The sequence below is a fragment of the Varanus komodoensis genome, unplaced genomic scaffold, assembly GCF_004798865.1.
Source record: "Varanus komodoensis strain SLA01 unplaced genomic scaffold, ASM479886v1 scaffold5, whole genome shotgun sequence".
Classification (NCBI taxonomy): Eukaryota; Metazoa; Chordata; class Lepidosauria; order Squamata; family Varanidae; genus Varanus; species Varanus komodoensis.
Genome location: NW_025336087.1, coordinates 30,745,113 through 30,817,201, shown reverse-complemented (window position 1 = coordinate 30,817,201; position 72,089 = coordinate 30,745,113). Strand labels below are relative to the sequence as shown.

The window sequence follows — 72,089 nt, the reverse complement described above, 5'->3', positions numbered from 1 at the left end:
CACCCTCTAGATGTTTTAGACTACGTGTCTCAGAATGGCTGCCTGAGGAAAGATGAGCATTGCCATCCAACACATCTGGAGGTCACCGGGTTGGATTAAACTAAAAGTAGGAGAAGAACATAAAGCCTGTGTATACCTATTACTATTTGTAAAAGCATTTCTGCTTGCTCAAGAGACTTTGCTATGCCATTTCATTTCACTGAAGAGTCATAATCTAGTTGATCTTTCCACATACAGAAGATAGTCTATTTTGTAATTCTCATAATACTTTGTGTCACGAGTAAAGCTATGATGTCCTTAGAGGGAGAAGATTTTCTAGCTGTTATATTGACTTCAAACAACAGTAAAGAACTTGCATTGCTTCGTACAAGGCAAACTAATTGTATTAAGAAGAATTAAATATAAAGGTGGGGAGGATGTGGATATAAACACTTGTGGGGATAAGAATAAAAGAGTGGAAGAATGCTCAATAAGATAACACTGTGTTCTGTAAAACTGCTTTTGGGAGAAGCAGAGAGGTCCTGCTGTTTGAGACATTTCAAAGAAAAAGTGATTATGCTGGAAAACCTGAGAGATTCTCCTTGGCCCTGGGGCCCAACTAATTGCTCAACAGTAGTCCTTCCCTTCTATTTCCATAAATCTTTAATATCATGTATATTTCTTTACCACCATTAGTTCACACAGCTGACACTTCTAAAGCCAGTTAATATTTTTAACTCTCAATGGACCTGCATTTGTCTGATACACAGTCTGATCTGATGCATATTTACTCAGACATCATTCCTACTGAATTCAGTGGGACTTCTTTCCAGATATACGAGCATAGAACTGGAGACTTCGTTAACTCCATGTGCCAAGGAAAGGGTTTTTTATTATAAATGATGCATATTTATGGCATGCTTGCCTATAAATTGGAGCTTGTTGCTTATGAATATAGTAGATTAAACATGGTGCATGAAAGATTTGTTGTGGTCTACTTAACCCATATTTCTGACGTGAACTTTTATGAGGATGTGATATGTAGAACAGGAGTTTTAAAAAGAGGTTCTAAAAAGAGTACTCGTGTGAAATGTCTTTTAAATGTTAGAAATGTGACAGCCCTTTATTTATAGTTCTGAAGTATTGTATACACTGCTGGTAGACAAAAGGTACCTGTTTCCATAGCTCTGGTTTCAGTTAAAGATATTTCCACTTATGCTTTTAGCGTCCCATCATAAACACACTGTTGGTTGCACTGAAAATCAGTAGGGCTTAATTCTGTATTGTATTTATTCAGGTTATGCCACACTTTGATGAAATATGCCCAAGCTGGTGAACAATAAAAAATCTGCAATTAGAAAATAACTTTTGATCAGCTAATTGCCTCATTAAACATTTCCCAACATCCAAGGCATTTATATGGATTCTGCTATTGCACAGTCTCTGATGGATTACAAGATCTGAATGATGACTAAAACCTTTCCCACACTGCAAGCATTTAATATCCCAAGCAGAGATCATTGTGCATAATTACTGCATGACAATAAATAACCTGTATGATCTTGTTTTCAGTGGGTAGTTTTCTGTGTATGCAGTTTTGTCTCTGAAATCAAATGGTGGTCTGGCCCCATCTGGTTGGGACACAGCTCAATGCAGAGATGAAATACAGATGTACTAAACAAATAAAGCTGTTAACCAAATTTTACCGTTCACCTGACACTCAGCCTGCCTTTCCTACCATTAATCAAATCTACTGGTGGGCCACGGAACAAATGTGGTGCCACAAAGGCAATGTTGTCCTTACTTGTTCCGCTTTTTTAAACATTCTCCTGAGCATAATTGGGATACTTTATTTTATTTTTGTGGCTGTTTCCAATTTCTGACAAAGGCAGGAATTGTTTATGTAAAAATCATAAACTGGTAATGTGCTTTTATGTTCTCGATGATTTGGGCACACAAGTATAAAAATGTTTCTCTTAGTGCAGGTGGCAGAATAAAAACAAAATCCATTTCTGTTTTTCAGCGTGAAGTGCAGCTAATTAGATGTGGCTTTAAAGCGATGTATACTGCTTGTTTGAATAACAGGAAGTACTAAGAAGTTTCATTGCACATGAGGCATTTTACTACCTTGCTTGATATATTCTTAGGTTCAGCAATAACTTACTGTTACAATGTTTTCTAGAGAGATAACTGTGGTAGCAGCAAAAACCTGCAGCAGAATGTCTTAAAGAGTACCAAGTATATTACGTATGGTTTATATGCTTTCATGGAGTGCACTTCATTGGATTCACAAATACATATGGCTGCTTGCATCTGCGTGTGTTGAGTGGGTTTGAAAACAGGAAAGTGAGATGGAAAAAGCAGAATGTAAGAAATGGTACCTTTTATTTCATTTCATTTTATTTCATTTCCCCCAACATTGTTTACAATCTTATTCCCCAACAATCAACTGCATATGGAGTACATACCAATTTAAAATAACACTAGAATTCCAGTATATAGGTGTGTGTACTTCCAAAACATAATGAAAAGGGGTGAAGGCCTTTAAGTCACAGAATATATAAATCAAACTTCCTTGTCCAAATGTCCTTCCTTCAAAACCGTGAAGAAATGGTAAAACAGCATGTTCAGAACTCATGAATTCTGAACATTTAATTATAGCAAGAAATTTGCATAATTAAAAGATATAAATGAAGCAAAACAAGTTGGTGATTTTATTCTGGTGAATTTTATTTTTGTCTTAATCTGTTTGTTAGACTAGCATGCCAAATATGAAATTTATACCAAATCAGCACTCAGAAGATGAAGAAGGGATTAAGGAGTGGGAGAGCCCAAATAAAGTAAAAGATTAGACGGTTTTATAATGTTATTGTTTCCATGTCTTATTCAATTTAGGGCCTGAAGTGTATTTTTCCATTATCTCCTATCTTCCTTTCTTTTGGGGGCCTGAGGATACTGAACTGCAGTAAGAGAGACACCAAGCGAGTGGAAAGAACAACAGGAGAAGACAAGGGAATGAAAAAGTGCAGCAAGGCTGTGGTAGGTAATGAACAGGAGAGCTGTTCACCAGAAGAGCAGGAAGGCACACCAAGCAAGAAAAAGCAGGATGAGGCTGAATGAGCAGCAGAAGCAAGGAAGGCAAGGAGGAACAAGGAAGGGTGGCTAGAGAGGAGCTGCAGCAAGAATGGGCAAACTCCCCGAATGTATAAGCTTTGGTGTGCGGGGTTGCGTGACCAGCAGGTTACTGCTCCCCTTTTAGTGCTGTTTCCCAATGTGCCTCCTTCTTGCTGCTATGCTACAGGCCCAGCAGGAACTATTTTGGGAAGGAAAAAGCCATTTGTCATGAGTCCAGCTCTGGGTCAAGGCACTGAGTGCTATCATAGGTTAGAAAGCAATGACAGGACTTTGGCAGAGGAAGGACTTCATCTGCCATGGAAAGCGGAGCTACATTTATCTGCTTTGCTGCCTAGAGCAAAACAAAACCAGCAGTATAAAGTTACCACCTGTTCTGAAAATCTTCTCATGTGCACTGGATGATGACAGTTCTGTCTTCTTAGGCTCATGCTAATCTGGACCCTTTTGTTGCAAGAACAGAAGACAGTGTTGAAAAAAACACCGGAGATGTGCAGAGAGATCTGAAAAGCAAGCTATTTAGCTAATGAATTATCAAATGGAAGTGCACAGTATCTAGTGACAAATGATCCTGATAGCTATTCAAGTGCTCAGTTTCCTGTGAAATAAAAGAGTATATTGTGTCAGTGATAACCTGTAGAAAGGAACGGGAGTAGTATTACTACAGTAACCTTACATACTGAGGCTCTGAAAGAAGCCACTCTCCTGTTCCAGAGGAACCTGTACACATACTGTACTCTATGGATAGATTTAGTGAGGGTACCCAATTAGGTTGAGGTCAGATTTTCAGCAGAATTTAGCTCCCAGTTTCTAAGGACTCCATGTTCTATTGAAAATCTCTAACTATGCAGGCATTCAAACGCATTCATAAAATTCTGGCACTGTGTGTTAAAATTCATGCATGCAAGACATAACCGATGACACTTAAGAAGGTACCTAGATGCTTCCAAATTAAAAAGCAGAGGCTCTTTAGAAAAAGAAATTGAGCAAAATAGGAAATAAGCTATTTGAATAAGGTAGAAGAGGAAGGCGAGACCCGTTGTTCCTTGTATCCCCTGCTTCCATTATCCATTTCTCTAAGTGCACAAATTAGATATCCCTCCAATAGCAGGCTGAAATGGTTCAATGTCAACAGGACTGGAGCCAAAACAAGACTGCAAGAAACAAGAAAATGACATGGCTGGGTGAATGCCAAGGTGTGTAGATACAAAACATAGATTATCCCGCTGTGTAACAGGCATGAATGAATCCAGGTGTTTCTTACTAGGTATCTCTCAATGGAATTTAAAGCTTAGCTGTACAAAATCAGCATTTCTGTGTGCCAAATTATATGTTAATAAATTCTTTTCTCCTGCTCCATGCAAAGATAAGTTTAGTGGAAATGTGTTTGGGTGGACAAATGGCTAACAGAATGGCTTCAGCCAGACACCCCTAATTTGGCACCTTCCAGATAATTCTGGCCATATTGACTGGGAATAACCAGAGGTCTTCCCTCAAAATTCCAGCCTCCTGTCTGAAATGATACAAATTCACTGTACCTGATCAGGATTGCATTTGTATCTCAGATTTTACTTCAGCCTCAATAATGATTCTTAAATTCATTTATCAGATAACTCTAAGGAATTATAGCTCATCAGGCTTGCTCAGGTGATACTAGGAAGGCTTCAGAAGCAGTTGTGCACCTGTTATGACCTGGAAACCAAGCACAGGCATATTTTGTCAAGTTGGAAACTCAGTTCATCATTGCTCTTGCATTTGAAAACTCTGAGTTTCTAAAGCAGAAGAATTTTTGTGACAATCTCAGAATTCCCTGATTTGCATGGCACATACTTGCAGTCATGTATTTATCAAAAAACAAATACCTGTTTTTTGGGTTGCAGATATCAAAGATAGTATTTCAGTTCTGAACACAAAAGGGACAAGAGCTTTCAATACATCATTTAAATGTTCAAGTACTGAGGAAAGCCTCATATTTCAAAGATTTCTGTGCTTAAAGTACAATGTTAGGAGTAGTAGTCCTCTTGTACAATCCAAGCATTTTTACCATTGTATTCAATGAAAATTACTCCCAGGTGAGCATAGGATTGCAATTTCAATGGGATGCACTTTCTAGAAGAAGTCGGCTTGAACTGACACTGTACTTTTAAATGTTTTTCACACTGGGCTTTTAAGATTGTGTGCACACCTATGCTGTACTGTTAATTAGATAACTTGGAATGGCAAATCAAGCCTCTTTATTGAAATGCAAACAGAAGAGGTGATTCACAGAACTCTTCTGGCTCCTTTCCTGTGGCCTGTTGTTTCAAAGCACAGATGAAGCCTTTACAACTTGTTTTGCACCTTGGTGCAGACCTGCAATCTGGATTGTTAGCACTGGGCTCCAATAACAGTACTATTGTAAAGTCAGGAAGCAACATGAAAACATCTCATGCAGCCATCATGAGCCTCATGACAGGTAAGTTGTGGTCCTCCAGATTATTCGGCCTACAATTTCCATGCTCCTTCACCATTGGCCTGTAACAGATGGGAGTTTTTGCCAAGATATCTGCAGGACCACAGTGACCCACACTCAGCCAATGGCCTCACACAGCATGGCTGATGAAAATTAAGAATACCTTCAGACTGCAGGGTGTCTTACTATAGACTTGTACATACAGAATTGGTTGGAATATCATGTTTGATGACTTCCCGGTGCTGAAGCTGCCAGTCCAAGAGATTGTTAGGACACAGTTCATCAGAATGCTGCCAGTATTATATCATGTCTAGGTTTATTACGTGTATGTTAACCTTCCAAGAAACTAGAGCAGAATTTTTGCGTCAGTAACCCTTGGGAGGTTACTGACTGTCAGGACAGGACCTGGAGGCAGAACTCTGAGACTCAGCAGAATGAGCCAGATGACCCTGCAAAGTATTGGTGCTAGTTTCCCACATGAGAAATATGGAAAATGATGCATAATGCCATCTGAAGAACCCAAGACCACGAAGAATCTAAAATTACCTAGCTCTATTACCTAGTTTAGCGAACAGCCTTGAGTTAGCTTAAGTGGAAATGGCTTAGCCAACACCACCCATTTCTGGAAACTTCCCTCTTGGCCCAGCAGCAGTTGTAGGAGCAGTAGTTTTCATCAGAACTATGGTGAAAGGAACAGTCCCCTTCCCCCAACTGTTGGTTCATAAATGGTTGACCATTATGGCAGTGGGAATGGGGAGGGAGATGTGTAGATGGATTCATACATAATTCCATCCTTAGTTTTGCTTTGAGCATAGATTTGGATCTGGGTTTCCCACAAGATGTAAACCTTACATAAAATATAGCACATTTTAATCACTCTGGCTGAGAATATGAATGGATGTATAACCTAGCAGAAATTACTCCACTGGGAACATTCTGTCAGCTGCAATGTTTCCCTTACAGCAGCACAGAGATGGGGAAATTCTGCAGATGTTTCACTCCAGTCCGCAAGAATATGAACAAATCAACATTTCAGCTTACCCAGAATCACTCCAAGAGAGAACAACCAGAGCTTAACTACTCCGGAGTCTGGTTCTTTCCCTGAGTGCCATCAGGCTTTTATTTCAAGGGACATAACACATTAGGCACAAGTAAAGCCAGAATTCAGGCAGACTAAATTAACAGAATATTAAAATAAGCTTCAATTATTTATCACACATTCTCCCTGTACTCCATGGGGGTGGGGAGGCTGGCAACCACACGTCACGCAGAGCAAAATAATGGAACTGGACAGCAATGTGTTCATAACTGTGGATAATATCAAGGTCCACTAAATTGCAGCAGCTAAAGGAAGGCATCTGCTGAGATCTTTTTTTCCATGCAACGTCTGCAGTTCAATTTTATGCATGTTTATTCAGAAGTCTCACTGAATTTGATGGGACTTACAACTAATTGTGCATTGGACTGCAGCTTTAAAGGTATAAGAAACTTCTCAAAGTAGGGACTAGGAAACCTGCTTTGTGTTTGGCTGTGTGTAAGAAATATCATACTAAGTAGCAGGATCCTCTGAAGAGCTGAATACACCAAAATTCATTCATTTCAATGAGGAGCACTAATTCTGTATAGGATCAGTGCATTGCGATCACACACAAGCATTTCCTATAAATAAGCTCTCTGTAGTTAAAAAAAACTTTTAAGAGTTGGGCAATACTGATTCTCTCTGAGTAGTTCGGGTACTCCAAAGCTGAGACTACCATACTATGCAAATTCACTTGGGAGTAAGCCTTGTCATTAGTGGGATTTGCTTCTAAGTAAACATGGGCTTTAAGGCTGTTTACTGGTTCCATCCCATTTTGCTGTGGTGTATAAGCACACTTATTATGCCCATCAGCAAATATTCTACTAACACAGTGATAGTTCGTTCACCTCTTTGTATGCTTTAAAAAAGGATGAACCATGTTCAATTTTCAAGTATTAAAAGGCAAGATCTATCCAATCAATACAATGCTAGTTTCATCGTGACTTAAGGGAATTAACTGCAATGATCCCCTTGTTATTTACTGGTTCTTATTTTTGAATCTGGGCACCAAGTCCAATGTTCAGGTTTGAACAACCCCCAAGCAAAGTGCACTCAGGTGAGCTCCCTTTTTTGGTGGTCCGGGCGAGACAGCAGTAACAGGACCAGGTGGCTTAGGCTGGCTATTTTAATTTCCCACAATGCGCCAGTGTGATGCTGCATTGTGGGCAATGATACCACCAGTTTCCTGATGCTGTTCAGAAGGCCAGGCTACAACATAAACAATTGGAAACATTAGAGGCAGAAAAAGCAGATATCTGTGTATCTCTGCCAAGCTACTGGAGCAGTTGCTCTTAGGTCCATCTGGTCATCCTTAGCGTTAGGCACATCTTTCATGTGCCTATCCTGAAAATCTTAACCTAGGATTTCAGAATGCCCACAAATTTTGAAGTAATGGACATGGGCAGAAGGAGTAAACCACATCACTGACTGAATCCAGGACATGCTCACCTAGGAGGAAACCCCACTGACTACTGTATCAAACTTACTTCTGGGTAGAGGGAAGACTACAAATGGTCAGTGAGTGAGGCTGCTGGGGCTGGACCCCAGGGCCAAAGTTGATCAGGCCAAACCCTGCAGTGCAAGAAGTTCTCAGAAGACCCTCCAGGGAATGGCACTTGATGCGGTGGTCCAGGCAGCTGGAGGAAACAGTGCTTTATTCCTGCTGTCTTGATGGTACTATGACGGAACTGAGTTTTAGTATGCAAAACTGCACGTGCTCAGGATATTATACAAACACACACATACATACGTGTGTGCATGTAATACTGGAATTGGCAAACTGTGAGCGCTTTACAGCTGAAGTAATAAGCGTGGCTATCTAAAAAGGGGCCACATAAGAACGCAGAGCCCAGATCCGGCTGTGCGCTACTGCCCCCCACCCCGCCCCCCCGTTAATGGCGCACCGTTGTGAGTGGACTTCCCACGGAGAGTCGATCTGGCTTGGTGATCAGTTGATCGCCAGTTGAGGAGAGACGAGGCAGGCAGTTTCCATGGGGGGCAGCAAGAGGACAAAGCCTTTGTCTCCTCTAGGCGGAGCTTGAGTGTCTCGAGATAGAGTTCAGCTAATAAAAATTTCACATCCCTGCAGCCTCTCATGTTTTCCCCCCTTTTTTCCGTTAGCTCATCTTCGCCTTGACCAGCTCACAAATAGAATCACTGAAGGCAGAGCCTTAACTTTCCTTCTCCTTCCCAGCGCTCGTCTCTTCCTCGGCCAAGTTACTTCTGACCAGGAAGACCCGCCAACGGGGAGGGAATCTAAAAGTTGCGCTGCTTCGCCGTCGTACAAGCTTGACTGTTGTTGGGTTGTTGTTGTTTTTTTTTTAATAATAATTCTTGGGTGGAGGGGAGGTGTCGATTGTTACTAACCGCCTCCTCGTTTTTTCCTTGATGATGTCTGAGCCAGAGAAAGGGAGTGAGTTTGGCTACATAGTGGAGTTGCTAGAAAAAGGCAAGGTAAGGAGACAAAGCGGGAAACCCTTCCTTTTTCAAGCTGCAGTTAACTTCACCGAGGAGGTGTGCCTTTCCGTGGGCGTTGTTGTAGATCCGGGTATCTGCAGTAAAACTGTGTATGAAATGCAAGGTGTGGGTGCGTGCACACTTAGAGTTGGCAGTGCAGCTTCTGCTCAGGGTGGTGGTGAGGAATCGCTAAATACGCCTGTCCGCCTCCCCCATGCCAAGAGCGAGTCATCCTAGTCTTTGCGCCTTTCTCTGGAAAGGACTTCAGAGCAACAGCGTGGAACTTGCTTTCTAGAAGGGCCGAACGTAGGTGGTGGAAGGGCGGGCGGTGAGAGCCAGAGCCCCATGCACAGCGAGGGGTGGGGGTGGAAGCAGCCTGCCCGCCCCCCCGCCTCCCGGCCGCCTCCCGGGGCAACAAATGGATGTGTGTCAATCCAAAAACCTTTCTCCAACTGACCGCACATAGGTGGCTAAGTGGCTCTTGGCCTCCCTCATAAATAAGAGTCAGCTAACAAGGGCTGGAAAGCGAATGCAAGGCTCCGGCTCGTCTGTCTGGCTTTTCACACTTCGTTGTTATTGTTAAGTGCGGTCAAGTCCTCTTCAACCCTTTGAATGAAAGCCATATCCATGACAGCTCCGTCCAACTCTTCCAGGTTCAAGGCTGTGGCTTAATGGATTCAGTCCATCCCCTATTTGGCTTTCCTTTTCGTTTTCTGCCTTTGAGTTTCCCTAACATTATTGACTTCTCTAGTGACGCGTGTTTTTTTCATGATGTGTCTGAAGTATGGCAGCCTCAGCTTCCTTAGTTTTGCTTCTAGGGAAAGCTCTGATATGAGGACTTGTTCACAAAGCTCTTCTGCAGTCCCATGTTTCTTTTAAGCCTGCCATGCGGCCTGTCCCGCTTGTAGTAAGGGAATTGCTATATTGCCTTATTTTATGAGACTGCTGTCAACATTATGATGATAATCGCTGCAAAACACTTTAGAACGTTATACAAGAAGTATGACGTCCTTATCTTTTTAGTGTTATGTTTACTGGTTATGAATGTCATTCATAGTGCTGCCTCACCTTTTGTAGTGGGATCAGGGATATGAAAGAATAAAAATGAGCACATCAATTAAAAGATGTGTGCTGTGAAACTTTGAAATACAAAGAAGTAACAGCAGTTCATATGGAAGGATATTGGTGATGAATATGGAAAATTTTCAGTGCTCTATTCTGCTATTAAGATGTTACCTTGGAGATGTGATGTAGAAAGTTTAGCCCCAATCTCTCATTTGCTTTGCCTTTTCAGCTGAACTGTTTTATCACAGATTTGTTCTTTGGCTGCTGGGGGTGGGGGGGATGTTTGTTTTTTCTTTTTAATTTGAGCTTTACCATCCCCCTTTTAACAACCAGAGGAGTAGCTGTGTCTTGCTGCAAAAGCAAGAAGGCTTGTTGCATCATAAAGATGGACACATTTATTTTGGTGTAAACTTTCATGGACATCACCAGATGCGCTGAGTGTTATACTGTAACTTACATATTTGCACATATATGGTTTGGGGAGCTATAAACAGAAGGAAATGAAATATAGGAACTACAGACAGTGATTATGACCCTATAGACAAAGGCCATTTGAAAGGCAGATGCTGACTCATGATAACACAGACATCTTTACACTACAGCCATATATTGTGACTCTAGAAAAAAGCCATTTTTCCAGTTTTAGCCTTAGGTGAGAATTGACCCCATTCCCACTTCCCTGCCATGCAAGTTGCAATGTGACATTTCATAACTGCCTTGGGAACTTGTCGATGGGGCAGTATATACATCCTGTACACATTTACCTGAAAGTTGGTCTTGCTGAATTCAGTAAGGCTTACTTCTGAGCAGCTGTACATTAATATTGTACTGTGCAACTTGGGAAGCAAAAGCTGTTATTAATCTATCTTGCCAGAGTCTCTTCATTTCAGCAGGCACTTCACTCACAGGAGTTTCCCATTGGCAAGCAATGCCCTGGCAAGGAAAACATTTTTATGAATGATGTCTTCCAGCTTTCTTGTAAAGTGTGATGTACTCTTCTGAATGGTGGGACTAGTATTTATTTATTACACTATACTTAATAATACTTATCCTGAAGCTCTTCAGATGGTTAACTAAAGTCAAAATTAAACAAGACATACACATTGATTTAAAAGAATTAAAACACAAAACTATAACAGCAGTTGCAATTTCTATGATTCAGCATAGAAAGATAACAGTGGTACAGAATAAAATGGAATATATAGAAACAAAGTTAGGAAGCTAACCCATTAAAATACTACAAAAATAGAAAGGCCTTCACCTGCCACTAAAAAGAATATAAAGTAGCATCCTGGCACACCTCCTTGGGGAGCTTATTCCAAAACCAGGGTGCCACAACCAAAAAGGTCTTCCTCCTGGTAGCTACCTGCCTCACTTCCTCTGGAAGGGACTCTCAGGGAAAGACCCCCAAAGATGACCTCAAGTTCTAGGTAGGTAAACAGAGAAGGAGGTGATCCTTCAAATAACCTAGCCCCAAGCCATTTAAGGCTTTGAATGTTAGCAATTTGTATGGTGCCCATATTTCAACCAACAAGCAGTGCAGCTGGAAGAGGACTGGTTAAATGTATTCTCATGAACCAGACCTATTAATAATCTTGCTGCCCTGTTGTGGATCAGTTTCTGGACCATTCTCAAAGGCAACCCTACTGACAGTACATTGCAGTAATTCAAACAAGACGTTACCTGAGCATGGAGCTGTAGCTAGGCTCTTTCTGTCCATATACAAGGATCATAGTTGGTGTATCAATTTGTTACCCAAATCTGGGAAGTCTCATACAGCAGAGTTTGCCTGGTGTGGCTGACCAGTAACAAACCAGTCAAGACAGCTTCTTCAGAAGGAGACAGCTATATTCTCATGCGGCACCCACCCAGGCTGCCCAGGTTCCTAACCTTTATACTACTGACCAAACATTCTCTGCCCCCTCCTTCTGCTTCTACCATTGCTCTAGTGGTATCTTCTACGTACCTCCAGTTTAGGCTGGCTGTAACTAGCTTCAGCTGGGTCTTCTTTGCTTATCCAGGAGGGACTATTTCCCTAATTAACACAAGGGGTGGCTGTCAGTGAGTATGTGAGGAGTTGTAACGCCTCTAAGCCTTGAGGCCAATGATTAGGCGACATTTGTCTATCAAGTTGAAGCTGATAAAAGGTGCTTTGTGCCACAGAATCCATTTGTGCTTCAAGTGACAACTCTAGGTCCTGGAACACCCCCAAAATATGCCCCTTGTACAACTTCATCCAGACAGGTTGAATATCACCCAACAGGACAGATGAACAACCCACAATCTGTCTTGTCTGGATTGAGTTTCAGTTTGTTGGTCCTCATTCAATCCATTACCACGCTCAAACACTGATTCAGAGTGGCCACTGCCTCACCTGGGTTTGATGAAAAGGAGGGGTAGAGCTGAGTGTTATCCACATATTGTTGACACCTCAGACCATACGTCCAGATAACCTCCCCCAACAGTTTCATATAGATGATAAATAGTACAGGGGATAAAATAGAACCCTGCATAACTGCCATGGCACAGTGCAATAATCCCCCAGCACCACCTTCTGGAATCTTTTTCTCTTTAAAAAAAAGTAAGAATGAAAAGATGGAATATGTGCACTGTGCTTTTTGATCAGTGGCACAAGAAGCCTCCATCCAGAAACACTCCATAACTCCTTGTTACAGGAATATGCAGTTGTTGTTAGTCGCGAAGTCCTGTCTGTCCCATCGTGACCCCATGGACCACATTCCTCCAAGCCTTCCTGTCCACTTAAGCTCATACCAACTGCTTCAGTGACTCCATCTAGCCACCTCATCCTCTGCCGTCCCCTTCTTCTTTTGCCATCTATTGTTCCCAGCATCAGGCTCTTCTCCAGGGAGTCCTTCCTTCTCATTAGGTGACCAAAGTATTTGAGTTTCATCTTCAGGATCTGGCCTTCTAAAGAGCAGTCAGGGTTGATCTCCTCTAGGACTGACCGGTTTGATCGCCTTGTGGCCCAAGGGACTCATAGGAGTCTCCTCCAGCACCACAATGCAAAGCCCTCAATCCTTTGGCGCTCAGCCTTCCTTATGGTCCAGCTTTCACAGCCATACATTGCAACTGGGAAAACCATAGCCTTGACTATACGCACTTTTGTTGGCAGGGTGATGTCTCTGCTTTTTAATATGCTGTTTAGATTTGCCATAGCTTTCCTCCCCAGGAGCAAGTGTCTCTTAATTTCTTGGCTGCAGTCCCCATCTGTGGTGATCTTGGAGACCAGGAAAATAAAATCTGTCACTACCTCCATTTCTTCCCCATCTATTTGCCAGGAAGTGAGAGGACTGGATGCCATGATCTTAGTTTTCTTAATGTTGAGTTTTAAGCCAACTTTTGCACTCTCCTCCTTCACCCACATCAAGAGGCTCTTTAGTTCCTCTTCACTTTCTGCCATTAGAGTGGTATCATCTGCATATCTGAGGTTGTTGATATTTCTCCCAGCAATCTTAATTCCAACCGGAGATTCATCTAGCCCCGCCTTTCTCATGATGTGCTCTGCATATAAGTTAAATAGGCAGGGCGACAATATACAGCCTTGCCAAACTCCTTTCTCAATTTTGAACCAATCAGTGGTTCCATGTCCAGTTCTCACTGTTGTTCTTGACCCACATATAGGTTTCTCAAGAGACAAATAAGATGGTCTGGTACTCCCATCTCTTTAAGAACTTGCCACAATTTGTTGTGATCCACACAATCAAAGGCTTTAGCATAGTCAATGAAGCAGAAGTAGATGTTTTTCTGGAACTCCCTAGCTTTCTCCATGATCCAACGTACGTTGGCAATTTGATCTCTAGTTCCTCTCCCTCTTTGAAATCCTACCTGTACTTCTGGTAGTTCTCGGTCCACATACTGCTGGAGCCTAGCTCGTAGGATTTTGAGCATAACTTTGCTAGCATATGAAATGAATGCAATGGTGCAGTAGTTTGAACATTCTTTGGCATTGTCCTTCTTTGGGATCGGAATGTAAACTGACCTTTTCCAATCCTGTGGCCACTGCTGAATTTTCCAAATTTGCTGGCATATTGAGTGTAGCACTTTTACTGCATCGTCTTTTAAGATTTTGAATAGCTCAGCTGGAATACTGTCACCTCCACTAGCTTTGTTGTTGCTCACACTTCCTAAGGCCCATTTGACTTCACATTCCAGGATGTCTGGCTCGAGGTCATTGACCACCCCATCGTGGTTATCAGGGACGTTTTTTCTTGTATAGTTCTTCTGGGTAATCTTGCCACCTCTTCTTAATAATTTCTGCCTCTGTTAGGTCCCTGCCATTTTGGTCCTTTATCATGCCCATCTTTGCATGAAACGTTCCTTTCATATCTCCAATTTTCTTGAAGAGATCTCTGGTCCTCCCTATTCTATTGTTTTCTTCTATTTCTTTGCACTGTTCATTTAAGAAGGCATTCTTATCTCTTCTAGCTATTCTCTGGAATTCTGCATTCAATTGGGTGTATCTTTCTCTTTCTCCGTTGCCTTTTGCTTCCCTTCTTTCCGCAGCTATTTGTAAAGATTCCTCAGACAGCCATTTTGCTTTCTTGCATTTCTTTTTCTTTGGGATGGTTTTAGTTGCTACTTCTTGTACAATGTTGCGAACCTCCATCCATAGTTCTTCAGGCACTTTGTCTATCAGATCTAATTCCTTAAATCTATTTGTCACCTCTACTGTATATTCATCAGGGATATGATTTAGGTCATACCTGAGTGGCCTGGTGCTTTTCCCTACTTTCTTCAGTTTAAGCCTAAATTTTGCAACAAGAAGCTCATGATCTGAGCCACAGTCAGCTCCTGGTCTAGTTTTTACTGACTTTATAGAGCTTCTCCATCTTTGGCTGCAGAACACATAGTCAATCTGATTTCTGTGTTGACCGTCTGGTGATGTCCATGTGTAGAGTCGTCTCTTGGGTTGTTGGAAAAAAGTGTTTGCTATGACCATCGTATTCTCTTGACAAAATTCTACCAGCCTGTGCCCTGCTTCATTTTGTAGTCCAAGGCCAAATTTGCCTGTTATTCCAGTTATCTTTTGGCTTCCTACTTTAGCATTCCAATCCCCCATGATGATAAGGACATCATTTTTTGGTGTTAATTCTAGAAGGTGTTGTAGGCCTTCATAGAACTGGTCAACTTCAGCCTCTTCAGCACCAGTGGTTGAGGCATAGACTTGGACTACTGTGATGTTGAATGGTTTTCCTTGGATTCGAACTGAGATCATTCTGTCATTTTGGTGGTTGTATCCCAGTACTGCTTTTCCTACTCTTTTATTGACTATGAAGGCTACTCAATTTCTTCTGAGGGATTCTTGCCCACAGTAGTATGTATACCTGATGATCATCTGAATTAAATTCACCCATTCCTGTCCATTTTAGTTCACTGATTCCTAAGCTGTCGATGTTCAGTCTTGTCATCTCTTGTTCGACCACATCCAGCTTGCCCTGATTCATGGATCTTACATTCCAGGTTCCTATGGAGTATAGATCTTGACAGCATCGGACTCTCCTTTCACCACCAGATACATCTGCACCTGAGTGTTCTTTCGGCTTTGACCCAGTTGCTTCATTCTTTCTGGCGCTACTAGTACTAGTCCTCCGCTCTTCCCCAGTAGTATATTGGACACCTTCCGACCTGAGGGGCTCATCTTCCGGCGTCATATCTTTTTGCCTTTTGGTACTGTCCATGGGATTTTCATGGCAAAGATACTGGAGTGGGTTGCCATTTCCTTCTCCAGTGGATCACGTTTTGTCAGAGCTCTCTGCTATGACCAGTCCGTCTTAGGTGGCCCTGCACGGCATAGCTCATAGCTTCATTGAGCTATGCAAGTCCCTTCGCCATGACAAGGCAGTGATCCATGAAGAAGGAATATGCAGTAGTAAATGTAATATTTAGTATTTCATAGTATGAATGAATATTGAAACAAAATCCTTTCTTGAACAAGATGTTAATGACTCATCTCTACCAACTTTCTGTCTAAACACCATTCTGAAAATAGAATTTTCCTCCCATTTGATTACACTGAATCTTTATTAGGTAAAGAATTTGTCAAGCACCTCACAACAAACACCTGCCAAGAAACAAACTTGGTGTGGATTTAGAAACCTTTCTGACCAGCTAAATTTAAATTTTATTCATGTTTACACACTGCCCTTGGCTTGCAGGGGAGCTGTGTATGACTTGCATTTGTGCTTATCACTCCTACTAGAAGTTAATTACAGCTATCACAAGGATTGTTGTATGCATAAGACATATTTCCATGTTGCTAAAAATACTTTCATTTTCTGTGATGACAGATGGCGGGGTATAGTAGGAAGAAGCTGTCATCTTTCAGGAAATGATTCAGGGCCCATAAATGTAGTTCAAGGAGAGAAACTGATACTTACCGCTTCTTGAAGCTGTGAAAACCAAGTTCTCTTTTGGTGTGATGTGGTTTATTAGAGTAACTTTGGGTGTTTGCTCTCCCATCTCCCATTAAATGGGAAGCTTACATTTTATAGCAACAGTAGGCATCAAAGTTGCTCTTAAATATTTTGCTGGCCTACCTCTTCTACTCCCTCATTCCTGCTGCTCTATTATTTTGACTTTGTTCTTGCAGAGTCAGTTGAAGTGATAAACATGCATGTACACTTCATGCTGAGACTTCACATCCAAGCAGCACCCCAGGCACCTTCACTGGGGTTCCAAATAATTTCCAAACACCATCTCATTTTCATCATGCAGGCATTTTCTGTGCATGTCTTGCTAGCACTGTTGCCTCTAGCAGCACTTAGGAACCTGGTGATAGAGCCAGCCTTGGTGTGGAAAATGGCGATACCACTTTGCTTCATGAGCAAAGTCCTTTGAATCTTCTCATAAGTGACCAAATTTAAATGCTTCATAGCCCTTAAAATAAAAAATAGTAGTGAGAAAAGACAAAGCCAATCTGAAAAGGAATGAAGCTGGAACGAGGGAAGTTTCAACAAAGGTAATCCAAGTGGTTTCATTTCAAGGTAGGATAATAAAACTGCTAAATATAATTTATTTAATGTTTTGGTATATTACTCATTTCACTGTTACATTCTGTCTGCATCTATCTGTTCTATTCTGTGCTCCCCTGTAAGTGGGCTGTATTCACTCTTGGGCCTAAGAGTGAATTTTTGGATCAAGGGGTTGTGATAGCTGTGCAGTTCACTGTGAGTGCTCACTGCGCCCTCCCACAATAAAAGGTAAGCAAGGTCCTTTTTCATGTTACAGAGGACAATGATACGTTTACCAAGTCTTGACCAACAGCTGCTTTGTAGTTACTTTCTATCAGCTTTTTGATATTGCTAAATAAGGTCTTCTGCATGATTTGGGGTTAAGGACAAAACCACTTCCTTAACTTATTCATAAATGCTTGACTGGAATATTGCTTAAGATTGTTGTTCTTTGTCTAGCAGCAATAATTTCAAATGTATAACATGTGAGAGACACTCTTATGAAGTGACAGCACTGGGTCTGGTGAATTTCAGCTTAGTGTATATCTTACTGTATTGAAAGCATGAGAAAATGTTTATTTGAACAGTATTACACACTAGCAACCTAGCAAAAGGTTTTTATTAACTAATACTAGATTTTATCCAAAGGCATCTGGATTCTCAGAGCTTCCCTCAAATTTGGGCAAACACTCTGGAGCAACTTTGGGAGAGGCTACAGGGGGAAAAAGAGAATATTATGTGGTATTTTATGGTTTTAAGTGTGCTTTGTGTATTCAGCAGTAAAAAAAAGTAATAACCACTTTTGCAACAAACAAACTTACCTCCTAAAAAGCAGTGCTTTCAGATAAAATAGTACACCATTGAAAACTTATCTGCTAATATGGGAAACATTATCCAGTCCCTGGCAGTTAACTTTGTGAAACAGGTGTGCACTCTTTGCGAAGCAGTCTCTACATTTGATTGAGGCTCATGTGGCTTATCACTATTCTATAGGCAGAATCCTAGCTATTTTTGTTAAGAAGATCCACCACTGCAGACAGTGGGACTTGCTTTTGAGTAAACACAGGCAGATTATGCTTGTCTCTGTGTCTGCTCTGAAAGCAGTGCAGTCTATGCTTTCCTGCATCTGCTAGGCCAGGAAAATACTCAAGACTCTCCCTCCCCCAACGGACAGAAGTGCTCTTAATGTAATCATTACAGAAAATCAATTAGTGTACATCTCCAGGAGCCTTGTTGAACAAGAATCAGTGTGTTCAATCCTAATTATCTGGAGAGAGGAAGAACTGGTTTTAGGCTGCAACTATACATGCTTAGCTGGGCATAAGACTCTTTGAATTCAGTGGTGGATTTTTATTTTTTTTTAGTAGAAGCATATAGAATGGTGGCTGATGAGAGTTGTTGGTCTTTTTTGTATAAGCATGCATTCAATTGTTCCCTTAGTTATATTTTTGTAGTTTCTGGATCGTTGTGATTTTATGGCTATTGTTCTTTTTGTATTCATTTAGTTGTTTGTTTTATTATTTTAGATTGTATGTGTCCCTGAATCTTGTCCTGAAGGGCAGTTTAGTCATAATGAAAAAATAAAATAAAAAGTTTTGCTATTTAGATAATAACCACTGGTTTGGGAGATTAATTTGCATATTAAAATCCTTATATTTCAGATAAAATAGTAAACAATTAAAGAACAAATGTACATGTGGACCCATAAAACAATCCAGTGACTGTGCTACAGAAAAAGATCTTGTTGTACATAGGACAGTTTTTGCAAATGTTGCATACATCTGGAACAAATAGGTGAATTGATTCTCAGGTTCATTCCAAGTTGAAAAAGAAAAGAATTTGTGACTACTTAGTTTTTTCTGCTAAGATAGTAGTGGATTATGTCTTTTAAGTTTCATTGTTGTTACAGCTTAATGGACAGTTGAAAGAATGGATGAATAGTTATGCAATTGTCCTGGGCAAGGTGCTAGTTTAAAATGTACTTACAGTGGTTGCTGACTTTTTATTCATTACAGTTTTAATATACTTAGCAGAGCAAGGCAAGTGAAATCTTGTTTTGAAAACACCCTAAAGACAAAACAGATACATGAAATCCCTTTGATCTATCAGAAAGAGGGTTGAGCATGCACTCTACTCTTTAACAAAGAAGTCCTGACAATACCAAAATGGGAGGGTCTGCAATTCATAATGTGTCTGCCATGTACATATGAGCATGTGCAAAATCAGCTTTTGTTGATTTCTTCTCCCTTTCTCCCCCCAGTGGAGCAACAAGAAGGAACAAACTGACTGTGAAAGAGATCAAGTCTCTTTGCTTGAATTAATGTTATCATTAACATTTTGTTGCTATCCACAGGGAGCTGCTTTCCTTCAGCTTCTTTCCGTCTTTGTTTCAGTGGATCCAGTAGGCCCTTCTCAGTGACAGTACACTCATTGGTAATGGGTCCAGATTCACACAAAGAAAGAAAATCAGGTCAGGCACTGGCTGTTACATGACTTTGTGTGGGTGGCTTAAGGGAAGCAATGTGCCAATGGTATAGCTGGGCATCACATCCCTTTGAGCTGGCAGGATAGTAGCAAGCTTGGGATAGAATAGCATGGTGCATGGCATGGTTCAGCTCCTGACCACTTGTTGAGAGGTATGCTTCCCTTAATTTTCTTCAGCACACACGGCAGCTTCTTACACTGTTGGGGGTATGACAAAAGCATTTTTTATCCTTTTTAAAAAGTCCTTTTTAAAAGATAGCATCTTCATGGAAAACCAGGGAGACAGATTATTGTGCCTGATGCTCCTGAGGTACTCCTGAGTCTCTGGGCTTATCCAAAGATATAGTAATATGCCTAGTTCAGCCCCATTCTAGAAATGCCTCCCAATTATTTTATACTGCTTTTCTCCCTCTAAGCTGGGTCCCTCAGATACCTCCCAAGCTGAACTGTGTGATGCTTGTGTGAAGGGATCTTATGAAAAGAGTTGTGGTAAAGAGCTTTATGGGGAACAAATTACTCTAGAAAGCAAACTTTGTAAACTTAAATAGCTCAAGTACCCGCCACAAGTGTTTCTGGATTGCATAATAGTTCCCCTGCTATTGGAAGGGCCCTTAAAAGGGTGGGGGGCAGTTTGGGATCCAGAGCCTAGAAGGAATGGCCTATCAACGGTGTGAATATTTAACAAAAGTATGGTGGTGTTAATATCAGTATCTATTTGTTGCACTAATATTTTAACCACAACCGCATATTAAAGAAAGAAATTAAAGTCTCAAATTACTGTATGAGTTAACTTTTGAAATTAAATATAGGATTTTTCCTGAGGTGGATCCTTTCAGAAACATTGTTATAGAGAGATGGAGGAAGGACAATTTGAAGACTCAGATGAAAGTGGCAGGATAACAGACTCTTTCAAGGTTGCTATGTAGATTACACACAGGTAAGAGAAAGTATTTTGCTAACAAATGAGGTGTTGAAATACCATGGGAAGTATAGGAGGAGACAGCCAAAGAAAGAGGGACGTCACAGGCTGCTACAGCACAATATACTGCTAGGCAAACTACAGGAACCAAGATCACTCACAAAGAGTTTTTATCAACTCCTGCCTGAAGACTTGGTGGCACTTTTCAGCAAGCCATGATCAAATCAATCTCCTGAGTTTGAACAACAACCCATTGTGGATATAATAACCACTAAAAGAAGTCATAGGTTGTAGGGATTCTTATTCATTAAAAGTAAGCCACACCCACTTGACATGCTAGGTTGGATTAGACGAGACCCTTGTGAGTAGCTGCCTGCAATAGCTTCTCATGATATGGGAACCAAGTCAGTCCAGCCATCTAAAAATTTCTAGCCATTGTACTTTTAGATGCTTAATTAGACATATCTGCAGATTGGATCTGCCCCCCGCACCCATACTTGTTTGCTAGATGTGGATAATGGAGATGCCCTTTGCCTAGGTATGGTGGGATTTGTTAATTTTAATTTAGTGTTAATCTAATTGAACTGACAATGGTAGAAACATTTATCTTTCTACTATTTTGGGACCCTTCCATGCCCATATTATAGCATAATCCTTTGAATTCTTATATAATGAAGCTAACTCCCTATATGTCCTTTAAGGATTATATCTTTAGCATTAATTTGATATCCACCAAGTGGCTGTGGCTAAATTGAGCCAGCTTCATTACCCTTGTGCCAATGCAATATTAGTAAGATGCACTAAATTACTTGTGCCTTCTATGACTTGCTGTTCCTTTTGTTTTAGAAAGCAGTCTTCCTGAAGGGTTTAATTTTTAAGTGATATACTTAAAGAACTTAAACTGTTTTGTCTTATTTATTATTTATTTTTCGATTTATATCCTGCCTTTTTCCTACAAAGGGCTCAAGGCAGCTTACATCTCCTCCTCCATCTTATCCCCACAACAAGTACTCTGTGAGGTAGGTTGGGCTGAGAGTCTGTGACTGGCCCAAAGTCACCCAGTTGGCTCCATGGCTGAGCAGGCACTAGAACCCAGATCATCTGAGTCCCAGTCCCATGCTCTTAACCGCCACACCACACTGGCTCCCACACCACACTTATCAAAAGCTCATTAGTACCTGATTTTAATATTTAATTTGGCTTCATTTGCACATAAATCATAACAATATTTCCCTTTTTGTACTCTAGCTGCATCCTACCCCACCCATTGGGATGTTTGTTTTGCATTCAGGGAATAACCTTTGGCCCAGTACAACTAAGTCTCTACGTTGGTTTCCAGTCAATGGAAGGTTGATCCTGTTCAGTCTCCTTGTATCACTGGAGCAGCTATAAAGAATGGACTTTGGCTACTTTCATCCTCCAGATTTAAGGCACTTAGTGAGTTCTGAGTCTGAGCTGTTATGTGAACAAGCTGAACTTCCTTTGCTGACCATAAAAAAATCCATGTCTGGCTGTGGTCACTCAGAAGGTTTGTGCTGGCCAGCTGTGCTCTGCCATCAACAAACCCTGGCAGCATGGTATCACTGTATAATCATTGCAGATATTGCACACAGCTTTCTGTATATGTGTGTACCAACCTTGCAGGAAAGCTCTCTGATCTTGTGTTCACATACTTGGAAGTGAGGGTACAAATAGATATTATAAAGCATTCTGCACCTATGGTTGAAACAATTTTTCATGCCATGAATCCCTGCAGTGTTTCAGTCACATATTACTCTCATAAACAGATGTTTACAATTAGGTGCTGCTCTCAGTAGGGAAACTTATCTTTCTGTCATGTGTGCATGCATGCGTGTGAGACTGAAAGAAAAAGAGGTGTTTTTCTAAAATCTCTTCTGTAGACAGTTTTTTAAAGATAATTGTTGAGGTGTATACCTTGTTGTTAAAATTTGGATTGGGCAGAAATTCCTTCCCTGAGGTTAGTTTCCCAAGGAAATATGCCTTTATTAGAGAATTTCTTTTGTCAGGCTGAAGAGCTTATTCTGATAATCTTTATTCCTTCCCAGCATAAAATTGGGAGGTGGGAAGCTATTTGTGACAGAACTAGCAAGGGTCTGTCTTGCAAATCTCTTGTGCTAGTAAGGGTAACCAATTTGCATTTGGATAATCAATATGCTGCTGTTACCTAGAGATGAACTCCAGACTTGAGCATCCTGGGTTGCCAGAAGTGATGGTTCTGGGAATTAAAATAACTCTTGTTAAAAGAAAGGGGCAGAATACAGATTTTTGTTTGCACCTTTCAACGGCACGTAGTCAACCACATCTTCCTCGAGTGAAGATTTTTCTATTCAGAAGACTAACAAAACGCATTCTTGGCTGAAAAGAGACTGTAGGTCGAGTTGTCCCCTTGCCGTGTCTGGTGACATCTGTATGAGACAGGCGTTCCATAGGTGAAGTTGCTCCCTGTTCTTGCGGATCGCCCTTCCAGAGAACCGGCCATGCCGACTTCCGTTGGGAAGCAGCCGCGGTCGCCCCCTCAGTGCAAGCGTGGAGAGAAAGGGACGGCATCCCCAGGGATAGGTCGTCCTCTCACATTTTGCACAAGCGGACCACGAGAAGCCCGCGGTTGGATTCGCGTTTCCTTCCCCGGTTTGGCGCCTGCGTGTGTGCAGCGGATGTGTGAGGCAAGGGGTCGCCGCTGGACGGCTCCGCTCTCCCGTCGGCCGCCCTCTCCTAAATAAAACCTCGGGCGGAAAAAGGACGGGACCGCCGCCTCGAGCCTGAGGCCGCGGCGGCTCAACAAAGGGGCCAGGTGGCGCCCCTCCCCCATTGTGGCGTGGGCGTCGTTGCCAGGCGCCGCTCGCGCCCCGCCCCCCGCCGCCCCGCCCGGCCCTGCCGGCGGCGGAGTTTCCTTGGGGCAGTAGTGGCAGCTGCTGGGCGCCTCGTAGCCGCGTCGCGCGCCCTCTCGCTCACTCTCTCTCCCTTCCCTCTCGCCGCGCGCTCTCGGGGGGGAGGGCGGACCCAGCCGGTTCCGAGAGTCTGCGGAGCGAGCGAACCAGACACGTGCGCGCCGGGCATAGTCGGCTCAACCGCCCGAGAGCAGCGGCGGCGGCGGCAGTAGCAGCAGTAGCAGCAGCAGTAGCAGCAGGATGGAAGGGGACCGGCTGGAACCCGCCGTGAGTGTGGTCTTGAGGGGGGAGCGCCGGGATGCAGCGGCTTACCTGAGAAGGGGAGCTTGCAAGAGTGGGGCTTTGGCTTCTCGTTCTGGATGTAACGCGAACGAGATGATCCCGCTGATCATCTCCTGTCGCGGTTGGAAGGGAGGCAGTCGAAATACCTCCTTTCCTTCCCTTTCGCCGCCCCTCTCCACTCACCCACTTCCCCACTCAAATGTCTCAGTTGCAAGAGCAGTATTTTTCTCCAGTCTCTTCCGCCTCTCTCAGCGTTTTCTTGTAGACTTGATTTCTGCCTATGGTCTAGCCAGATTCCCTCCCCGCCCCTCTACATGAAGGCTGATTCCTCTTTCTCTCTCTGTTTGCTTTAACACATACACGCAAGACTCGGAGACTTGGGTGTGTTGTACCATGCGCCAGAGGTTTGTGCAAACTCATTCTGCTGCAGCGGCTTACCATTTGGTGGACTCTATCCCTGGGAGGAGCTGTCATTGCTCCAGTCTGAGCAGGGTTCCCTTCGAATCCATAAAGAATCTGTGCTGCTAGGGTGAGATGGGATCAGGACAATGACATTTTGTTTGTGTCTGAGACTGACAGTCTGTGAGAACTAATCAGGCAATCATGGATGCTCTTTACACATGTTGGGATGTGATCAGTCTCCCAGTTGGTCACTGCATACCTGCACTGAAGTAGATATGTGTGTAGAAGTCTCACCTGTGGCAATTCATAAGGGAGAGTGAGTAGCTGACTGAGGGAAAAATATGACAGTGAAAATCTGACTGATTTTTCAGAGTTAAGAACTGTTGCCTGCACCTCATGTTCATTTGGGATAATATTTATTTAATATGTTTATATCCAGCCTTTTAGGGCAAAATCTCCCCTGAGTCAATAAAATACATATGACACAACAAAGCATAAAACTAGACCTGTAAATTAATTGAAACATTATTATTTATTTTATTGCATACTGCCCCATTAGCTTGCAGGCTGTCTGGGTGGTTTGCAATTTTAAAAATCATATATACAATTTATAAAATACTCATTTTAAATAAACAATGCAACAAAGCACCAACCACAGGACAACAGCTGTAGCAGCCATAATAATTTAATCCACTGGCGCAACTGCACGTAATAATATTTAAATGGATGCAGCAGATGATAAAGCACTATGTAAAACTAGCACAAAAAACCTTAGCTATTAAAATAACTGGAAAATGAAAAGGTTTTTCACCTGGCACTGAAAAGATGGCAAGGATGGCACCAGGCATACCTTGGTGAGCATATTTTAGAGACTGGGTGTCACTACTGAAAAGTCCCTTCCCCTGGTTGCCACCCCCTTTCTTGTTTAGGGGGCGGTTCCCTGAGTAGCACCTTGGCAGATGACCTTAAGGGTTGGGTAGAAATATATGGGACGTATGGGCATTCCTTCAGATAACTTCATGCCAGGCTGTTTAGGGCTTTAAATGTGAGAACAAGCACTTTGAAATGGGCCTGGACTTAAACTGGTAGCCAGTGTAACTCATCGCAACAAGATACCCTGGGTAACTGCCATTTAATCAAATTGGAGGCAGAATAAAAATGTTGTCAAGCTATACATGAAGGATCATAAACATTTTCCGGCAAAGGAAGCATTTCCCAGCACATGATGCCCCCACTGAACAGGTGCTGTCCTTTATCCGCCCCCCCTCCCAATCTGGAGAGCAGAATCTCTGGGCCATTTTTGGGGTTGTGCAGACAGGTGGTCTTTCAGGTAATTTGGTTCTGAACTGTTTTGGTCTTTAAATGGCCAAACAAGTGTTTTAAGTTTAACCTAGAAATTGAATATACAGCCAATGCAACTGGTAGAGAATTGGTGTTATATGATCGGAACACTTGAGCCACACAAGCATCATGGTAGCTGCATTTTGTATAAGCTAGTTTCCAAACTCTCTTTAAAGACAACCCCATATACATAGCATTGCAGTAATTTAGTCTGGTTGTAACTAAAGCTAGGTCTGTTTGGTTCAGAAGGGGTTATAGATGGTAAGCTGCATTTTTGACCATCAGAACCACTATGCCTCTGCAGATAGCTCCAGATCTAAGAAAACCTCCACACTGCTTGCATGGCTCTTTGAGTAATGTAATCCTGTCAAACCAAATGTCAACCCTCTGTCTGAATCAGACGTTTTCATGACCAGCTGTTTTAATTTTCTATCCCCTCTTCCATAGAAGAACTGCCTCCAAACACTTATCTACAATTTCTTTTGCCTGCCTGGAATTTTAAGATAGGGAAGAGTGGTAGAACTTGTGCCATCTATATTGAGGGTACCTTGGCCAAAATCTGTGAATGACTTTCCTTAGCAGTCTCCCGTAGATGTTAAAAAGCATAGAAAACAAGATATATCGGCTGCTTATGACAGGATTGAACAGGTCTCCCAGTATCACCTCCTGGAAGTGTCCCTCCAGAAAAGATTGAAGCTGCTATTGTGCCATGCCCATAAGTCCCACTTTGGAGAAGTGACCCAGAAAGATCCTGTGGTCATATAACAAAAGCTACTGAAGGGTCCAGGAAAACCAAGAGGATTGTACTCCTTGTCTTTCCTCTGCTGTAGATCCTCTACTGAGGCAACTAAGGTGGTTTCCATCCCAAAACCACATCAAACCAAACAGAACCATTTTAGGGAAGCAGTATCATCAAGTACTGATTATAGTTGCGACATATTTACTCACAATATTTTGTTTGCAAATGGTAAACTATATTGCACAATAATTTTTAAATGGGCAGAATGAACCACCCTGCCCTTTAAGAAGCTGTTAATGGTCTCTGCAGTCCAGTTAACCTTGGCTTGCCTGATTTTACATGCTTAGAAGGGCAAGATTCAGTATGTGAATGGCAGATCTCAACTCTTCAGACAGCCTGTCCATGTCATTAGGCTGCACAAATGATAGGAAATATTTGACAGTAACATACCAACAGTGTGGATTGAGTACATCAAAGAAGTTGGTGGAAACACCCATTTAAGATGAAGAAAGTAACCCTTGACTAACTTTTCCCTATTGAATGCTGTTGAGTAAATAACCCTGAGTTGATGGCATACTATCAGCATGTACCTACATCAAGGGTGATCATTGTTGAACTATGACTGCTGTTCAGGATGCTTCTAAATTCCTTGGCAGACAAGCAATGGTACAGAAGAAATGAGTTTGTACAGCTCTATCCTAACCCTTTCAGCTATCATCTTTCTAGCCAGTGTGTTAAGGACTAATGTTCAGTGCTAACTCTCTTCCTTTTGTCTTTGGATGAGTGAAAGGTGAAGCTTTTGTTTCTAGAAGATGAATACAAGATTGATCATCTCTTTGGTAGCCCATTTCACAAAGCACTATTCCAAAAAGCAAAGAGCTGAGCATTGCAGAGTCTGTCTCCTAATTTATTCAACCAGGCTATAACTTATTCTGACTGAACGGTAACTGGGACAAGCATCTCTCTTTTCTAACAATGTGCTTTCTTGTTCTTCAGATTTCTTTTGGAAGAGAGCAAAGCAAACTGCTGCATGCACACTAGAGTGTTCCTATTGAAGGGGCAAACAGTTAATTTCACGTGTATTAGTTATCAAAATATAAATTCTCTGAGCACTACAAGGAAATAAAATTAGTGCTGTCTTGGAGTTACATGTAATAATGAAATATTTTAAGAATATATATTAAAACAGTAATATAACATGATGTTTGTTCCCATGTTTCTGTGCATTCTTCTTATGGTATTTGCTGCCATACCATGGCATCTTGGTGAAAGTGCACCCTACAGGATAAAGCTTAAATAGAGCTTTATTTTAAATAATCCTTTTGATAGGAAATTTCTTTTATACTTTCTGTGGTATTATTATTTGCTACTGAGTATCATAGTGGAGAAGAGAGATCTTGCAATATTAAACATGAATCCAGAGGTACAACTTGTGGCTCGAAGCTGAAGCAGAATTGACCAGAAGGGAGGAGGACTTCAGTTAATTAAAGTTCGTGAATACTTGCTTACAGGCTTGTCAGCAGAAGGTTGAGCACTGTCCTAATGGAAGATAATTTAATTCTAACATTCTCTAAATAGACAGATGCAAGAACACCATGCTTATTGTTGTGTTAATTCAATGCAGATGGTAAATACGTCTATAATCATAGATCATACTTGGAAGCAGGATTCACTGGTGTTAATGGGCTTATTCTTGAATATGTAAGCATAGGATAGCAGCCCTTATTTTATTACTTCTTAATAATCTGAAAAACATTTAATAGTTTTATAAGCAATTTTCCAAAGGACGTGTTTGCACGTGAGTTCTGGACTTATTTTCCTTCACCAGCATTCAGGAAAGTGTGAAAAGGCTGATGCAATGGCTTGTTTAGTAGTGTAACTCAATTTTATAGAGCAAGCGATTGAACAGAGAGTAAAATTTCCAAAGCTCAAAAGGAACCACCCAACCTTTTAATAGGATTCATTCATATTTGACTAGCAGGGAAAATCTATATAGATCAACTTAGAAATAACTTCCACTGAGGTCAGTGGGTTAGGGTTTCCACATTTTTCTCCTTATTTATGCTGGTTTAGTAGTGCTTCCTACTTTGCCCATACCATTAATTTAAAGAAAGATAAATATCTCTGGCCTTCTACAGAGTGTATTTTAACTACAGTCTCTTCTGGTGCACTTAGATTTAAGGACTTCCTTCCAGCGCACATAACCTTCCATACAAGCTGGAACACTGTCCTTCTACCTTTCTTGACAACAGTCTGATAAAACAGTCTGATCACCCTTTCCAATGTTTTAAAGAGTATATTGGAGTTCTCATATTATCAGTAAAACTTATAATAACACTTCATTCTTTACTGTATCACTTTTTGCAATGCTAAATCAGAACATCAAAACTATTGGCTATCTTTTGTTGTTATATGCAAGTATTTTCCCAAATGAGCCTTATGTTGTTGTTCTAGAAACTGAAGCTTAAACTGAAAAAGTTACATGAATGTCTTTCCATTTTTTTAGGTGATCTGATAGACATGACATGCCTTTTTTAATATGTATGAGAGTAGTCATCTTGCTTTTTTATTTTTTCACTCCTGTCTTTTTTCCTTACAGGTTACCATTAAGAACATTGAACGAGAGCTCATCTGCCCAGCATGCAAGGAGTTATTTACCCATCCACTTATTCTTCCTTGCCAGCACAGTATCTGCCACAAATGTGTAAAAGAAATTATGTACTTCACGCTTGAAGATTCATTCAATGATGCTGCCTCAGAGACTTCCAGTCAAAGTAGCCCTCGTAACCGAATGCATTCCCCTAGCTTGGATAGACTTGACAGGGTTAATAGATCAGGTATGTTTGATTAGCACAGAATTTGAGTTGCAAAATGTTTTCTGAAGTAGTTAGTCTAGTTTAAAAATGTAACAAAATGTCTTGTTCTATAGACTTACTTTTATGATTGACAAAATGTTCATAGAATGTTAGCTTTCCAATGAAGTAGATTTTACTTGTATACTGAATGCTTTTCTGGTAAGTTTGATTGCTTGCTTGCTTTAAGTAAATAGGCTTAGTTTGCACTGTTGTATTTCACTGTGGGTTATTTAACCCCTTCTTGGGGGAATGTCATGACTTCTAGACCTGGCTGTTGACCTACCCAACCTACAAACCTATTTGTAGGTTTTTAGAGCTCCTTGGATTCCATGTTTGCCTGTATTGTCCAAAATACATAGAGCTGAAAATATGTCCCATTTGTTTTTGTAATACATTCCAAGAAAATGTTGTTAATCTCAGTTATGGTATCTGGTTTCCCCAAATCGGTTATGGTTTCTACTGTGTATGTGGCGTAAGAATTTTTCATCGAACTGCTACTGAATTCTTCTTAGAGCTTTGAGAGGCTATATGTCTATCCAATCTAAGTACTGCTTGCTCTGATTAGTAGTGGCTTTGCAGGATCTTTCATGTCAATAGCAACCTAATCCTTTTAACTGAAGATACTAAGAGTTGAACATGGGACCATCTGTATACATGTTCTGCCACATGTTACGGTCCCTCTTTTGCAACAGGATTCTTCCTTAGCTTACTCTTGATGGACTGAAATTAAATTTTAGTAGCATTGTACTGGGGTAGACACCATAACTGAATAATATAGTCAAACTTCATGTTTTTAATATAATTTCCATGACTATTTGCATTTATGAAACTGTTGCTTAATAAATGCATGCATGCTGTCTTTGAATACGAAGTTACCAGTCACCTATGCATGGGAAGCAAGTCTGCAGTTCTGTTGTTTTATGGAAATCATATTTTCATTACCAAATAATCAATGCTTGAATCTAACAATTACATTGTGTAATTTAAAATAAATTATGTATTAAAATAGGAAGGACATTATATTGAGTATGCCATAGTAAATGAGTACAAAATCCTTTTCAGTTTTTATAAACAATTCTCTATCCATTGTTTACAGCCTCACAGAGGAGGTCTCTTGGGTGGAGAGGTAGAATGCTTCACTTTTGTATGGCTGTAGATAGTAGTTGGTAGTATTTGGACTTTATCATACTTATGTTAGACCCTTAGTGATTTTTTAAAGTATCAGTGGTCAAGTCCAAGATTAGCAAGCAGATATATGTAACAATATAGAGGAAAATTTATTTTTTTGGAGTAGATTGAATGGTCAACTGGATTCAAGTGATACCTCTTATTGCATGGTTTTAAATGTCAATTCAAATAAAACATTACACCCAGAAATAACTAATAAGTGGTTCTGATGCAGGTGAAATAACAGCTTATTAATATTGGTGGAAATATTCTCTTTTGACACAGTGGCTTCATTTTTAAAAATACTGATGTAATTTGTTGTATGCAGGTGAAAATTGTGATGTAATATATTCTGATCTACTGCATCCTATTGTAGAGGAAAGTAATATAGTAGTTAATGTAGTGTAGAGTATATTAATTTGTGGTTCTCAGTAGAATTAGGTATTCTCAGTTTGCCTAAACAAGCGCTTAGTCTCTGGAAGAGTAGTACAGTATTGCAGTACTGTTTCTAGCTCAAGGATAATAAAATAGCATTTATAATGTTTGAAAAGTTATTGCCAGCCCTTTCTCCATATGCTACCACTAAAATTCTTTGGGTTGTTAGAGATGTAATTCTAAATCAAAGTTTAATATTACAGGAATGTGCATACTTCTCTTGGAGGTGTGTGCTCTCCATCTGACTTGGTCAAAAGGAGGAGTTTGATTTTTTTTTTCACTTCTGTTTATGATTTACTTGAATGAACCATGAATGATCATAGCTATGGTTAATGAAAACAAGCCATAGTTTATGAAGTTGGCTTATTTTCATTAACCATAGTTAATATTATCTATGGTTTAGGGCTTGGACAACATGCTAAACGGTTGTTCATCTAGAATAGGAGCAGAAGCTTATCGTTTCCTTTTCATAGCCGTGCCAGACAACAGGGAAGCAGGAGCACAGAAAGAAACAAAAGTACCTTTGTGTTGCATGGCTGTACTTGTGGGAGTTGCCACTCCTGCATCAGCTGAGGAGTGCTCCTTTCTGTTCAGTTAGTGAATTGTTAATTTTTTTCTTGAAAGCTCCATGATACTTTCCTTTACAGTTTCTATTCATCATAATAAATTACTCTCAAGGCAAAAATACCACGTTTGAAAATACAGAGAGATACCAAAGATTTGCATTGCTGCAGATGCAGGTCTCTTTTTAAAGTTAGTTTGTGAGGAAGAACGCATTTTACAAATATAGGAATACAACTGAAAAATTCTTTCAATACTTGAATGAGTAAATTTTATTTGGAATAAACTTTTATTTAAAAGGAAAACAAGTGGACAAAATTAAGATAAAGATGTGCCTGATACTGCCTAATCTTGGAAGCTATGCAAGGTTAGGCCAGGTTGAAATCTAGATGGGTAACTTAAAATACTGTGAACTGCTCAGAATGCTTTGGCTACAAGTGGTACAGAAATGTAATGTAGTAGCGGTAGTAGTAGTAGTAGTAATAATAATACTTAATTCATTCAACACTTTTACATCCGGGCTGTAACTTGATGCTTGTCTGTCTCAAAGATCCCTAAGCAAATATTTTATCTAAGAAAAGGTATTCACTTGTGAACTTTACATAAATCCAGTTGACTTTGAACAAGATGTTTTTAAAAACTCCCCCCAGAAATTTGATTTTCCTTTATTATACTGGTGATATTGCTGTATTCAAAATTTTTTATCAAGACAATGATGTATTATCCCTTTTCTGGTACTTTTGCTATGGTAAATCATACATTTAAGTATGGAGATTGTTTTCTCTTAAGCAAAAGTGATGTTCTCAAGCAGAATTTATTCTAGACACATGCAGCTCACAGCATATAGGTGCTGGATTGGAGTTATTGCTATTGCTAGTCATGTGAAAAACAGATAAAGATAGTGGGGACTGATTTTGCAGCCAGAAGTTTAAAAAGCTGTTTCTGCATCTATGTAGATGGAAACAGATGCTGAGCAGAATACAGTTTCCCCCATATTTTATTGATTATGTACTACCTTTCTATTAAAGGTCAAAAACAGCAGCTAGAATTGGCCTGAAAAGATACTGTGAGCCATAATATGAACTGGAATATTGAGTTAGGAATAGTATTGAAGACAAAGGCAAATGAAAAATGAACAGTTCATATTAGTTATTTTATGTTTTCCAATAATTTTATTGTCAAAATCAAATAATGGTTCACAAACAAGTGTCCACTTGCCTCCCTGCTAATTACAGCTGATGGGAAATTCTGTCAGTACTCATTAATTCTAAATAAATAATATTCTTTTGCATCTGTGTGAATGGTGGTAGAATGCCATGTAAGAGCATAGACAGAGTGATGATACCTAGACTAAATGAAAAGGGATGGGACATCTTAGAACTACTGGATTTACTAGTCATAAGCATGATGTCACCAGTATGTATATAAAAGTGTTTTCATTATCATGCTTTTTCTTATTTTTAACTAATTAAAGTTTTGTGTCATCTAACTTCATATTTAGTTTGAATGATAAGGTTCACACCTGTTGACACATCAAAAGCATGTTTCTAGTCATGCATTTCAGATTGCATTATCTAAACTTGACCACTGCACCATATATAAAACTTACTTTATATTTTGTTATTTACTTTTGTCTGCTTCATTGCCATTTGTAGATTGAATGGTATGAATTCAAGTGATGGTTGCCTGCTGCATTAGTCATAAGACTGTTTTTATGGAATCTGCCTGTAATTGCATGTTATGCTTCCCTCTTGCTTAAATCTTTAAGACTGGAATCCTACACTTACCTGGAAGTAAAATCTGTTGAACTTAATTAGATATGCTTGCACTCTAAGTTCCTTAAAATCTGCCTAGAATATATTTCAAAAATGTATTGCATGTCTGTCTTGTTGCAGGGCATGTGATTTTTGTGCTTTAATTTGCTTTAAGTACCAGCATACTTTGATAATTTGTGATCAAGTTATAAATGTTCTAGTCACTGCGTTTGCACATTTTCCAATGACTGAGAATAGGCATCTTTCTGAAGGTCTGCTAGAGTTGTATATAGGAAAAGTTGCTTTCATTGCTTTATCATTGGTAATTCACAAATGTGAAACTTTCAGTCCTGACAAATATGAAACTTTCAGTCCTGATAAAACTACTAGAAAACATTATACAAATATTTTTCCTCAATAAAATCATCCATATTAGTTAAGTCTCTTATAGGGCAGAGTCTAAAGTTTCCTTGCCTTTTGAATTAGAGGGTTCTTTTGACCCAACTCAGTGTTTTTAGAGAACTTTTGAACTAGGAAAATTTGCACTACTTTATACTTGGCATGTTTTAACCAGCTGATTTGAGTGTAATTGTGTGTGGTTTTTAATGTATATAGATATATATAAAGGTACTAGATGCATGTATAAATTTCTGGAGTGTATATGATCACTGCATAATCTTGAGAATGGACTGAATTTGACATCCTGAGATCCTCAGTTTCATTATTTAAAGAACCAGAACTTTTAGAGCTGTGGAAAAAAGTTGAAACAGTGAAATATTAGAACCCATAGAGCTTTCAGTATTTTGTACAACTTCTTGATTTGTATATCAGGAAGCTACCCATATTATCTCTAGGTCTTCTGTTCCTCTCACTTAGCTCATTGACTTTATTTGTCTAATTCTCCTTTTTGAACTGAAGTAGTAATACTATTACTACTACAACTACAAATACCAACAATAATAATCTGAATTTCTTGAAAATTAGAAAGCAACATTTAATTATGCAAAGTAAATGAAAGTAGGATAGACTTCTGTAAACCTTGACACAAAATTTAGGCTGTTGCATTTTCGGTGGAAAAAGTGATTTTGCCTTAGCACAGAGATCTTGTAGCTTTAACTATGTGTTATGGGTTTCATATTTAATATTTAAAGAAAGTGCTGTTCTAGACAAGCCAAGTTCATGTTATTAAAACTGAATTAAAACCCAGCTATTAAAGATATCATCTTTTTCATTTGCATGATAAACATGAGTTCCTATCTGTAATTCTAAATCATGGCAGCTTTGGAATAGAATACAATTTAAACAATTTCCCTTCTGTAAGGTCATGAATTTCAGCATCCAGACTTAGGATTCAAAGTATCTTCTTAAGAATTGTGGTTCTTTAATTTCTACCCCTTTTTCTTTCTTGTGCCCAGCATGCATTACAACCATATTACTGTTATTATTTACTAAATGTATGCATTGCTTCCCAACACAAAGAGCAGTCTTTTGCACACACAACAATCTGTGATTTAACAGGAAGAGTTACTATAACAGAAACAAAATAAAATCAATATAAACTATAATCAGCCCAATAATAAAAGTGAAACACCATAAAAGTTGGATTCTGGACTCGCCTTCTGCTAGAGGAAGGACTTCAGTCTCAGCAAATTTCTCCACTTAATTTGGTGAAATACCCTTCCCTTCCTCACCACTACTCAGCCCATTCAACATGTCCTTTTGACCATTTGCATACCATTTTGAGGGGGCCAGAGGGCTGTTGTGAGAAGGGGGTGATGTCAGTGCAGTAGTTCCAGGACAAATCTGAATCCAACTGATAATATAAAGCAAACAGACTACAATACATGTTCATCCATAATACAAAATCTTCCCACTATACAGATTATTCAAGAACTGTAGTAGATGATCCTGGGAATTGAGGAGCTATGAAGGAAGCTTCAGGTTAAGCAGAAATGAACAAGCTCTTCCCATTTCCTCATTCATTTTCCTTGAATTATATACTTTCAGGCATGGTAGTTATTAGACAAAACCATTCATCATTTTACAAATTAATAAAAAGTTTGTCGAAATAGGAAACACCAAGCATTTAACATAGTTTATATGTTTGCAATGATTTAGGAATGTATTCATTTAAGACCATATTTATAGTTTTACCTGTCAAACTATTTTTAAAATTGTACTGCAACTAAGACAGGTTCTGCCATCTACACAGGTTGGAAACGCAATTCTTTGACTCCTAGACCAACTGTCTTCCCTTGTCCTGGATGCCGGCATGACATAGACCTGGGAGAGCGTGGCATCAATGGCCTATTTCGCAACTTCACCTTGGAAACTATTGTAGAGCGATACAGGCAGGCAGCAAGGGCAGCAACAGCCATTATGTGTGATCTCTGTAAACCACCAGCACAGGAATCCACAAAGAGCTGCATGGATTGCAGTGCCAGTTATTGCAATGAATGCTTCAAAATACATCATCCCTGGGGAACTGTAAAAGCCCAGCATGAATATGTGGGGCCAACTACCAACTTCAGGCCTAAAGTAAGTATGTTTTCCTTCCCCCAGTATGTGTTGCAACTGGCATCTCTGTGTGAGAAACAAAGTAAATGAAGATGATGCATTTTGAGGACAACTGAAAAATTTAATCCTCAAGTGAGAATTTTAATGTAAAGCACAGTGCTGAATCAGTTTTATTTTGAAATAGTATAACATAGTGGTCTAGAATAATTCATAATACTATCTTCAAATACTGTCAAATATTGCAAATCCAGCAATAACTTAAATTCCTTTTAGGAATTACCTATGTTAATATAATATTCTCAGCAATTTTATATTTAGGTTTGGTATTTCCATATTAAATATAGTTTATGCTGAATTGCAGTTTTAGGTATGATATGTTCACTCTGAAAACTTAAGTATCTAATATTTTCCATAGCCCAATAATATTAAGACTGATGGGCAGAAGCTTTTTCAAGGTTTCACTCAGGAGTTTTTCCTAGCCTTCCTGGAGATGCTACGGATTGAACTGTGACCTTCAGCATGAAATACTTGTGTTTTACCCTTGAGCTATGACTCTTCCAGGTCTCACTGCTCAGCTCTAGTTTAGTTTGCAGGTGGGGCTTTATCTATCCATGAGAGAATGGTTCAATTTATTTAAAAAAATGGATTACTTTAAAAAAGATCAACTTGACACCAAATCAATTTTCACATCATACTGTGACAACCTTTGATGTCAAGGAAAAGAAGATAATCCAGAATCCCAATGGCTGCTACCTGTTTTAATTTTTTATTTGACTTCTGAAGTCTTAAATGACTGTAAGCTTCCCAGCATTACTTTCATGCATACAATATATGGATGTCTTTATCAGTAATCTGCAAAGTTGGAAAGGCTACAGATGTATAGATGTGAGGATGAATAAGAATAGTTCTTTACCTAAGCATCTGTTTAATGAAATCTGAGATTAAATTTGCTGTATAGAACATGTATGTTAGGCTATATAGTTTAGAAAAACAAATGAAGTTATTTGCTGTGTTTTATTATGTTCCAAATTTTTATTCCCTAGATGGTTAAGAATTTATTTTCAAATTCCATCTTATGAATCATTGATAGTTGCATCCATTTATGATTGTCTTTATCTACACCAAGCCCTAAACATTGACTTGAATAGAAAGAACCATGAATGCCATTGTATAAATTGAGTGGGGAACCTATGGTCCTCTAGAACAGCAGTTTTCAAACTTTTTCAGTCATGGAACCTTTCTGAAGACTTTTTTTTCCTGCAGAACCCTAACTCTATCCTTGATTTTTGCCAAGCATTGTGAACCCACAGTGTTCTTCCTTCTTTTATCTGCTTCTATTGCCTGAATGCTTTGTATAATGTAGTAGGTTTGGAAATAGAGAAAACATTTTAAATATAACAAATGAATAAAATGATTATATGGTAATATCCCAAATGAATTATTTTGATTATTCCCAACCCTACACAATAGAGTCCTAGGAATCAAATGATGTGATGAATTTCCTTGTTTGCTGCTTGGAGGCCAGTTGACAGTTGAATAGTTGGCCCTGTCTGGTTTCATTTAAAATTTTGTTTTAAATTTGATTTTTTCGCAGAGCCCCTACAAGGCTTTTGTAGAACACTAGGGTTCCACGGAACACAGTCTAGGAATTGCTGCTCTAGAAGATGGTGGACTCTTTTCAATCCTAACCAACATGGCCAATGATTAGGGATGATCGTAGTTGTAATCTAACAACAGCTTGAGTTCTCTGATAGAAATGTAGCAGAGCTTTTTTTCTCCTGAAAAGCTGTTTCAGTGAGGGTGGAGAACCTTCCATAATGGGATGCAATATAGAGGACTATAGCCAGTGGCTGAGGTAGTCTGAAGGTACTCTGGTGTTCCACCTATGTGTGGAAGTGCCTTCTGTTCACACAAATAGATTTTTGTAAGCAAAGCTGTGTTGTAAAGTGAATAATGAAGGTTGATTTAGAAATCCTGTAATATGAGCTGGTGATCTTGAACTAGTTCCAATTTACAACACCTGTAAGATAAAAAGAAAGAAGATAGAATCTTGTAATAAGTGGAATTGTGTTAAGTGGCTTAATAATAAAATGTTAAATTCCATGCTTGTGGATTTTTAGTCAAATGTAATTATAATATCTCTCATTTCTGCTATTTATTTAGGAAAATATGGTAAGAAGCAGAGCAATCTACTAATGTGAAAACATCTTTATAACATGCAAAGCATGTAACTGGATGAAACAAAGAGCTTGCATCTGATATTTTATTAAGGAAAAGCAAAAAAAAAAAGAGGGGGGTGGCAAGAATGAACAAGCTTTTCCCTTCTGCAGGACCAGATGGCTTGTTTCTAGTAACAGTGTTGTGGTCGTTCATGCTTTCAGTTTATTATTGCTACCTATTACTCTCAAGCAGTTGATACTATCTACCATTGTTTCTTTCTAGTTTGGATCACTTGGAACCTATGAAGGCAGTGTTTTATTTTTCTGGAGAGTCAGTTCCAGATAGTAGTACTGGAGACAAACTGGGGGCAGTTTTGTTTCCCATGCTATTTAACATCTACATGGAACCCCCAGAAGAGGTCTTCCAAATATGAGGAGTGCATTGTCATTAAAATGCATCTCTGTTTCTCTCTCCATCAGATTACTGGGAAGCTCTTGATGCTCTGAAGTACTTGGAGGCAGAAATGGGCTAGATGAAGGCCAAAAAAATGAAGCTTAAGCTAGGCAAGACAGAAGTGCTCCTGGTCAGGAGTGGGACTAATCCTGTATTCCATCTGTCTTAGATGGGGTAACATTCCCCTTGAAGACATCCATCTTGCAGTTTAGGTGTATTCCTTCTTTTTGCTCAGTCAGTGAATTGTTGAATTTCTTTTAAAAAGTGTCATGAGGATAGCCTTAAACATTTCTATTCATTACAATTAGCCATTTTCTAGGCAGACATTCATGGTATTGATATGTTATAACATATGGCCAGCTTCATTGGAAAGAAAGCATTTTTAATACCTGCACACGTGCACACACCCCCACACACTGTTACTTTTTGATGGCTGCTAAACTTAGTAGTTTTAACGTATTTTTGAAATGAACTTTTACCTAATGTTGATAAGATAGAGCTGAGCTATGATAGTTAAATAAACTCATTTAATTGTTCGTGCTTTCCAAAAAGGTGTTTGTAGATAGAAAGATGAATAGATATATGGAAGTCTTGGAATAAATTACATTTATTTAATTTGTTCATATAGCCTAAAATATATATATTCAGTATATTCAGGCAGATAATAGCATATGTACTATACTGTATAATATTTATTAAATACATAAAATGAATTTAATTGGCCTTTCACACCTCACAGAGTGGTTTACAATAGTACAACAAACCTAACATCCCCTTATGGTTTAAATGTATACCTCCACACACCATTACTTAATGAACTCTGTGTTTCAAATGAAGACTGAAATGAATGTGTCTTCAGGTTGTTTTTAAGAGTTAGCAGTGATGAGGCCATAGGTATCTCCACGAGGAGCTAATTGTACAGAGGTGGAGCCACCAAAGCCTTATCTTTAGCATCCACTGGCCTAATGGCTGTTGCTGGTGGACTAGATCATAGAGCCTCTAATATTGATTTAAATGCTTTGGCAGGTTCATATAAATTTGGGTGATCTTTCAGATAATGTGTTCCTAAAGGCTTTAAATCACCTTGAATTGAGAATAGGTATCGAATAGACATGGCAAAGTATAGGAATAATAAGATCCCAGTGCCTGGCTTTTTGCTACTGCATTCTGTATCAGTTGCAGTTTCTGAATCATATGCAAGCACAACCCCATATGAAAATTCTATAAACGCATCTCCATGTAGAATGCATTACAGTAATCTAAACTGCATTTAACCAAAATATGCATACTGTTGCTAGACCAGCTTTCCCTAGATAGTGCTTCAGCTGCTGAACTAACCACCTGTTTTTCCAGAGGCTCAGCTAATTGGGTGGTGTATGAATGAATGAATAAATGAATAACTAAATCCAGAAGTATTCCCAGACTAAATCCCTTGCCCTTCAGGTGGAGTGTGGCCCCACCCAGAGTTGGATCTAAACATCCATCTAGAAAAGTGTAGGAGAGCCAGTGTGGTGTAGTGGTTAAGAGCATGGGGCTGGGACTCAGAGGATCTGGGTTCTAGTCCCCGCTCAGCCATGGAGCCAACTGGGTGACTTTGGGCCAGTCACAGACTCTCAGCCCAACCTACCTCATAGGGTTGTTGTTGTGGGGATAAGATGGAGGAGGAGAGATGATGTAAGCTGCCTTGAGTCCTTTGTAGGAAAAAGGCAGGATATAAATCACAATATAAATAAATAAATAAATTCTGTGACTTTGTTGGAAGTGCAGAATTAAGTACTTCATTACTGGGTAGTTGATGAAGTAAATCTTATCTGCTGATATTTCCTTATCAGATTCTGATGTGTCCGGAACATGAAATGGAGAAAGTAAACATGTATTGTGAAATATGCAGAAGACCTGTTTGTCATCTTTGCAAATTAGGTGGCACACATGCAAACCACAGGGTGACTACCATGAGCAGTGCCTATAAGACACTCAAGGTAAGTGGGAATGCTTAATTTTTTAACCTTTAACAAAGGAATAAGATGTTTGCTGAAAACATGTACAACCTAAGATTGCAGGCCTACATACAGGTTTATTTTGCAAATGTAGATGCAGTTTCTTAAAACAGTGTATAAGATATTTTGAGGGATTGTGCCTCACTGGTGATTGAAGCCAAAGTGTTAGATAGGGTGTTTGTACCAGGCACTTGTTCTTACAAAGGGAAAAGGCAGTCAGCTTTCATAACAGTTCTGCCAGAGCCAGTGTTTACCTCCTGTGCTAAAACCAGTGTCACTATCTAGTAATGAATGTAGGACAGGAAGTCAAAAACTACCACTTGTGTGTCTTTTAGAAGCTAGGTAGACGTTGGTAATAGCACAGACTGTCACTGGTGGTTTCCGCTAGGACCAGCTCTTTCTGCTGTTTGCCAAATACATACCCTTGAAAAAGTTACGGGATGTTCACTGTAATTGCTTTAGAGGAGTGCTTCTCTAACTGTGGACCTGGGCATTGTTTCAGGTAGGGTGTATGCTGTCCCTGGCTGCCATTCCATGGTCCCCTACAGAAAGCTGGCTGTGTGCTATACTCAGCTGGTGCTCTCTCTCTGCTAAGGTGTACTGGGAAAGGGAAGGAGAAGACAGGAGAGGAAGGTAGAGTGAACAGAAGGGAAGAGAGAAGCAGGAGCAAAGGTTGGAAGCAGGAAGCAGAGCAAACAGGGGAATTAGGATACTTCGTTACAGTGTAATTCCTGCTAGCTTTGGCTGTTGCCTCCTGGCCCTGATGGAAGATGGGCACATCCTGCAGTATCAGCCCCAGTCTAGCAGCTGACATGGAGGTAGGACAAACAATAATCTCTCTGATTCCTCTTAATGTGCCACTTTGCCATTACCTTTGATCACGGCTGCAGTCACAGTGGCACCTACTAATTTAAGGGGTCCAATGCTGAATAAGATATCAGCGGTGTCAAACAGTGACAGCACCAGGGAACATGCTACTCCACAGTGGCAGCAAATTCTGTAGGAACATTCTCTGAAGAACAGCTGAGCGAAACAGCAAAGAGTATGATGAAGAAGCTGTTAGTGATGATACCTTGCCTTGCTCTGTGCTGGCCACCCCACTCATGTTGATGATGAATGATCTGGGCATTTGGCTCAGAGTACCATATGAACAGAGAGAGTTGGATGGGTTCATACCTGGGATCTGTGATGGAAGCTACTGAGATGCATTCTACCCAAAACTAGTAGAATTTCCTTTGATCATTTTTGTGGGAAAAGGAAAAAGCACTTGAGTGACACTGTTGCTGGAAAGTAAGTCATGTGTGCTCTGGTGAAGTAAAGGCTCTGAGCTGTCTCTTTCATTTCTTTCTTTGGCTAGTTCACTTCAAAAAAGGTGGGGGAACCCTCACCGTTTGGCAGACTGGCTGCTTGAGACAGCTGATTTTGGCTGTCATGAATGAACTCTGCACACTCATTTCGTATCTGATTCCATCCCTGTGCTGTCATTTTGTGACTGTTCAGGCTTAGTAGTTACAATTTGAGGATCCCTACTATAGACAGTTTCAGCCTTATTTAACAAATGTAGTCTAATTCCCCCATCCCTAAACACCCACACAGTTGGGTACTCATTTTTAATTAGTTATTGTCAATTTGAACCCATAAAAAGGGAGAAAAATGAAACTTGTAAAATTCTTAATTCTTCTGAAGTGTAAAAGTGTAAAATTTAATACTGTTAATGACTTTAGTGTGGCTCATACCACCTGTTTAAACAGACATATTTTATTATAAGTTTGATGGAACAAAGGACATTTTGAATTCTTCAGAATAGACACAGCAATTTTTCTATTTGATTTGTGTACATATTTCTAAAATAATTTTGATTATCTTGAGCATGTTTTATTATGTAGGGCTTGTGTTAAATTTCAGAAGGAAATTGTGAACTGTGTTCAGTATGCATGAACTGGGTGGTTTTGATAGAAGAAGTACAGAGGCCTTTAACACAGACCATTTTATGCTTATTCTTTTCAACTTGAAAATAACTTAAGCAATTTAAAGATGATTACAGAAGTCCCCAAAGCAAGGAATGGCTCTTCTTTCTAGGAGCAAAAGCACTTTTCTAGTTTGTTGACTAAATACAGGTAAAATAAACCTACTAGATTAGATCTCTCTAGCATATTTTCCTGTTCAAATGAAATATTTTCTTATGGAAGTGACCACACTGAAAAAATTTCTGGACAACCCACGTTGTTTTTCTTGGCTGTACTGCCTCCACTGTGAAATGCTTACAATGCCGTGGCTGGTCACAGTTAATTGTAATATCTCTTGAACACTTGCTGAGTGCGGTTTTGCTTGATTAATGAAAGCACATTAGTTTAATGTACTGGACTGTATATTTCTTTTTGCTTTGAAGATCTACTTCAGAAGTAAAAACAAACAAACAAAACACTAGAATCTGCATACATGGCTTATGTGCACCAACTCAAAATGTATAAAAGTTTTAAGAAACTTTTGTAAAGACAGAAAAACAATCTTTTCTAACCAGTATTCTTGATATTTTTAATAGGATAAGCTTTCAGAGGACATAGACTACCTCATTAGTAAGGAGGCCCAGGTGAAAAGTCAGATTACAGAACTTGGTCTTTTAATGAAAGAAACAGAGGTAAGAATTTGACTTGAACCAAGCGATCCTGTGATCTGATTTTAGAGCACTAGTATTAATACTAATTTCAGATTGTTATAATATTAATACTATAATACTAATTGTTACACTTTGTTCAAACTTGGAAAAAAACTCTCTGTATCTTGCTGGTTGCATCATATTTAAAGGCTTGCATACAAATCTGGTGTGGTTCCTAACAATTTGAACTGGTGTTGTATAATGACTTGTGTGTTGTTTTAGGGCTGACAAGATCCAGCTTCAAATCCCCACTCAACTGTTGTCTCAAACACTTTTAAGTTTCCTGTTTTCATTTCTAATAGGGATCTAGCCATCTTCCAGTTATGTTCCAGCAATCTCTAAGAGCAGCTAGATATTAAGGCTGATACAAAATTGGCATGTCTAGCTAGTAGGTAGCTAGACAATATTTTCCATCTAGGAATTGGGATGAAGAAGTGCGATACAATATGCTGCTTATTTAGAAAGCAGCTTTTGTAAAAATGGATGAAAAGCATTGTTGATTACAAATATGCCATAGGATGATATTACATGCAAAGTATTCAGAAAACTGTGTCAAATTCATAACAGAGTTTGAGGGACACTAGTATGCTTTTTTTGTAAAACAAGTGACAGGAAGTCACATCTGAAACTGATGAGAAAGCAGAGAGAGCCTGAGCTTGGTAGGGATAAGCATTTTTGCAACTATTTTAGTTGAAAGTAGATTTAATAGTTAGTACACTTGAAATTTGAGTGGGTGGCAGTAAATATGGAGGCCTTGCAAGGCAGTATATTTTAAAGCAAGTATAAAGTATCTCTTTCAGTCTGATAGCTGAATTAATTTTGCAGCTCTTAGGGGCAGCATTCTAGTGATTGAGTGGAGCCATGGGCAAAAGGGCTGAGGCCAAAAATACAGAAATAATCATATTTTAATTTAAAACTCTTCTTGCCAGTCATTTAAGCTGTAGGAGAGATATTTCAACCTTTAGAATGGGAGAACACGGCAGAAAACCTGGGAGTCCTCCTAGTGAGTGATGGTTTGAAGGAAAGGGGTGGGATGATCTGGGGAAGTCTGGAGAGTTGGATTTGGTCTCTGGGCCTGAGATTCTCCATTCCTACTATAAAGGAACAAATCATAGAGCTATTGTAGGTCAAAAGGCACTACTGACTTTTGTCAAAAGGCACTACTGCCTTTTAAAATAAATCCCATCAACATGCATATACAGTATATCACAGAAGTGAGTACACCCCTCACATTTTGTAAATATTATATCTTTCCATGTGACAACCCTGAAGAAATGACACTTTGCTACAATGTAAAGTAGTGAGTATACAGCTTGTATAACAGTGTGAATTTGCTGTCCCCTCAAAATAACTCAACACACAGCCATTGATGTCTAAACCGCTGGCAACAAAAGTGAGTACACCTCTAAGTGAAACTGTCCAATTGGGCATTATTAGCCATTTTCCCTCCCGGGTGTCATGTGACTCGTTAGTGTTACAAGGTCTCAGGTGTGAATGGGGAGCAGGTGTGTTAAATTTGGTGTTATCGCTCTCACTCATACTGGTCACTGGAAGTTCAACATGACATCTCATGGCAAAGAACTCTCTGAGGATCTGAAAAAAAGAATTGTTGCTCTACATAAAGATGGCCTTGGCTATAAGAAGATTGCCAAGACCCTGAAACTGAGCTGCAGCACGGTGGCCAAGACCATACAGCGGTTTAACAGGACAGGTTCCGCTCAGAACAGGCCTTGCCATGGTCAACCAAAGAAGTTGAGTGCACATGCTTAGTGTCATATCCAGAGGTTGGCTTTGGGAAATAGACGTATGAGTGCTGCCAGCATTGCTGCAGAGGTTGAAGGGGTGGTGGGTCAGCTTGTCAGTGCTCAGACCATACGCCGCACACTGCATCAAATTGGTCTGCAGGGCTGTCATCCCAGAAGGAAGCCTCTTCTAAAGATGATGCACAAGAAAGCCCACAAACAGTTTGCTGAAGACAAGCAGACTAAGGACATGGATTAGTGGAACCATGTCCTGTGGTCTGATGAGACCAAGATAAACTTATTTGGTTCAGATGGTGTCAAGCGTGTGTGGCGACAACCAGGTGAGGAGTACAAAGACAAGTGTGTCTTGCCTACAGTCAAGGATGGTGGTGGGAGTGTCATGGTCTGGTGCTGCTGGCACTGGGGAGCTACAGTTCATTGAGGGAACCATGAATGCCAACATGTACTGTGACATATTGCAGCAGAGCATGATCCCCTCCCTTTGGAGACTGGGCCACAGGGCAGTATTCCAACATGATAATGACCCCAAACACACCTCCAGAACAACCACTGCCTTGCTAAAGAAGCTGAGGGTAAAGGTGATGGACTGGCCAAGCATGTCTCCAGACCTAAACCCTATCGAGCATCTGTGGGGCATCCTGAAACGGAAGGTGGAGGAGTGCAAGGTCTCTAACATCCACCAGCTCCGTGACGTCATGGAGGAGTGGAAGAGGACTCCAGTGGCAACCTGAGAAGCTCTGGTGAACTCCATGCCCAAGAGGGTTAAGGCAGTGCTGGAAAATAATGGTGGCCACACAAAATATTGACATTTTGGGCCCAATTTGGACAGTTTCACTTAGGGCTGTACTCCCTTTTGTTGCCAGCGGTTTAGACATTAATGGCTGTGTGTTGACTTACTTTGAGGGCACCGCAAATTTACACTGTTATACAAGCTGTATACTCACTACTTTACATTGTAGCAAAGCGTCATTTCTTCAGGGTTGTCACATGGAAAGATATAATAAAATATTTACAAAATGTGAGGGGTGTACTCACTTCTGTGATATACTGTATGTAGGAACATTTTAGCTGAATGGATTATCTGGTGGACTATCACCATTGCCTACTTCACCTGCTGCTACTTAATGAAGTAGGGAATAGGGTTCCTCTTCCTTTCACAGTGGACATCCCAGCCAACTGCTTTGTGAGCAGGAAAGGAAGACATAAACTTTCACAGCCACCATCTTTTCAAATAGGCTTTAATGCAATTTTGAATTACATAAATTCTTCCTGTGCCTTATGAGTCATGTGTTCTAGTTTGTAAGCAGGGACTGTCATGCTGCTCTTCTTTGTATGGTACTTTGGGAATCTTTTTGAGTAAAGGGCAGGGTATAAAATTGATGTAAATAAATACTCTTTTGAGATTAAATATTGTGTGCGGGTTCCAGGAGATACTGAAGATACTGGTAATGGGATTATTGAACAGAAAAGTTAAAATCCCAAAAGAAGAATCATATTGTGTGTCTTATGTACTCACATGAATTGTTAAGGCCAAGCTGGGTAAATATTAGGGAGTATGATCAGATATTTTCTTTATATTTTTGCCATTTGTGAACTGTGTGTGTTAGTGTGTAGAGCTTAACTCTCTTCTTTGACCTTTTAGAAAATGTAATGCACTCAATAAACATACACACCCCCAATAAATATATATCAGCTGCTGTTTTCCCTGTTCAGTAAACTGCATGGATCTAATTTGTCCTTCTTCATGACATAGCAAACTTTTAGATTGGAATGAGCTAGATACTTGTGTATTTAAAAATCCACCTTTTTTTAAAGCAAACAACTGTCACTAAAACATTTAGTTTAAATGCACTTTTGCACCAAAACAATGTGTAAATAAACAAATACTATGTTTATTTTCATAGTGTTAAAAGCTACAATTTTATGCTATCTTAAAGAATAGCAATGTGAATGTATTGTGGGACTTCATTAGATACATATAAACATGTGGGAATTGTTATGAAAAATTTCCAGAAATTTGATGGGAGTTGACATTACAGAAATCGATCTAAAGCATCTGTTCCTGTTTGAGAGGCCATAACCCTCCTTAGAAACTGGCATCTTAATTTTTGATCATTTTGAAAAGTTGTCTGTAATGGTAGTGATCCATAAGATACATGCATCTGAGTTTCTTTTAGGCATAGGGGGTTTGTTTTGCTACCAGTGGTTAAAGGTACTAAAGGCCTGCTCTGTTTGGCCAGCTCTACAGGCAGTGGCCAACAGAGGGGACAGGATGAGCCATGCTCTGCAGGGACTTAGTTCCTGGCAAAGGGGGTTATTTTCTGAAGGAAATTATAACACACGCCAATCCCCAATTTCACTATTTCAGGCACACGGTGGGGAACAGGCTTCTGCCACTGCCAGTCCTTTTGTTTGATGCAGTGATGGGTGGGTGAGCCCATTACTTCAGCCTAATTGCAAGTAGGGAAGCTTGGTCTTCCCATGGTGTCTTCTCTTGTGATACCTGCAAGAGGACAAATTGGGAGGAGGAAGCACCCTGACCCCAGTGTGCTTTGATTATCTGTTGAGCACATCAGGAGTAGGGTAGCTTATAAACCATACTGCATAGCTTTTGATGCAGTGCAGCTTGTTGTGCCCTGTGAACTCATCCACTAACTACTTCAGTATCTAACCAGAACAAGTCCAGAAAAACTGGACTCATTAGAACAATGCCCGTCTTGTTAGGAAAGCACCATTTCTTCTTCTTGCAGCTTCATGGTTGGGAACTTTCTATAGCTGAGGAATTAGTGGGAGCTTTCCAGCATGAAGTGGTGCACCTCCTTTACCACCTGATAAATAGTTAAGATGCATTTGAAATTTGTCAGTGGTAGGTAGTTTATTGTATTAAGCCATAGGCCTACAAATTTACAGAGACATAAGATACAATTTAACAAAGGAGAACTTTAAAACTGGTATGACAAATTAATTAAAACTAGAAGAGTTAAAAAGGAATAAAAAGTAAAAATGGACCAGTCATGCATCAATAAATTAACCCTTTCAAAACCCGCCTAGATCTTAGTTGCAAAGGCAGAGAGAGAGACTTTGCATGACACATGTGCATCAAAGTCTGATAACAGAAATAGTAATTCTCAAAATCAGGCCATGCATTTCTGGCTGATAAAATGCTAGTCAAAAATTTGTCTCTCAGCATTCTATATAGAGAGCAACAGATAATGTAGTGAGGAAGGATTTCCACTTTTGGATCAGGAGAGCTGTATGCGTGGTTTGAAAGCACAGGGCTGTAAAAGCTGTCCTAGGGTAGTAATTAGAGGTGTTAATTTAATAGAGCTAAAATGATCATGCTTAAATAGTTTATACCAAGGGGCTACTTTGGAATTTAAAATTGGTGATCAATCTATTAGGGTGTCTGAATAGTAGCTCCAGTCTCTTAGGTAAGAGTTGTCAGCTGTAGCCCTGGATCATCAGGAATGGAGTATCTATGGAAGTGGAGTTTAAAAAAACCCAGAATGTTTGAAATCTTTTAATAATAACTGATTAAATGATTTGTGACCTAAAGAATTGGGACAAGAGGAAATGTTTCTATTCCAATGTTTTATAACTGCTAGGTGTACTTGAGCCCTGAGAGCCCTGTTGAGAGCCGAGCTGCCCCTAGGGAGAGTGAGAAATACGCCTTAGAAAGTGATTTTGGATTACCTCCAGGCTAGAAAGAATATCCTCTTTCCGTCCCCATACTGCAACTCCATATGGGAGGTGAGGAACGACCTTACTCTTAAATAGCTTCAGTACTGGGTCTATCAGGCGTCTGCCCTTGGTATGACCTGTTGACTGTTTGACTGTTACCAGATGGATTTTCCAGTTCAAGGCATCCTTGAAAGTAATTCCCAGGTATTTAAAGGAACAACATTGTTTAATTGTATTACCAAGAATGATCCAAGACAAAATTCTAGGCTTTTTCCTAAAAACCATTACTTTAGACTTTGCATAATTTATAGTAAGGCCTTCTTCCTTGCAATATCGCCCTAGTTGCTGTAATAGCCTTCTTAGGCCAATTTTGTTTTGAGAAATCAGAACCATGTTGTCAGCATATAACAAAATTGAAATTTTCTGTTGACCCAATGCTGCAGATGTAAATTGTGGTCTTGATAAACTTTCTGCAATATTGTTTATATAGGAATTAATTAATAAGGGGGCCAACATGTACCCCTGTTTCGCACCTTTTCTGATGGAAATTTTATTTGTTAGGGAGTCAGAAGTTCCCACCCTAATTTGTGCAACAGTGTCTCTGTGGAGCTCTTGGAACAGAAATAGAAGTCTCTTGTCAATATTCAGTGTCACAAGCTTTGACCATAAGTACATCCTATTAATGGAATTGAATGTGGCCACCAAATTGACAAGCACAACATAGAGTGCCTTTGTATGCCCATTTATTCCAGAATAAGGTAATTGATATATGTAGAGTTTGGCAATGGTCAATGGTACTGAGGCCTTTTCAGAAACCTGCTTGTACAGGGCATAAGATTTGCTCCTCAGCTACCCAGCCTCCTAATTTTGACAGCAGAAATTTACTATAAAGTTTTGCCAATATGTCCAATAACTCATAAGTCTGTAATTTTGTGGGTCCATTCTGTCTCCTTTTTTGTAAATGGGTACTACAGTACTCATCTTCTGGGCAGGATTAGATCTATTTCATTAATCAGTGAGAACAATCTAGCTAGAACTGGGGCCCACTATTCAGGGAAAGCTTTATATAGATCAGGAGTCAGGATGTCTTCTCCTGGAAAGTTACTGGATTTCAAAGAGGCAATTAGTCCTCTGATTTTGGAAGCAGAAACTGGTGACCATTCCGGTAACCCACCAAGCACCAGGTGTTCAATCTGTTGCTGTTTGCTAATCCCTTCCAGTAGAGGGTATTGATACCCAAAAGCACGGCTGAAGTATGAAAACCAAATGTGACCTGTATGAGAGCCGACCTGTCAGTAAGGACAATTTTTGTTATTTGTGACCATTTCCCAAAAGTGGGAGTCAGTTTTTTCAGTGACTGCTTGATCTAGCTCCCTCCAAAGGAGCTTGGCATGTTCCAATTCCTTTTGCTTAAGTTTTTATACTGAGACCTAACTGTTAAAATGTTAGGCATCCCATCCTCCCTATTGTGCCTAACTTGTCTTGTGCTGTGAAGTAGTCCTTTTTAAGCATTTTACATTCATAGTCAAACCAATCATTTTGGGCATGGATTAACAGTTTTATAGGCCTGTTATTTGTAAGTAGTGGCTTCGATTTCACTGAATGTTTGGATAGCATAATAGGTGTGTTGAGTGAGAAAATATCTCATAACAGCTCGGATTCCAGGCTTGATAAAGTATGGGCTATTGTCGTGTGTATTTTGTCAGACCATCTGAGTCTCTGAAGATTAGGGATATTATTATTATTATTATTATTATTATTATTATTATTACATTTCTATGCCGCCCCTTGCCGAAGCCTCGGGGCGGCTTACAACACAATAAAATACATTGAAATACAATAGAACATAATAAATTACCATTAAATACAAAAATACAAAAAATATCATCCTCTTTGAAATCTATAGCTGGTTTCATCAGAACATTAGTGTTAATTTTAAGTGATCAATGCTGTGGGCAATGATCACTCCAAGTAAGGTCAATAATCTCAAACTTAGACTCCAGATTCATGAGAGCAGGTGAAATAGCTATATAATCTACTCTGCTGGCCCTGCCAGTTGCTATATAGCTAAATATTTCCTCCAATTACATCAAAAGAAGTGTCATGCAATATGTGAAGGTTAGACACTGAGAGTAGTTCCAAGAATTTAAGTCCAAACTTGGGCCCTTTGAAGAACATTTAAAAAAAATGGGTGATGCTTAGCAATCTGGGCATTCAAGCCATTTCCCTCCTCTAGATAACCTGGCCCTATTCTTGCATTAAAGTCCTTGCATAAGATAACATGTGCCTTTGGGAAATGAAAAATTAGTGAGTTTTTCATTTAATATACCCCAAATGCACCTTCTTTCCTGTGCAGGGGCAAACCCCCAGGTGGAATATACATGTTGACAAATAGGAGGCTTCCAAAGTGGTCTCCTTTAAGAAGTAAGATTTGGATGTTATTATGACACTTGTTCTTTATAATCAGGATATCTGTATTTATGTTCACAAATACCAGTGTAACCAGACCTCTTTGTCCCTTTGAATATTTTTAAATTGTGAGAACAGAATAAGCCCTGAACCCCTGGATATCCATAAAATCAGGGTTCATAAGTTAGGTTTCTTGTAAGCAAAATATATCAAAACCATGCAAGAATGTTAAAAAATCCAAGTAATAAAGCTTATTGCACCAACTTCCCAGATAGGCACTCTAATCATCAGTTGGCAGTTATCCTGTTTAAGTCACCATCTGTGTCCAGAACAACACAGCCATTATTAGAGGCATCCTCCTCTAGATCACACAACTCCTCACCAGGGTTGTCTGTCTGGCTGATAGCTGAGACATTCCTTTCTAATTGCTCTTGTCTGGAAATAAAGGCAGTAACTCCTGGATGCCTTAGATCTTCCACCGATAGAGTAAGAGGGGTTGGAAGTGTAGTCATGTCAGAGGAACTCTCCAGTATGATAGTCAGACAGAGTGGCTTTGGCTCTTGAATTATGAGATCCTTCTTTGAATTCAGGGGCTTGTCTCTTATCATACCGAATTTACTAGTAATTGAAAGTTGTTCTGTGGATGAAAGGGCAGAGAAGGAGTTAAGTAGATTCTCTTCAATTGAGTTCTCAAAAGAAAGGAGTGCTGAGGCCAAACTTGAGTTCATAGTAAAGTCAAGCGCAGGTTCCAAATTGCACTGGGCCATGTCTATCAGGAGTGCTTCAAGGAAGGTTGCCCACCTTTTGCCAATATGGTGACAGAGTATTTATAGATAAATTATCAAACACCCTAGCCAGAAATATCCCCTTGGAGTACAGGAATTCTTTTCAGTGCAATAGTAAACTAGGAATCCTGGGACTGCCAAATGTAAGCAGGACTCTGTATTCCTGATTTAGATTATTGAGAGACTCAACAGAAATTAAATCGATTGATGACAAGTCTCATTGATGACATAAAAGGGCTCTTAGATGGTAAGTAACCTCTCATGTTGAGTTCCAAAGCATCAACTCACCTTTAAATTTGCAAACAGTTCAACACACTTTACAGGTCTGTAGCTTTAACTGGAAGTGTTATACCACTGCTTGCGGCTGCTGTATTTTCTTCTTTTTTTAAGCTCTCCAAGCTAAAAAAGGCAGTTCCTTGGAAAGAGGCCCATTGTAGACTGTATTGGTTTCAACAGGTGACAAAGGCTTCTGTAGGAGGAGGTCAAGTTTGATTTCTATTTGTTTTATCCTTTCAAAAATAGATTCCCCCATTTTGGCAGTTAATTCTGGGAAGTCATCTATTGGGTTGTCAGCTATGCTGTGATTAACAGATTCTTTTTAATGGGATAAATTTGACTTTCCTCTCAGATGCCTAACTAGTGTTGTCGTTGAGATTTATGAGGGGTGGAAAGCAGTTAAAAGTAGGGGTAGCAGAAGCAGGAGGAGAAGAGCTCAAAGAAAAAAAATCAATTTTGGTCTGTTTTCATGCTGGGAGGGGAAACACTTCCATAATATCATGGGCTCTTTTATATGCTCACACTACTAGAAGCTAATATATAAATCCCCAGTAAGCCAGGAATCAGAGGGAAGTGAACAAAAGAAAAATGGGATTTCTGGATCTTTGGGCTAGGTGAGGCCAATAGGTCTCCTTGATAAGAGACCACCACCATGTCTTCCACAATTTATTCAGCCGGACCCACCCAACTTCCCAGCTGTGAACTCTCAAGGCCAAACTTCTCAGCGAACAGAGATACTTAGTAAGCAGGGTAAACAGATTACAAAAGTTCTTACCTTAAAGCCTACTTAATGCAGCCCCACTATATCATTACAATGACGTATAACAAAGCCAAAATATAGGTGGGAGCAACACACCAATCTGTCTGCTCCAAAATTTGTCAATGAGTGAATCGTGTGGGGTTTTTTTTACTTGTGGGCTTGCTATTTTAAACAGAGTGGGATCATGCACTTACAACCAGAAATACATGTCCATGAACATGACTGACTGCAGTGCAAAGATATGTTTATCTTCATAGCTTTATGACAATTTTCACTGATTGCTTAATTTGTTGTTATGCTAAGTGAACAAGCAACAAGGATTGCCTGTGTCGTTGCAGAAGTTCTCTTCATGGGTAGTGCAAATAATCAAGGTGGCCTATAAATTGGCAGGTTTTCCAATGTCACATGCTATTTAGGTTGACTTCATGAGTGATAGTGATATTGGTGGCATGCAGCAAGGGGATCACTCTTCCCAAACTGTGCTGAGTAGGTGTCTAGTTGAAGTCCTTGACTTTTATTGGTCAGTGCAAGCTGAATGTTCAAGCTAACTTCCCCCTTCCATGTGCTGTCTTATTGGCCATTCTACAACAGCATACCAACCCCATTTCTGGTAAGTCAGCTTGCTACTGGCCTGTATCTGCGATGTACAGAAACCATGAAGACGTTACCTGTAACTATAGTTTTTCAAGTGATCATTTGTATGATACACAACCCACCTATTGTCCCCACTTTGGTGTTAATGCTGATACCAAGGACTGTCTTGGTTCTCAAACTGCTTTGGAGTTCTCAAGGAACTACAAGAATAGGTAGGAATGCATTATATTTAGGCACACAGGGCAGTGGAGGAGGCTTACTGGCAACAATTTCTCACCTATTCCTGATCCAGGCTCCACATATACACAGATTCCATATTGTGTTAATGCACCGATGGTTACTTGAAGAACTACAGTTATAGGTATCTTTCTCCACATACTATATGTTGCTTCTAATCACCTCTTGAAATATTGAACATTACTTGAAACATTCCTAAATTATAGTAAAAGATATGCTATATCAATAATAATAAAAACTACTAATAAGGAATGGAAGAGATAGGTGTGCTGAGAATTTTTCAAAGAGAATTTAAAAAATAAATTCCCCCTATGATTTCTAGAAATGTGACAACTCAAGGGTTAAGGCCAGGTGGACCTTGCCTTAAACATTTCATTTAACATAGTAATATAAAAAAATATCAGTGTTTCCAGATTTGGAGAAAAAATGTTTTTTTGGAAATAAACCCAGCTTTTTTCAGGCCTTCATATCTCTAGGAATACACTCTTGTTTTTTACTACAGCAGACTCTTGAAATTGTTTTGGTGTCTAACGAAAAACATTTTTATGGTCTCAAGCATTAACATATATCTTGCGTGTTCATTTTTTAAAAAAACAGTGCAATAGTGAAAGAGCCAAGGAAGAAGCATCTAACAAATTTGACAAATTGTTTGATGTTTTGGAAGAGAGAAGAACAAGTGCACTCAGGGCTATTGAAGCTTCTAAAAACCTAAGACTAGAGAAATTGCTTTCTCAAAAAGAAGAATATCAGGGACTTCTAGAAAATAATGGGCTGGTGGGCTATGCCCAAGAAGTTCTGAAAGAAACAGATCAATCTTGTTTTGTTCAAACAGCAAAACAGCTTCATGACAGGTATGTCAGTTATTTCTCAAAATGTTTAGGTGATTTCAAATCATACCTTGTTTTTAACCATGGCTTGGATATAAAGAACTATGTAAGTGTTTTGTAAGCACATCTGAGTTTTTCCATTCTTTCTCTCTGCTGCAATCTCTCATGCCTCTCAGTGGTCTTCCTTGTGGGCTTGAGGGTACCTCTGAATTGGCAGGCAGTGCGAGGAATTTGCCAGTGCAAGAACTGGCAGCTTCCTTCGCTTATCAGTACCTTTGAGGTGCATTGCATCCAAGTGCATATTATCCAGGCTCATGGGTCTCATGAGCAGTGCTCATCCTTTTTACTTGGATTGTTCAAAAGATCTTCCTGGGTGGACTGTGTCACTACCCTTTTTAAATCTTAGCTAATCTGAATTATGCAACAAATATGCCACAGATTGATACATACTCATCTGCTAGTGGGTTCTATTCCATTGTAATACAGGATGTTCAAAGAAAAATAATATTTTGGTGAACAACTCATTTTTAGTTCTGAGTTCTGAGTTCTTTAGTTCTGAGATATTTATTAAAATTTAAAGGAATGGGTGCTTTAGCATGGTTATTGGAACAGGACTGGTGTTGTCCTGCCTTGTGGGAATCTAAAAGGTTAGATAGCGTGAATGTGTAGCTAATAAACCTTTTCCACATACAGAATCCAGAAAGCTACTGAATCTTTGAAGAGCTTCAGACCTGCAGCCCAAACTTCTTTTGAGGACTATGTTATTGATATAGCAAAACAACAGGAGATTATTGGAGATTTATGTTTCCATTCAAATGGTAAGTTTAAGTGGTCCTTCTTTTTAAACCCTTCAAAGAACATTCTCACACCAACACATTCTCTCTTTCCAAGCACAAATTGCTCTTTTTTCTTTCTGGCATTCTTCTGAAGGCAGTTATGTTCCCCTATAACAATTATACCTTAAAGGGAATTTTTAGTGCTATTCCAAAAGATAAATTAAAACCCTTCATACAGACAGTTAGATATTGGGGAAAATTTAGAGGGAAGCTCTGACAACTCAGCTTTGTGTGAGTTGTACGTGTGTGTGGGCATGTTGAAGCTACTTTTTCTTGTAGAACCTATGGACCATTGGGAATGAGTCAAGGAAGTGTTCCAAGGAGCAGAAAAAAAATATTTCCAGAAGCAGCTGGGAATATTCCTGGCATTTAATGCCTTGTTGGTAGGGGCAAGAAGGATGGTATGAGCAGCATGGGTGAGGAAAATGTTCCAGAATAAATCAACTGCAGCAGTATGTGACATTCTATAAAGTGAGGAGTTTCTCTCCTTTCCTCCCTTCCCGTTCAATTTTGTTGATGCTTCAGCTGTAAGGTTTCTTTATATAACTTAGTAAAAGTATAAGCATTTTAAAATCTAAAGGTATTGTATGTTTCAGGTGCCGATATACCAGAAATCAATGAGGATCAGAGTAAAATATATAACAAAGCTTTGATCTGTTGGGATCATCCACAGAAAGCAGGTTCAGCTGATACTTACATTCTTGGCTATCGTAAACTTAGTAGAGAAGAATCTAACCCAGCATGGCAAGAGACTGAAGTCTTCAGCAAAAGTGAAGTCATCTCTGACCTTGACACAAATAGCAGCTATGCCTTCAGAGTGAGAGGATATAAAGGATCTATCTCTAGCCCTTGGAGCAAAGAAGTTACCTTGCACACACCACCAGCTCCAGGTACAATACATTTCAGCAACTCTCAAACTGTTTGCTGTGGGAGCTTGAGGGCTTGCTATAAGTAAAAGTAAGTGTGTGTGTGTGTGTGTGTGTGTGTGTGTGTGTGTGTGAGAGAGAGAGAGAGAGAGAGAGAGAGAGAGAGAGAGAGAGAGAGAGAGAGAGAAGCATATCTTACTGTGAACAAGTTATAATAATGTTCCAGTCTGTTAATATTTTAAATTTCCCATTCTGCCTGTTCAACTGTGTATCCCAAACAGGGCATTCCTTCAACAATTTTGGAATATATTGGGTTTAAAACTTTAGTGAAATTTTAAGATACAGTTTATGGTGTCCATATGCCAGTTGCTCCTCTTTATGTCCTTACTATCTGAACTTAATATGTGGACAGTATTGTTAGGATGACACCCATGTTGTCCTTGGAAGAATGCCATCTTTGTGCATCACATCTATGGCACCTGTGTGGATCTTGTTGTTGGGAAGATTTATCAACTAAGAGTGATTTGGCAGGAACCCCTCCCACACCCCAACATTCATTATTAAGGGAGGAGTTCCTGCCCTTTCCCTCAGTTCTTCTTCAGCCTCCTTCAGTGCCTTGGTAAATTCTTTTCTCTCTTCTTGTGAGCTGTTGAGCATTTTTTTCTTTTTTACAACCCTTTGTGATTCTCTTTATAAACTCATTCTACTTTTCGCATACTTTCCTTTCTTTTCCCAAACCGTTTCCCTATCTTCCAGTAATAATTTAAAAAAACCCTTTTGGTTCTTCTTCATCTATTCCACAGCCTATTCCTCTATATTTTTCTCATCTTTCTAAACTTTTCCCCTTTCTTGTCTTCCTTCTGATGGAGGGGAAATATCAAAGTTGTGCACAGTAAATTAAAACTAAACATCTGCAGTAAAAACAAAGGTATCAATAACACAGTGGCAGGAATTTACTTACCAGGTAAGAAATACTTACCTGAAAATAACATATTTCAGCAAATGTCAGAAATGAAGTAGGGTTGGTGCCTGACTGATATCAGATGGAAAAGTGTTCCATAGATTGGAAGCTGCCAAACTAAAGCTCTTCTGGTGGTTTCAAAGCAACCCATGTAGCTCTACTAGGAGCGTTTCTTCAGAAGACCTCCTTGTGTAGGCATGTAGATAAGGGAGAAGGTATATCTCCAAGTTGGTCAGGGTTTTATAGAATAGTAGCAGCATATTACTGGAAGCAGATGATTAGGCAGTGCAGGACCTTCAGCAGAGGTGGTACAGAGTGGCATCTGAAAACAGCCAGGTAGCTTCATTGTGCTCTAGCTGTCACCTCCAGACCAGCCTCAAGGGCTGTCCCACAGTCTGAAAGATAACAATACGAAAGGAGATGGGGTAAAGAGAAGAGGAAAATTAGTTAATGCATATGCTAAATCTTAATAATGTTTGTAAAAATTTTCATGACCAGGTCCACTGTATAAGACAGTTCTGAAACTGAAGGAGCCAAGTGGCTGTTTGTTTGTTTATTGAATTTTTTTTGCTGCATCATGAGCCAGAATGCTCACAGCCAAACTGATGAAATGCTAAGCAAATCCCATACTTAACTCTAACAATTTTGAGTTTGATTAATAGAGCTAGCACTTTGAATTGTGTCTGAAAGAGAAACATGCAGAAGTCAGAGCACCAGAATGCTGTTCTCCTAAAAACTCACTACTGGTAAAGATGGATGCCTTCATATGGTACAAATAAGACTTCCTGATCCATCCCTTTTTCTCAGTGGGCAGGGTGGAAAGACTAAAAACCTCTCCATCCACACTTGCTGAGATGTGAGGGGAACTATGCATGTGCACACATGCACATATGCATGCACATGTGCCCATGCTTCCAACCCATTACCTGGTGATGCCTGTGGTTCTTGGGGCTGAAAAAGGTTGCCCATCTCTATGCTAAATAATTGAAAATGCTAAAAACACATTTATATAATGTAGACATGTAAAATACACTTTTTTTGATCAATTTCTACTAATGATACTTTTTCCCTCCCTCTGTGTAGTCAGTGAGATTAAATATAGGTCTTGGGTGTGAAACTGTAACAGTTGCCTTAATAAACCCATGTATATGGTTCCTATTTACAGTTTTCCTCTGTTTTGAGATACTTGCTATAAAAAAGTGGCATACCAATTCTAAAAATAATCTTAGATATACTGGCTTGTAGAAGTAGTCATCCTTTTCATTTTCCACATTTTGTTGTGTTATGACTTGGAATTGAAATGGATTTAAGTGCTATTCTTACCATTTGATGTATACAAGATAATCAAAACTTTGAAGGTGAAAAATAGTTTTATTGTGGTATAAATGTTTACTAAACAAAACCAAACTGGCACCTATGAACTAGATAAACCTAGGTAAAATTTTGGGTAATTTTGAAGCCAGTGGGGTGGGGAGGAACCACGCTTTTTCCATTTCTTTCTGGAGAAAAACTGTCCTTTGTGGAAAAATGAACAATACTTACTTTATAGTGCTTTTTAGGGATCTAAAATCACTTATTTACTTTATGATAGCCTCTCTTAACCTGGTAGCCTCCATGTATTTGAGAGTTCAGCTCCTGTGATCTTTAGACAGCATAGACAAGGCCAGTGTTCTAGTCCAAAACTTCTAGAGGCACCAGTTTGGCAAAGGGTGATTTAGGAGCACACATTATATTATGTATCACTTGGTTTGCTCATATAATTATCATTATTAAAAATGTTAAAAGCAAAACTCTGTAAATTTATAATTATTATCTAAGCTATATTTTAAAATGTAAAATACCAATCATGGTAATTGTATGAATAAAGTAAATTATATATAATAGATTGTAAGTTCCTGTTTTATATCTGACCAGAGGAAACTTCAGCAAATAATCCCTAAAACATTTGAATTATCCAAGAAACCAGAAGATGCAGAAAGAACTGGGGGTAGAGGAAGACTAATATACAACTTCTGTTCCTGTTTGCAAGGATATTTAGGGAAATGCCTAAATCTGTTGTTTTGTCTAGCATTGAGTTTAGGGAACTCAGGCCTGAAAGAAAAGCTGTTGATTGATTGATTGATTTATTTGCCTAGCAAAGACACAACTTAGAAAATCTAAGGTAGCATATTTATCCAAAGGACCTATAAGCTATCTGACCCTGTTTACTGGAAAAGTGACATTTATTCACTTTTGTAAATATATTCTGTTAATGAGTATCTTATGTTTTATTCATTTTGAAAGGTCGTCTCTACTGATTGTGTCAATCCCAGATCAGTGCCATAGGAACCAAGCTACCAAGTTTCTTTTAGGTAGACTTGATTGATTAATAAAGAGCAGCATGAGGTTTTTTGTTGCTCTTATCAAGTGGCTCAGTAGCTATTGCAAGCAACCCATTATAAAATTGCTCTCCCAGGTTCAGATGGGCAGTTCCAGGATTATGGGCATCCTATGCAAGAACAGAGGAGTGCAGAAGTGAAGGTCACATTCTAGCTGCTTTCATCCAACAAAACATTTAGATGGTCTGTTCCAACCATGGTGTTGCTTGTCTCTTCCACTCAACTCCCCTTTGCAACCTTGGAAAAGCAGCTGTACTTTTTTTCTGCATTAGCTGCACAGAAGGGTACACACTCTCAGTTCACAGTCTCAGCTGTGAGCTTGGAGCAAGTTCCTGAGGTCAGAGCTGGGACCCCAAATAACCCTGTGGTCAGCTAGGTGCTGTCTATCCCTGAGATATCATCTTACGAATTAATGCTAAAACTCAGTGGTATATATTGATCTATATTACTTATTTTTCAGTTTTTAGTTTTCTTTTTGATGACAAATGTGGCTACAACAGTGAACGTCTCGTGCTGAATACAAGGAGAAATGTTGTGGAAAGCAGGGCTGGATTTGCTCTACTTTTGGGAGCTGAACGTATCCAAACAGGCTGCTATACTAGCTTAGACTACATTGTTGGAGACACTGGTATCATGAAAGGGAAGCATTTTTGGGCATTCCGTGTGGAGCCCTATTCATACTTTGTAAAAGCAGGAGTTGCATCCCATGCTAAGATCCAAGAATGGTTCCATAATTCTCGTGATCTGACCAGCCCAAGGTAAGCAACACTTTTTGTTGCTTTTGTATAATTCTGCATATATACTGTTTTGTAATACTTTAAAGGCTTCTTGGTCAAATATATAGCTTGGCTTCTTTGCACTGGCTGAAATATTAATTGGGGATTGTGATGGAAGCAATCAATATTTCTCGATGTTGGCCTGCATCCAAAGAACTGTGCAGCTAATTCTTCAGTTGTGCATAGAAACTCTGGAACTCTGTGTGTATTAGATAGCAGCTTCCAATGTCCTTTCATACAGTGGATCTCAAAATTGGCTTGTTATGGCATTTCGATGGGGAGGGAGGTTTGCCGTTAAAAAAAACAAACAGAAAATTACTATGGGCATACTGAAAGTCTGGCATAGCTAAAATAGCTCTTTGAATATTTGCCATTGTGAATCACATAATATGAAGATGCTTGAAACTTAAACAATTTTGTATTGTTAACAAAACTGTTCAGGTATTATTCCCCCACTGAGACTCGTGAACTTATTCCCAGTTGCTGTGATTATAAGAGCTTAAATAGGTTGACCACCATCTTAATTTGAGAAGCAGCAGCTATACCCCAAATAAACATACTTCCACACCTAGAAAATTGAACAGCATCATCATCATTATCCCATCTCATTTATATCCTGCTGTTCTCCTCTTAAGAGGAACACAAGGCAGATTGCACAGCCCTTCTCTGCTCCATTTTATCCTCACAACAGCAACCCTGTGGGGTAGGTTAAGCTACAAGTAAGTGGCCTAAAATCACCCAGTGTGCTTCATAGCCAAGTGGGGACTACCATTGTGCCCTACTGGCTGGCTACTGTTGTACACATAAAGCTGAGAACATACTGTAATTCCCAAACTGGCACCTTCCACATGTATTGGATTGCAACTTCCATCGTCCATAGTTATGTCCAGTGGCTGTACTGGTCTGGGGCTAATGGGATTTAGAGTTGAACTCATCTTGAGGGCACCAAGTTGTGGAAGGCTGCATTAGAAAATAAGACACTGCTAAATTTAGTGGCTTCTTTTCCATCTGTATAGACCATCTGAGTTCTCTGTTTGAGAGAGTGATTGTTTTTTACTAGAGGAAATGCTTGCAAGTGATTACATTAAGTTGCATTGTCTTATTCATGTTAACGTTAGTTACACTAACTTTCATTACTCCTGTTTATGTAGGAAAATGAACCCAGAATTGGTCCCAGTAGTCCATGTATTAAATTGTATTTGATTTTAAAAAGTAAAATATCCGAGAAGCAAGTGGGCTTAGAAGGACACGTAATTTTCTATTGTATTAATTCATGTGGTTGTACAAACCCAAACAGGTACTCCATGCAGCATAAATTAAGCTCAGAGGTGCATGACATATGAGGCAAACTGTTGCAGGCAATTACTGTTGCACATAAGTACTCTAAGTAGTAAGTACACATAAGCATTGTACCACCTGAGAACTCTTCAACCCCTCCCCCCTTTGTTTTTCTATAGAGCAGACATTACTTAAAATAAGGAGAAATGGACTTGCGCGCGCACACACACACACACAGCAATTCATTCAGTGCTATTTGCTAAACTCAAATCTAGCCCTTCAGGCTAGTCTCTTTTTCCTTGTTCTCTTGTAACTAGAAGAGAAGCATGGAGATGAGAAGAGCAGACCCAACAGCAATTGCCTCAACCGCAATCAAATGTTCATTTTCAACACTAATTCTCATCCATTGGATAATTATTTCAATTTTGTCACTACCACAATGCAGCTTATATGTACTTTGCTAGTGCCGGCTGCCCAAATGTGTTGTGAAACAGTTATTCATAATATTTGTTCTCCATTTTTAAGATCACTGATAAATGCATTTTTCCCTTTTTTTTTTTTTTTGAAGATTACATTTGCGTAACTCTATCAGGGAGAGAACAGTCATTCATCAAGAAGAAAAGGGCCAGAAAGAGGAGGAGGGGGGAAGAAAGGAGAAAAGGTGGACATTTTCTTTTAAATCAATATATTTTAGAACTTTATCATTCTCAAAAGTATGGCATTGTACTCCAGGGAAGTACAGTTGTTGGTGAAAACGTAGGCGGTATCCAGTGCTACCTACACCCTAGTATAGTAGGAAGCTCACAAAACTTTATGCAAATAGAAGTGTGCTGAAAGGCTTGTTTCTGAAATAGGGCAAGTTGGTGACTGGCTTCCTGTAGTGCAAGTGGCAAGTGTAATAGAAACAGCTGGGGAATGTAGGGGTTATATTGGATACAGCCAAATCAGATACTTCCCTTTCACATTGTCTTTAATTAGGCAAAAATACAAGGAATTCTCCCCTCAGGGCCATTCTGCCCCTTCCAACATGCACTCCTTTCCCGTGTTAGAATCATGGCCTATGTGCAACCTCTGTTATACATGTGCCTTTTTTCCTATCTGAAAATACCCTCTGCATAGCCATTTTCTATTTTTATTTATTGTTTTCTCACAAAACATATTTCAGCAAGCACAAGTAGACTTATTTTCTTTCATCATAATAGTTTATTTCCATTCACAGATAAGCTCTTCATAACCTTTTTACCCTTCACCAGCAAGGTGGGTTTTCTAGAACATTTTCCATCGATAACATTTCCAATGAGAGTCATATGCATTAAAAAAAAAAAAAAGATTCAGTTTACATCTGAAAACATCCCTTCAGGAGGAATGAGCAACTTCTGGCTCTTCAGATGTTTTGGTCTATATTGGGGATTCCCTCTTTCCTGCACTGTTACCACCTACAGGGAAATTGCTCCTTCACTGGGTATTGCTATCTTTGGAGTTTCTTATTTTCAGCAAGTGCTTCTATTTATGTGCCCGAGGAACACTTTGCCACAGTAAGTCAGAGTTCCTCAGGATGATGTATTCCTGCTGCCAGTAATTCTGTTCAATACTTACAGAACTTCCCAGTGGCTGTTATACGAGGACAGTGCTCCAGTACTAGACACTGTACTGGTACCTACCAATACTTGTAGGACAGTGCTCCAGTACTAGAGAGAAGCTGTAGAATTCAGCAAGCAATTTATTAAAGGGCTATCTTGTGCATAAAAGATTAATGATACTTAGTTTGGGGTTTTCAAGAGTGTTTACTGACCATTAGAAATCAAGAGAACCTGGACAGTTGCACACACCATGCCACTCAATAAATGACAATAGGTGGGTGGTTACACAAACACCCACAGTATACCCAACTGACAATCAGGCTCACTTTGGCTTGGCACATCAACTTCCTGGAGCTTCTGGCTGTACAAAAGGCCCATCACCTCAGCTAGGCATGCAAATAAGCTGTGTGCCCTCTGGGTAGTTTACCACTACTTCACCTTCCACAGAGACAAGGCAGTGCTCCATCCAGACCCAGCCTTTCTCCCCAAGAGTGGTGTCAGAGTTCCACCTCCACTAGAAAATCATCCTCCCAGCCCTCTTTGCTGTCCCCACCATCTAAAAGTTCACCCTGCACTTTTTACATGTTCTGAGGGCCCTGACTCCAGGATGGAGTCCTTCCACCATTCCCTAAGACTCTTCATCTGCTATGGGGGACAGAACAAAGGGGACCCATTTTCTGCTCAGAAACTAGCAGTGAGTCATGAGCTGGTGAGGGAATGGCACTCTGCAAGGACCGTAAGTGATAAGATCTCTTGAAATGCTTCTAGATGTAATAGTTTTGCCTTCAGTAGATAAGTGGGCAACTGTGGTCTGTTAGTGGCTTTCCTAACACACAGTTCAGCTCCCATAGAAAAATATATATCCACTAGTAGATTTGCATTCTGTTATGTCTTCACCCTAACTTTCATCTGTGTATTCCACTAGTTTTGAGCTCGTGGAATACACTACCAGTCTTAGCTACCAGCTACTAAGACAGCTACCAGTTGCCAGTGTGCTGTCCCTTTTGGATATCTTGCTATCCTTTTGACTGCAATCCAGCCTCTTTGCTTGCGAGAACTAGTTTTCTTGCCTGGTTTGCTTACTGCAGTGGCTAAGTAAAGAAGGGACTATCCATAGTTTTCTGTGGCTGTTTGTTTGTTTTTCCTTGTAGTGGTTCATTAGGTTCTCTCTTTATGGAAATTTGTTTCCATTGGTGTAGGCATTGGATTAGCATCCTTTAGTCCTAGGATCTCCAGAATGATAACTGGAGTAAAAACGCTTGTAGTCTTTGGTATACTTTTGAGAGAAGCCTTTGGCATCAAACCTGGGTTTTGTATCACTGTATTTCTCTTCCTGCATCTTGCTTGGCTTAAAAAGTCCTCTTGTAAACTATGGTCTTTTTGCTGATTGGCAGTTCTGTAAGTCCATTTTTGCTTTTGCATAGTGCCTCTAAATCTTTTTTGTACGGCCCTTTTCTATTCGTTTGCTTCTGCTGTGGACACTTCTTTCCATGATGGTGGTTCTTTATTGGACTGCAATGAGTGTCTGACGTAGGTAAGTGGTATCGTTTCCTTCTACAACAATCTTTGCTCTTCTGTTCCATCTGCCAGCCCTCTGGGAGCTTCCACTTACACTTCCTCACTGTTGTGTGTTTGGGTGATAGCTGCATCTCTGGGTGTCAGGCAATACTCCTTTAACTGTATGCTTTTGGTTTTATTACCAGTCCCTTTGCTGTTATCACCAGCACAGCTCTATTCATTTCTATACCACTCTGTATATTGTCATCTTTTCTGATTTTGGATTTAGGAGCCTGTGTCTCTTGATTCCTAGAGCATGGTGGCTAATATGCCTTCTTCAGCTCTAGAATCCAGTTTGACTCTCCTTTCATTTGGGATATGCATACAGACCCAGATTCCAACACCTCAGATGTTCTATGCTTGACTTCTACTAATCTCATAACTCATAGGGAGTCTCGCCCATGGTCATGGTTGGTAGCTCATTTTGCAAGTGCATGACTGTCATTACAGTTTCTCCCAGAATCTGTTTGAAAGTCTAGCAGCATATACATCACCATGTCTTTCAGTGATGCTTTCTTTCTGCAGCACTATTTTGTTCTGAGGTGTGTGCAATTATGAGTCCATGGTCTCTCAAATATGCTTGTGTGTGATGCAGTACCACTGTTACTTTAGCTAGTTTAAGGATACTTGTTAAACTTATTGGTTATTTTTGCATATTCTTCCAGCATGTGTACACATTGGGACTTCAGTATTAGTAGGAAGGTCACACAGTACCTCAAAAAGTCATCTATAAAAGAAAGGATATTCCTTCCATCTTAGGCTAGTGGAGTAAGAACACATAGTATGAATCAGTTCAAGTGGCTTGCTGAAGCATCTGTGCATTTCCTGGTGGCCTTGATGAACAAGGCAATGTTAATTTAATACATTTTGTATCACTTCCTAGTTTGTGGAAGCATGCAGATTTGGACTTCAGTTACCAGTATTTACCATTGACATGCTGACAGGGGCTTCTGAGAGTTGAAGTCCAAAACATTTGAAGATCCACCATCTGCTACACTTTTTATTCTATACTTTTGTCTTGATTCTTGGCCTGTGATAGTACTGATCATTTGGATACTCTGACATTAATGTGATATCCTTTGAGATGAATGTAACAGATCAAACTGTATGGTTTTGATGCTTGAATATAACATGGAGCAGAGATGAAATCATACTCTTTTTTTTCTAGCTAAGGGTGGGACTGCATAACAGAGGATCTAGCCTTATGCACACAAGCTTTTAAGGGTCAAGTTCTTGTTGTGTAAATGTCAAATGTGCTGTGCTGTGAAAGATACAGTGAAGAACTTAGGTGCCATTCTAGCATTTATAAATGTATGTGTTTTTCTTCTAGATATGAGCAAGACAGTGGTCATGACAGTGGGAGTGAAGATACCTTTGTTGAGTCCTTGCAGCCTTTTACACTGGTAACTTTAGGAATGAAAAAGTTTTTTATTCCTAAAGCATCCCCTGCTTCAGCTGCTCCTAAAGATTCTGGAAATAGAATTCTTCCCATGCCATCATGCATTGGAATCTGCCTTGACTATGACAAAGGCAAAGTTGGATTCTATGATGCAGACCGGATGAAGTGTCTTTATGAGCGTCAGGTGGACTGTTCTGGTAAAATGTATCCAGCCTTTGCATTGATGGGGAGCTCAGGGATTCACCTGGAAGAAACAATTACAGCAAAATACTTACATTACCAAGATGAAGACATGTAATGCCCGAAGTTCCATCTTTAGCGTTGTGTCTTAATTACATCATATTTCATAAGTGCTTCTGCTGCACCTCTGCCTCTGAGCCTGGTTATTTTTTGGTTTTAGAATTGCAGAGAAAGATGTCCAATACTACCAGCTGTCGAGTGCCTGGAAGATCTTCATGAAGTCACCCCTTGGACTGTCTTTTGTCATGCAGTGACCATGGATACTCAGATTAGTTCCATTTTACTTAACACTTCTAGCATTCACATTCCATTTTTAAGAATACAAATAGGCCCTGCACAATTGTGAATTTCATGTCACTTATATATTATGTATGCTCACTCCAGTATTTTGACTTCATTGACTGGTGAGGTGTCTTAGCAACTCTCTTTCCATGTGAGCAATGTTTCACATTACCATAGAACACTGGCAGTGTTTGGGAGATGCATAATGGGTCACAGTAAGACAGTTTTATTGTGACTTGTATACATTTTAAAATGCTGTAGCAGTATTGGTAATTAACAGCCAGGTTCTTATGCGTTTTTCAGTATTTTAGGTTATCTCCTATATACTGTATTTAATATATTTAAATAAGTGCAATTTCTCTTGAAACATCAGAACTTGGTTTTGAAAACTCTCTCCTTATATAATGGTTTTCTGGGCAGACATGCAGCACAAATTACTGTATGTACAGGGTCTTTTTTTAATTAAAGAAAAATGTTTGTTGGTACATTTTTTAAACTTCATAAAGGTTTTTAGTGCACTTAGAATAACTGCACTGATAATTACATTTGAGACACTTTTGCCTTAAGGTGTCAAAATCTGTTATCTAAAGAGCAATCCATATAAAAATTCTGTAAAGCTCCATGTAGTCAATTTAGTATGTGAGCCATATTGCTCTGAGAGAGGAGTTTGTGAAACATTGTACATCTGAGTACTTTTTTTTTTTTTGGTGGAAATAAATGTGTAGTATGTTTTAGTGAATACTGTTTCAAAACTATTGAACATGCAGTAGGTTTTTCAAGATTCAACAACTAGTTATTCTTGATCACAAAGTATATCCCAAAGCATTAATTTTAGCTTGTGTTTATTTATGAGATACTAAGCCATAACTTATTTATTGTACATTGAATTGATAATTCTGCTTTTTAAAATCCTAAAGCATAATTTAATCAACAAGTGAATTTGGAATTTTAGGCTGTCTTCATACACTCTTGCTATTTAAATTAAAAATGTGGTTAATGCTGGGAGTTAGTAGGATGCTTAGGAGATAGTAAGTAAAAAAAGGGTGCTTGCTCTTCAGTTTAAGGGACCATGGAAAAGTCTGTCCATCTGACAATACAGAGGTTCTAGCTTTTTACCAAAATGGAAATATCTCTACTATCTAGAAGAGGTTTTTGTTTGTTATTCGTCCCTCCCTCCCTCCCTCCTTCCCTCCCTCCTTCCAGAAAGAGCCCATTTCTACCTAAAAGAGCACTTTATGTACAGACTAAGCTAAAACTTGTGTGGATCATTCACAATATAGCTGCTATAACTAACAAACCTGTTAGTGACTGCCATGTGATCTGCAATGCTCTATACAGGTGTGTATCATGTAGACAATTTTCAGAAAGGAATATTGAAGCTTTAATGCAAACCATAAGGCCTTGTTTAAAATATTGTGAGGTGGAAATATAACTTTCAAGTTTTTTTCTAATAAAATTTGACAAATAAAACAGTGTCTTATTACACTCTGCTTTGTTGTTACTAAGATTGGACAATTCCCAAGGGGAACACTAGTTTCTAAATGAGGGAACACTACCATCTCATTTTCTCGTACATCATTCTTTGTACGAAGCATAATTCTTTATACAAAAATGAGGTAAAGCAACTGTAAAATTAATATTTTTCCCAAGTCTTGACAAAAATGGAATTGCTTCATGGCAAGCATGAGTCATCATGTCTTTTCAACTCAAGCAGCTGGCATTTGCAATATTTGTTTTACTAATGTTGCTGTATAAAGCTAAAATGCTACAAAATTTCATCAGCACAAGATACTTGAGTTACAACTTCTGAGATCATTGGAGGCCCTAATGAATCAAGTTCACTTACTACATTTCTTTAACATTCAATAGCCGATAGTCTGGTCACAGCTTGAAACTTAATATTTAAGTTTCAAGTTTTAAGAATTTAAAGCAACTTAAAACACATTTACTCATGAATGCCTGTACATCCTACCAGTAGTTCTAGCTGTCATTGTCTCTGGTGTTGATGTCCCTAGTTATCGTGGTGCTCTTCTCCTTACATGCAGGAAACTCTGAGATTAATGATTATTTAAAATATATGTAACTTCGTTGCTACTGCTTACTGTGAGCCAGTGTGGTATAGTGATTAGAGCACTGGATTGGGGAGACCCGTTTCTGTTCACTGGATTGAGCTTAGTCATGAAGCTCCCTTGGTGAGCCAGAACCAGTTACTGATTCTCAACCTAACCTATCACACAGTGGAAGCATGGATAAAATGGAGAAGAAAAGGATCATCTACACCTTGGAGGTAAAAACAAGATATGTTGCAGCAGCAGCAACAACACAACTGTGCACCTTGCTTTGGACCAACAATACTGTTTGATCTGAGATCAAACTGCAACCTTTTGTACTAGAGTCCCAGATTCCTCCCTTTCCTACAGAATGGAAGCCATGAATGAATAGGCCTTTGGCTTGCAGCCTAGCATTCTTGCATCTCTCCAAGAATTCATGCCGGGTACATTGATGACATCGGAGCATCAGCTCCTTGGTATGTGGGTCTGTTGTAGAAGTGGGTGCTAGAGCTAAGCTTGCAAGTACCTTTGCAGTTGGGCTCAGACCTGGAATTACTTCTGTTGGCACGACTTGTTCTTAAGCCTCAGAGTCAGAAACATAAAAACAGAGTGAGTCAGAAGGGGCCTCTCCATCTAGTCTGGCCCCCGGTTCCAGCCGGCTTCACTCATAACATGCCCACCATGTGCATGTCTAGCCTATCTTTGAACAACTTCACTGAAGGGGCCTCAACCACCTCCCGTGGAAGCCCATTCCACACCCTCGGGGTCCTAACAGGAAGTGCTTCCTGACATCTAAATGGAACCTTGGTTCCCTGAGCTTTGCTCTGTTGGAGCACTTCCTGCCTTCCTCTGCAGGGGAGAACAGGTCTCTACCCACCTCCATGTGACACCCCCTCACATACCTGTGTGTCACCAACAGATCCCGTCTGAGTCTCCTCCAGGCTGAAGAGATCCAGTTCCCACAGTCTCGCCTCATACAGCATCCCCTGCAAACCAGCCACCAACCTTGTGGCCCTATGCTGCACTGACTCTAATGTGGCTATATTCTTCCTGTAACGAGTGGCCCAAAACTGAACACAGCACTCCAGTTGTGGGCACACCAGAGTCATGTAGAGTGGTAGTAATACCTCTCTTGATCTAGAAGCCACCCTTCTGGCTATGCAACCGAGGGTGGTTGGTCACCCTCTTGACTACCACATCACTCTGCCAACTCATGTTTAGCCTGCAGTCAACCAGTATCCCGAGGTCCCTTTCACAAGTGCTGCTCTCCAGCCACTTGTCCCCTAACCCGTACTTATGACACCCAGTGCAATACCTTGCACTTATCCACATTGAACACCATCCTGTTGTCTCCTGCCCACTTCCATAGTCTGTCCAGATCCTTTTGGATCTGGAGTACCTGCTCCTCAGTTGTGGCCACTGCTCCAGTTTTAGTGTCGTCTGCGAATTTGATCAGCAGACTGTTCACCCCTTCTTCCATGTCGTTAATGAAAAGATTAAACAGGATCGGCCCTAGGACAGAGCCCTGGAGGACCCCGCTTGTCACTGGCCACCATCCCAATGATTCCCCATTAATGGTTGCCCTCTGCTTTTGGTAACTCGACCATGCCCTAATCCACTGGACAGTGCTTTGGTGTATCCCAAAACTCCTCAGTTTCTCCACCAGGATATCATGGGGCACTTTGTCAAAGGCCTTGCTGAAATCCAGGTAAACCACATCCACTGCATCCCCTCCATCTAGCCATCTCGAAACCCTGTCATAGAATTCCACAAGGTTTGTCTGGCAGGACCTGTTTCTGTGGAAGACGTGTTGTACAGCTGTCAGCCTCCCTTCCCTATCTAGCATCACTAGATCTCTCTCTATTATGAGCCTTTCCATTGTTTTTCCTACAATGGACACAAGTCTAAATGGTCTGTAATTCCCCATGTCCCTTCTACTATCCTTTTTGAAAATTGGGACCACTGATGCCACCCTTCAGTCCTCTGGAACTTCACTCGTTCTCCACGAGGCCTCAACTGCCAACTCTTGTAGTACTCTCAGGTGTAACTCATCAGGGCCTGGTGCCTTTGTAATGTCCAATGCCCTGAGGAGCCCCTCGACTTCTAGGGAGTGACTCTAATCTGTGCCCCTAAGTCCCTAGCCTCATCTAATCTCCCATGCGGATCTCCCCCGTCCTGCTTTGGGGAGAACAAAGAGGCAAAATAGTCATTTAGCATCTGTGCCCGTTGTCTCGTATCATTCACTGGATCTCCTTATTTAGTGGTCCCGCTACTTGTCTCCCCTTCCTCTTCCTATTTACATGCTGATAGAAGCCCTTTTTGTTGCTCTTGATATTCTTTGCAAGTCTCAGCTCACGATCAGCCGTAGCCTTGCAAAGAATCCTTCTGTAACGGGCCTCCTCCTCCCGGTTTTCCAGTTTTGTCTATTTGCCCCAATACCCATTTCCTATGGAGGTTCCTCTTGCATCTAATCCCTCTAACCACTGCCTTTCGCATCCATGGCTGTGCTCTCCTTTGCCTCCCCCTATTTCACCATTAGACTCCTGGGCCATGACAAATTCAGCAATTCAGTATTTAAGTTCTTTTAAAATTCTAGGATGGATACCATCTGGGCCTGGTAATTTGTTAACATTCAGATTGTCAATAAGGTTGAAAAAGTAATTTGTAACAGCATGATTTACCTCAGTTCCTCAGACTCCCTTCCAGAAAACAGAGGTATCTGTCCTGAATCCTCTGCTGTAAAGATGGATGAAAAGAGTTTGTTCTAATCTTTGTATCCTCCTCTAGTATTTAATGTCTTTGTCATCTAACAATCCAACTGCTTCCCCAGCTTATTTCCCACTTACGACCACCACTACCATCTGCTTTCCTATAGCTTGAAGTACCTGATTCTGCGCAGTTTTGGAAGCTGAAAGCAGGGTTGGGCCTGGCTGAAATCTAGATGGGTGACTTAAATGTTGTGAGCTGCCCAAAGAGCTTAGGCTACTGGCGGTATACAAATGTAATGTTATTGTTGGGCCAGAATGAGATGCAGGTGAAGAAGCAGGATGCAATAGTGAAGTAGTCCAGGCTGCTCTTGACAGCAGGTCCCTTCTAGGATGTAGGCATGCTCTGGTCATCCCACATATCTGTTCAGGACTTCTGTGCCTCATTTTATCACAAATCCCTTCTGACCTCTTGCAACATGCTCTCTCTTCAGCTTCTGTACTGGCACATTGCATTTCTGCTGGCCTTCATATCTATCTGAGAACAAGCTACTGAGTTGTGTGTGATTCAGCATGAAGCACCATTCTTATTCCTACACAAGAATAAGTGGTCCTTGGACCAGGCATGTCCTTTCTTCTTAAAGTGGTGTCTCTGTCCCACTTTAGCCAGGACTTAACCAACCAGTCATCTTTCTTAAACTATTACTGCTTCTCTGTTATGAGAGTCCCAAGAATGATTGAGCAGGCTCTGCTTAGGAATTCTTGCTCCTTAATGTCTCCTTGATAGTGATCTGTGTGTAATACAAAGCTGGCAGAGCCTGTGGTCCCAGAAACAGTTTAGACTCAGTCTGCCAGAACTGTCAGAGCATCTACAGTTTTCCTCTGGGGAGTTGTGGTGCTGACCTCTGGTCCCTCAGCAGTTAAGATCAAAACTTTGCACATCTTTAAGCTACTGTTTGGACCAATAAAGGATGTCTCTGAAGAATTTTTGGATTGCTGTAAGCAAGATTGAGCTTGACTTGACCCAAGGACTCTTTGTAGGTTCTTGGCTCGGCAATAAGATCTTCTGTTTATACACTGCCA

General features: G+C 39.9%; 1 protein-coding gene across 1 annotated transcript; it reads left to right on the top strand.

Annotated features, from left to right (window-relative positions):
- Positions 1-23,658: 23,658 nt before the first annotated feature.
- TRIM36 (tripartite motif containing 36) lies at positions 23,659-67,720 on the top strand. Its single transcript, XM_044446726.1, has 10 exons — positions 23,659-23,713; positions 28,810-29,047; positions 35,195-35,520; positions 39,945-40,091; positions 42,652-42,747; positions 53,868-54,121; positions 54,791-54,915; positions 55,530-55,823; positions 59,599-59,896; positions 65,660-67,720. The coding sequence occupies exons 1-10, from the start codon at positions 23,687-23,689 to the stop codon at positions 66,024-66,026; spliced, it is 2,172 nt and encodes a 723-aa protein (XP_044302661.1). The 5' UTR covers positions 23,659-23,686; the 3' UTR covers positions 66,027-67,720.
- The last annotated feature ends 4,369 nt before the right edge of the window (positions 67,721-72,089 follow it).

Excerpts from the sequence above, each read along its gene's own strand:
- TRIM36 (XM_044446726.1), top strand. The coding sequence starts at position 23,687 with ATGGAAGGGGACCGGCTGGAACCCGCC. Across the intron at positions 35,521-39,944 it reads CTACCAACTTCAGGCCTAAA|ATTCTGATGTGTCCGGAACA; the intron begins GTAAGTATGTTT and ends TTTCCTTATCAG. Across the intron at positions 42,748-53,867 it reads TTTTAATGAAAGAAACAGAG|TGCAATAGTGAAAGAGCCAA; the intron begins GTAAGAATTTGA and ends TTAAAAAAACAG.